Source organism: Humulus lupulus, chromosome 3, assembly GCF_963169125.1.
Source record: "Humulus lupulus chromosome 3, drHumLupu1.1, whole genome shotgun sequence".
NCBI lineage: Eukaryota > Viridiplantae > Streptophyta > Magnoliopsida > Rosales > Cannabaceae > Humulus > Humulus lupulus.
The window spans coordinates 283,818,265-283,890,353 of record NC_084795.1 but is presented as its reverse complement, the minus strand read 5'-3'; the positions used below and the strand labels follow the sequence as shown (position 1 = coordinate 283,890,353).

The 72,089-nt window shown below is 32.8% G+C and overlaps 5 protein-coding genes across 12 annotated transcripts in view; 3 read left to right on the top strand and 2 right to left on the bottom strand.

The window, feature by feature from the left end:
- The window catches only part of LOC133824834 (putative disease resistance protein At3g14460), an 8,436-nt gene extending 3,286 nt beyond the window's left edge, over nt 1–5,150 (bottom strand). The window contains exons 1-3 of one of the 2 annotated variants that reach the window (XM_062257818.1): nt 1,413–5,150; nt 1,197–1,280; nt 325–819 (exon numbers count right to left, since the gene is read on the bottom strand). In XM_062257818.1, the coding sequence (XP_062113802.1) occupies nt 1,485–5,120 (3,636 nt within the window). In that variant the 5' untranslated portion in view covers nt 5,121–5,150 and the 3' untranslated portion in view covers nt 325–819; nt 1,197–1,280; nt 1,413–1,484. The remainder of the gene's footprint in view (nt 1–324; nt 820–1,196; nt 1,281–1,412) is intronic. The other variant, XM_062257819.1, reaches the window with a different exon arrangement.
- A 14,863-nt stretch (nt 5,151–20,013) lies between these two features.
- On the bottom strand, nt 20,014–26,926 carry LOC133824828 (probable ADP-ribosylation factor GTPase-activating protein AGD14). 3 transcript variants are annotated; one of them, XM_062257809.1, is made up of 13 exons: nt 26,604–26,924; nt 26,358–26,419; nt 24,489–24,576; nt 24,341–24,402; nt 24,164–24,260; nt 23,540–23,974; nt 22,500–23,138; nt 22,163–22,294; nt 21,970–22,080; nt 21,781–21,867; nt 21,230–21,365; nt 21,071–21,116; nt 20,014–20,295 (listed from the first exon to the last, which is right to left on the bottom strand). In XM_062257809.1, the coding sequence occupies exons 1-13, from the start codon at nt 26,697–26,699 to the stop codon at nt 20,226–20,228; spliced, it is 2,061 nt and encodes a 686-aa protein (XP_062113793.1). In that variant the 5' UTR covers nt 26,700–26,924; the 3' UTR covers nt 20,014–20,225. The 3 variants fall into 3 exon arrangements, with proteins under 3 accessions (XP_062113793.1, XP_062113794.1, XP_062113795.1); XM_062257810.1 differs by having other exon boundaries at nt 20,014–20,283; nt 26,604–26,921; XM_062257811.1 differs by lacking the exons at nt 20,014–20,295; nt 21,071–21,116; nt 21,230–21,365 and adding an exon at nt 21,379–21,576 and having other exon boundaries at nt 26,604–26,926.
- Nucleotides 26,927–33,105: 6,179 nt separating this feature from the next.
- On the top strand, nt 33,106–36,961 carry LOC133824827 (uncharacterized). Of its 2 annotated transcripts, XM_062257808.1 has the most exons (4): nt 33,106–33,428; nt 35,464–36,003; nt 36,230–36,369; nt 36,552–36,735. In XM_062257808.1, exons 1-3 carry the CDS (start codon nt 33,180–33,182, stop codon nt 36,332–36,334), a joined length of 894 nt encoding a protein of 297 aa, XP_062113792.1. In that variant the 5' UTR covers nt 33,106–33,179; the 3' UTR covers nt 36,335–36,369; nt 36,552–36,735. The 2 variants fall into 2 exon arrangements, with proteins under 2 accessions (XP_062113792.1, XP_062113791.1); XM_062257807.1 differs by lacking the exon at nt 36,230–36,369 and having other exon boundaries at nt 33,109–33,428; nt 36,552–36,961.
- A 3,862-nt stretch (nt 36,962–40,823) lies between these two features.
- Nucleotides 40,824–47,114, top strand: LOC133824825 (pentatricopeptide repeat-containing protein At5g24830). 4 transcript variants are annotated; one of them, XM_062257803.1, is made up of 7 exons: nt 40,824–40,981; nt 41,091–41,230; nt 41,415–41,576; nt 42,065–43,647; nt 44,027–44,476; nt 45,538–45,757; nt 46,143–47,114. In XM_062257803.1, exons 1-4 carry the CDS (start codon nt 40,976–40,978, stop codon nt 43,485–43,487), a joined length of 1,731 nt encoding a protein of 576 aa, XP_062113787.1. In that variant the 5' UTR covers nt 40,824–40,975; the 3' UTR covers nt 43,488–43,647; nt 44,027–44,476; nt 45,538–45,757; nt 46,143–47,114. The 4 variants fall into 4 exon arrangements, with proteins under 4 accessions (XP_062113787.1, XP_062113785.1, XP_062113786.1 ...); XM_062257801.1 differs by having other exon boundaries at nt 45,535–45,757; XM_062257802.1 differs by having other exon boundaries at nt 45,535–45,757; nt 46,055–47,114.
- Nucleotides 47,115–64,826: 17,712 nt separating this feature from the next.
- The window catches only part of LOC133824823 (protein DETOXIFICATION 24-like), a 9,355-nt gene continuing 2,092 nt past the window's right edge, over nt 64,827–72,089 (top strand). Inside the window, exons 1-5 of the mRNA XM_062257800.1 lie at nt 64,827–64,965; nt 65,174–65,447; nt 70,285–70,826; nt 71,512–71,598; nt 71,700–71,756. Coding sequence (XP_062113784.1) covers nt 65,184–65,447; nt 70,285–70,826; nt 71,512–71,598; nt 71,700–71,756 — 950 coding nt within the window. The 5' untranslated portion in view covers nt 64,827–64,965; nt 65,174–65,183. The remainder of the gene's footprint in view (nt 64,966–65,173; nt 65,448–70,284; nt 70,827–71,511; nt 71,599–71,699; nt 71,757–72,089) is intronic.

Genomic DNA, 72,089 nt, shown 5'->3' with positions numbered 1-72,089 from the left:
ATTTTAAGAATTCTGTTACTCTACTTATTGTACGAGGTGATTGTTTGATTAGAGTAATATTGGTCACTTCAATAAACAAACTATACTTGTCCATGAAAAAGAAAAATGTGCACTTGTGTTGGAGCTTAAATTAAGAAATAACATGTTAATTGAAAGAAATAGGCACTCTGAACTCTTAATTCTGATATGTAAAAGAAAAATAACAAAACATCTTGAGACATAAAAATCTCAAAAGTAAAACGATCACTATCCGAAGAACAATAAGTAAAACAGATCAAGGAATGTGCTAAACAAAATAAACACATTGGCAGAGCAAATACATACCGAAGTTATTGTAGTCTAGATGATTGGCATGTGATGGATGGTAAATGCAAGCTTAGAGAAATTCAACATAGTGTATATGGCTAATCTTGCTCCAATACTCCTTATTCTTACTCTCCTTTGGGCTGTAAATTTTCTTCAGCAGAGGGCAATCCCATATCAACAAAGAGATGAGGGAGATTGGAAACCCTTCTTCTGACAATATCTCCAACTTATGGCACTTACGGATTGAAAGGCTTCGCAAGGAGGTGAGTTGTCTAAGCCCATTTTTATTCAGACCTCTAAGTTAAAATTTAGTTAAAATAATATTCACTAATTATTATTCGAACTCTTAATAAAAATTCATTCACAAAATTTGTCTTACATAAAATAAAATGTAAAATAAAATAAAATAAAAAATCCGGGCTAGTACACTTCCATCTCTTGAAATGAATCCATAGACTTGTGAACATAAAATTACTCCATGATAGAAGCTGATCTAGCTGTGAATATATTGTTCTGCAAAAGTAAAGATAGATACACATAAATTTCATCATGGAGTAATTAGGCAAAAGCATAGAATCTTTGTAAATTTCAGAGACAAAACAAGAACTTCTCTACAAATATTCTCCAAAGAAACTTTGGCCTTTGAAAAATAAAAAGCAAAAAATGATGTTGTTGATACAAATAATCACATCTCTACGTAAACAAACATGTCTATGACTGGGATGGCTAAGGCTGTCAATGTTCACTAATTATTTTACTGAATATCACAAGGGTGACACCTAAGATCAAAAGTAAGAAAATGGTTTAATTGCTTGATGTCTTTTTCCATATGAAATGTGTTTCGAGCCAGAAAAATAAAATCTGAAACTTTTGTGTTGAATTTTGCTAACCTGAGTTCCCATTTTGATATTTTGGTCCATTCTGAACTGATATGGATTTCAACAGTTGTAGCTCTCATAGTAATGCTGCAATAACTAACAAATAGTTTTGAGGATATGTTAAACAATATCGATAGCTATTATCTCTATAGATCAACGATTAATAGAAGAAAAATACAAAGAGATCAATCAATTAATTGAGATTGCCTAAAAAGAGCAAATACATACCTCAATTATTTGATTTAACATTCAGAGTAGCTGTGTGAAAGATTGGGATGTGACATATGGTAAATGCAAAGCTCAAAAAAATACAACATGTGGGATGTGACTAATCTTTCTCCAGTACTCCTTATTCTCACTGTCCTTTGTGTCATAAATTTTCTTCACCAGAGGACAATTCCATATCTGCAAAGAGCTGAGGGAGGTTGGAAACCCTTCTTCTGATAATGTCTGCAACTCACGACACGACCAGATGTCAAGTTGTTGCAAGGAGGTGAGTTGACTCAGCCCATTTTTGTCCAGGCCTCTAAGTTTTGAAAATGTATCGATAGAAAGAGAGGTGATAGTGGCAGGCAGTAGTCCTTCCTCCGGAAATGATTCCAAATCTTCTTTATATCCGTCAACTGTAACATTCCTGAGATTGGGTAATGTTTGCCAATTCCATTTTATCCTCAAAAGTTGATGATAGTATATCCCAAGTTTAGACAAACTAATGGGCAGACCACCTTCAGGAATAGTCTCTACCAACGGACAACCTCTCATTTCCAAAGATTTCAAAGATGAGAGGGAAATCATCTTCTCAGGCAACCACTTCAATTCAGGGCAATAATTGATATTCAAGTCACTCAGTTTGGGAGCAATAAGTCCACCATTTGGGAAAGACACAAAGCTAGGACAGTTAAAGATAGTCAGAGAAGTTAGTTCCTGACATTGACCATCGGACATTGAGAGGGCTTCAAAGTAATGGCAGTCCTCTATTTTAAGAGTTCGGAGAGTGGGAAATAAATCCATATGGAAGGATCTAAAGGATGACCCACAGTTATTCAAAGTAAGTGACTGAAGAGGAATGAGAGTGGTAAGCAAACTTCCAGTCGAAGAAGAAGGATTTATTGCCTTTATTGCCTCGTACAATGATTCCACATTTTCCAATTTTTTAATTCCCATTTCTGTGACACAAGGTAATCTTGGGATATTTAAAGCACACTGCTTATCTGCATCAATTTCAATCTTTGTTAATGAAGGAAGGAAGCGAGGCAAATCCCCAATGAGCTTAGGACAAAAAGAAATCTCAAGTGTTTTGAGCTTTCCATATGTTGCTGCATCTTCAGTTTGTATTGAATGCCATTGCTCCCATGATGACATGAAGCTGAACCTTAAGGTTTCCAATGATGAAAATGGCTTCTTCGCAGAACTATTCCCGTAAAACTCAGCACCCACAGTCGTTACTGAATGAAAACTTGAAATGTGAAGAAATTTTAGTGAAGGCAGTTGCCCAAGTGGTGGTAAATTGGAGCAATGCTGACTCCCACTAAGCTCTATGTCAACAATGTTGCTGAACGAATCATCCCCAATCCAATTTGGAAATTTTGTGCCAGGGTAATTAAGAATCTTGATCTGCTTCAACGTTGTGTTAGGTGAAAGCATTTCAAGCACACTCTCTCCATGTTTTGGATCAACATCACCAGCAGTCCATACCAAACTCAATTTCTCAAGTTGCTTCTTATTTAGTACATTGACTTGATCCGATGCTTTTGTAATATTGGCCACATTTTCTAACTTCTGAATGGAAAGTTCTCCGCGTAGACTTGAAAGTTTTGCCAACTCTTCTATTTTAGCACCACTATCCTTTCCCACAACGAATGTTGTCAACATTTGGAGATTTATCAATTTACTTATTTGGCTTGGCATCTCTTTCAACGACCCAAAGTCATATGACACCTCTTGCCTGATAATAAGATGTCTCAAATTAATTAGGAGGTGCATATCTTTGGGGAGAGTTTCAAGTAGACGACAATTTTCTAATTTAAATGTCTGTAAATTGTACAATAGAGTTACAGATTCGGGCAACATCACAATGTCGGTGCCAGAAAGGTCTAAATAGCGAAGATATTTTAGATCACCGATTGAATCAGCCAAATCAGTGATACCACAACCACGAAAAGATAAAACTTTCAAACACTTCAACTTCGGCAGCAAATCGTGCACTACTTCCTTAGGAACCAATGAACCACCAAAACCAGATCTTATTGACAAAAGGGTTCGCAAACGAGTAGCTTTAAAATCATAAGTAGATATCTTATCACCATAACAAAGGACTTCCGTGGCACATCCAAGGTGACGAGTCTTCTTCTCAAACTTATCAATATCTTCATTATGCTCTAACAAACAACAATATTTTCCAGAAACAACTCTAGCCAAATCAACTATAAGGTCATGCATAACAAAATACGGCTCAGAAATGTAATCGATTCCCAGTTGAAAAAACGACATAGATATTAATTCATCAAAATACTCATCAACAGTTTCTTCCATTCTCTTACTCCCCTCCGAATGCATCACGAGATTTTCTGCCATCCATATTAAGACTAGTTCCTGTCTTTGAAATCTATAGCCTTTTGGGAATATTGAGCAATAAGCAAAACACTTTTTCAAGTGTGCAGGAAGATAGCGGTAGCTCACTTCTAAGGCCGCAGGAAGAATCTTGCTCCTTTTATCTGTCAACTCCCAAATATTACTCGTTGCTATTTGTTCCCACTTCTCAGCATCCAACGTCGATCTCAAGAGGCCTCCTAGAACTTTAGCAGCTAAAGGCAAGCCATTACATTTCTTAGCAATATCTCTGCCAATACTTTCCAATCTTGGATTCTCAATAAACATATTAAGATTTCCCCGAGAAGCATGTTTTGCAAATAGTTCCCAACACTCATCTTTTGATAATTCTTTAAGATAGTGTGGATCAACAGTTCCAATGCTATCCGCAACTGTCTTGTTTCTTGTTGTTACTACTATTTTGCTGCCTTTGGCTCCATCCTTGAAAGGCTTCATCACTTCCTTCCACTGAACATAATCATCCGCCCAAGCATCGTCTAGAACAATCAAAAACTTTTTTCCCATTAACTTCTTTGCCAAATTGACTTGAAGCGAATTCAAATCCATGTCATTACGAGCATCATCCGGAGCTACTTGTTGAAGAATGGTTTTTGTCACAGCCATGGCGTCAAATTTATCAGAAACGTACACCCAGACCTTAAGTTCAAACATCTTCATCACTTCTTCATCATTGAAAAGGGTTTGAGCAAGGGTAGTTTTTCCAATCCCACCCATTCCCACTATGGGAATGACGTCAAATTTATCCGATGTCAAAGACTTCATTAAAGCATCCTTGTCATTCTCTCTACCATAAACTTCAGGTTCATCCGGCAGTGAAGTCTTAACAAACAACATTTCTGATGGTTTCACCTCAACAACATTGTTTTCTAGATTCAAGATTCCAATTTGATTTGCCAACAACTCCAATCTCAGAAGAATCTCTTCCATATCGGTGTTTCTTTTACGATCAATTGAATTCGAAGGTTTGGAGAAGAAACGAGAGAGTAACTTACTTGCCTTTCTTCTGGCTTTCCTTGACTCAGCAGCTTTCTTCGGTTTGAGAGCATCATATTCAACATCGCCAAAGAAGTCCTCTGCATCATCCACGGCGTCGAGAAGATCGTCCAGCCACATCTCCACAGCAGGGTTTTTGATTTTCTTGTTCTCCACCTCGAAACGAACAGCAGCGAGACAGTTGAACGTTGACTTCAACTTGAAAAGCCTCTCAGAAACACAACTTTTATTTCCCTTGAAGAAGAACTCCTCAACATAAGGAGAAGCAATCTTTTCCAGCAAAAAATCAAAAGAAGAAGAGAGAAGAGACCCGATCACAAGTTCAGCAGCCATGTCTCACTTCACTTCAGTAGCAAACTCAGTATTGTTAAAGGTTCACAAAAAACTTAAAGCAATGGCAATATGAAAATATCACTGTAATGACAACGAAATGATAAAAGAAGAGTATAATATTTCTTTATCAAAAGTTGAGTCGTTCATTTTATGTTATAATATTCATCCAATTGTATATAATGTATTAATATTAATATTGGTGGAAGAGCTCATCTCCTTGATCTAAGCTATAACAGCCTGTATTATGACAATAATATATTCCAACTATCAATATAAATAAATTACAAAACAAAGTATTGTCGTATATTAAAACATAAAGTCAACATATAATAAAAAATAAACTAGTAGTTATGATAATTTATTTTTCATTATTATTTTAATTGATCGGGTTGCAATTTTAATTTTTTGCGATCCTTATAATTAGAATAAATAGTATTTTTGCCTCCTGAACTATTACCACTGTATGATCGTACCCCCGAATAATTTGCGATGTTAAAAATTCCCCTGAACTATACACGTTACTGAAATATGGGACTTCTGTTAGATTTCGTCCTAGGTGGCCAACAGAATGATGATATAGCATTTTGTCTCTTGATGTGGCAGTGTCATGTGTAAAATAATTGGAAATTTTGCCCCCCGAACTTTTTTTTTTTTTTTTGATGAAAAAGAAACTTAAATTGAACCACAAAGCAAATACAAACACAAGCTCAATAAGAGCCCCTCAAGCCGAGGAATACACAAAATGAACTTTCTCTAAGAAAGCAACATCTTTCCTCTTCAATTTAAATCTATGTAAATTCTCAAGTCTAGTTTTCAGACAATTTTGCACTAAAGCAAACACTGCATTAACTGAAACAGAACAAAGGTTAAAAATGCAATTATTTCTGTTCCACCAAATGAAATAAACTGCAGCGGCAAGCCCAGCAGCTAACATCTTTTGCTGCATACACTTCGGCTTCCCCACCATCCAATCGACCCAATCATTGAGATGAACTGGCCAGATAGTACAACCCAACCAAGCAGCAATTTTACTCCTCAGCATCTGGGAAAACTTACACTGAAAGAAGAGATGATCGTGACTCTCTTGATGCAACTCACAGATAGGACACAGAACAGATGGAAGACTCAGCTGGCATTTTAATAAGTTGTCTCTAGTCAGCAGATGCCTCAAAATGGCTTGCCAAAGAATAAAGCGATGTTTAGGCACAGAAAGATTACACCAGATCACAGAAGCATACTGCACTCTATCTCTGTGAAGAAGCAGGTTATACAACTTACTGACTTTCAACTTGTTATTCTGAACAACTTGTCCTATCATCTCTCTATTAATACAAGTCTTCAAGTTTATGAGTTTTCGCCAGTACCAACTGACATCCGACTGAAGTTGATAGTCCCAAACACTCTGCCCTTTCAGATATATAGCATCAACCCATTTCACCCACAGGATATCCTGTTTAGTGGAAACAGCCCACAAATATTTAGCTAAAAGGACCATATTCCATTTGGCCTCTTCTTTAAACCCGAGACTCTCAAGTTGCTTCGGAAGGCACACCTGATCCCAGCCTGTAAGGTGAATTTTGCTTCTATTTTCATTACCTTTGCTGGCACCCCAAAGAAACTTCCTACACAAATGATCAAGCTCATAGATAACACTCTCTGGGAGAAAAAATATGCTCATCCAAAAAGCTCTTAGCCCCAATAGAACAGACTGAATAAGTTGAGTTTTTCCAGCAAAAGACAAGTGACGATTTGACCAATGATGTAACTTCAGTTGGATTTTCTCTATAATAACAACACAATCTCCTGCTTTCCACTTTGTAGGTCTCAAAGGAACCCCTAAATATTTGAGAGGAAACTCGCCCTCGGAGAACCGAAGATCCTTCATAATTTCCCTGGTTTCAGCCGCAGTCATACCCCCAAAATAAGCTCTAGATTTCTCCACATTAGCTGTCAAACCAGAAACTCTGCTAAAGGAATCGAAACACTCTGAAATAATCTGGACAGACCCACCCGTGCCTTTACAAAACAGCACCAAATCATCCACGAAGCAAAGACTCACTAAATTAAGCTTCTTGCATCTAGGATGAAACCGAAACTCCTTATGCTGAGAGGCTTGGATGAGAAGTCTAGTAAAATATTCCATCACAAGAACAAATAATAAGGGAGACATCGGGTCCCCTTGCTTCAAACCCTTCCTACCAGTAAAACACCCTTGAATTCTCCCATTCATCAATATAGAGTAATCTGAGTCCTGTAAACAGATCTTTATCCATTTAATAAACTGAGCTGGTATACAAAATGCAGCAAGAATATCTTCAAGACAATTCCAATCTATGGAATCATACGCCTTACTCAAATCCACTTTCATCACACATCTAGTAGAGATATTCTTCCAATTATACCCTTTAAGAATATCTTGAAAAATAAGGATATTATGAGCTAAAAGTCTATTAACAAAAGCTCCTTGATTTTGGTGGATTAACCAAGGAAGGACCCCATTCAATCTACTACAAATCAGCTTGGAAATACATTTATACAGAGTATTACAACACGCAATAGGCCTATACTCCACTGCCTTAGTCGGGTGCTCAACCTTAGGAATCAATGACAACATCGCATTATTAAAGCCTTGAGGAAGGTTACCCATCTGAAAAAAACTCAGAATAGCATCTGAAATTTCATCACCAATCTCATTCCATAAAGCTTTAAAAAAAACCCGCACCATAACCATCCGGACCCGGACTCTTATTTGAACCAATGCTAAACATGGCACTCTTAACATCCTTCTTAGTAAATGGCCTAATTAAATCCAACTGCTGCTCTAAAGAAAGAATATTACCATGTCTAAAGCACTCCTTGTGAATGGCCCCCGAAGCTTTACTCTGACTTCCCAACACACTTCGAAAATGACTTAAGAAATGGTCCACAACAGCCTCATAATTATCTATAATCTGACCAGTTTCAGAAACAAAAGAAGTGATACGGTTTATTTCCTTACGCTTTTTCAAATAAGCATGAAAAAAAGTTGTATTATCATCCCCCAATTTAAGCCAATTAACTTTGCTCCTCTGTCTCAGAAAGCTGTCATACAGCCGAGAAGTCTGAACCAAACTACTTAGGGCCTACTGTTCTGCAATTTGAAACACAGGCGAATGAATATCCTGCTGAAGCTGAATCTGAGCCAAATTATAAGCATCTTTGGCAACCTGAAACTTATGGCCAATATCACCAATCACAAACTTATTAAAGTGACGCAAAACAGGCCTTAATCGCCTCATTTTAACCACGATTCTGTTAAGCCCTTGAGCTGCTACTGGTTTGGTCCAACTCTTCATAACAGTAGCTTTAAAATCATCATGATCAGCCCACATGTTAAAATAACGAAATGGCTTTGTACCAGAATCCACCTCAGATGTTGTTTTAACAATGCAGAAACAATGATCAGAGCAAATATCCCAATTAACTGCAGCTACTGAATCAGGAAACAAATCCAACCAATCTTCATTCTTAAAAATGTGATCAATCTTGGAATAAATTCGAGCCCCACCAGATTGATTGTTAGTCCACGTAAACTGAGATCCCACAGACCGAAGAGCATCCACTAAGTCTAAAGATCTCCATCTTTTCACATCAACTAGCTCAGCTGCAGACACAGTACGACCCCCAGTTCTATCTTCAACTTCAAAAACTGAATTAAAGTCTCCTACCAATAACCAAGGCTTCACTGGAAAACTCAGATAAGAGAGGCCTTGCCATAAAGGAACTCTTTCCAGAATTGTGTTCCTACCGTATACAAAGGTCACACAATACTCTCTAACAGATCTAACCTCCTTAACAACGGTATGAACATATTGGTCACTTTCTTGCAAAACTTCCACCTTGAAAAGCTCACTCTTCCAAAAACATAAGATTTGACCCTCACTCTTATTGCCTCTAAAATAAGACCAATTACCAAAATAACTACTCATCGCCATTTCCAACTTAGCTCCCCTTAACTTGGTCTCAAGGAAAGCTCCCAGCCCAATTTTATTGAGTTTACAAAAAACACTAAGGGATCTTTGTTTATCCCTCTTATTCATTCCTCTAACATTCCAGCTAAGTATTTGGAAGTCCCCCATTTAATTTGTGTCCTGCAAAATCAACCAATTTTAAACCCTCCATCTGTTTGTCCTGTAACACACTATAAGTATTCTGCAATTTACTCTTAGCCTTAGCAGCCAATCTCTTCCCCCCACCCACTCTCTTAGGTGTAATCCATTCTTTCTCCCTGGTTATATTCCTTACTTCAGTCTCATTTTCCCCAGCAACCTGGCCAGAATCAGAACCATGATCAATAAGCACTCCGTTCTCACTTTGAACCTGAGCGCTTGCAGTCATCTGAGTACCCTCCCCCTACTTAGCCGTGTGATCCGAATCTTTCACAAAAACTGAGCAGGTAGCATCAACATGCACTTCAGACGGATGGCCTACACTTTCACCATCTAATTTCTGAGCTTTGGGCCTCCATATCTCTGCCTTTTTCCTGGTACATAATGTCTCAGTGTGGCCAAACACCTTACAATTCTTACATTGTGTTGGCAACCATTCAAACTCAATAAGTTGCTCCATTAATTGCCCTCTTTCATTTAAAAACTGAATAGCCTTTGGAATTTCATCTGCTATCTCAATCTCCACCAAGACCCGAGCAAATTGCATCATAGACCTATCCTTAGTAACCTTGTCCACAAGAATCGGTTTCCCAATGGTACTCACCAAAGCACTCAAACATTTGGACCCCCAATATTGCAAACTCAAACCTGGTAATCTAATCCAAACAGGGATAGATTTGACTAACTTCATGTGATCTAATTCAGTAGTCCATGGTCTCACAACAACAGGCTTCCTATCAAAATGCAGAACCCCATTCTCTAAAACCAGGTCTCTAGTAACCTCATCTCTAAATTTAACAAGAGTATGACCTGCATTTATGTAATGCCCCGGATTCCCTATTATGGTTAATGGCTGGATTTGTAGGCCGGGAGGGCCATAACTGTTTAATTATGCCATTAAATGTGTTTATGCATGTTTATGAGAATTATATTATAATATGATGTTAAATGCATGCATGTGAGTCCACATTTGTTTACAGGGGTATTCTGGTAATTTGGCCCGTTGAGGGTATAATTGAATATTTGTTTGCGTGTTAATGATATATTGTGAGACCACATTATAATGTGGATTGGTTCGAGTATTTCGACATGAGACGATCTTTAAACATGATTTATCGGTTTGGTCATAACAGGTTTGAGCTCAGGGCTCGGGGCGAGTCTCGGGGTGTTATTAATGATTATGGCGTTACCGGGGATCTTAGGGTAATGGGATATGAATTATTGGTGTTTGAGGATTTTGAGATTAGCGGGAATTGGGAAGCGTTAATTATGATTAACGGGTTAAGCTAAAAGTACCAATTTTACCCCTAGAGTAGCTTGGAAGGCTTTAGATGACACAAGGGCAATTTGGTCATTTTAGGGGTGGATATATGAGACTTAAGAGGCTTAGAAAGCTGTAGAATAAACAGACTAAAAGCAGAGGCAATTCCCTTCTCTTCCCGTACCTTCTCTTTGCTTCATCTTCTTCACTTCTCTTTGAAGGTTTTGAGTTCTTGGTGGAGTTTCAACCAAAGGGAATTGAAAGGCTGGGTTGGAGCACTTGTGTTAGCTTGTGTGGGAGGTTGTAAGCTAGTTTCAAGGTGAGTTTTGGTCATATAACACAGCTGGTACTCTGTTTTCATTTTAGTTTTTAATTCATAGATTTTGATGTGGGAAGTGAGAATCAAAGGGGGTTTTGGTGTTAGTTTAATTGGGGTTTGATGTGAGTGAGCTAAGGGTATTGTTTGGGGGTTTAAATATATGTTTGGAAGGGGTTTTATGATGGTTTGAGGGGCTGGTTTGAGAGGAAGAAGCACAGGGGAAAAAACTGGTTCGTGTGGCCGACTTAGCCGTTCTGGGCTGAGCGCCGTGGCGCAGCAGGGGAGCGCCGCAGCCCTTAGCGTCTGGCAGATGGGGAGCCTCTCTGTTTGGGGGCGCGCCGCAGCACAGCAGAGGGGGGCCGCGGCCCTTAAGGCCAATTTTGTTAAAATGTGGTTTTTAGCTTGGGGATTCAAACCATAGGCCTCAGGGTTGGACCTAGTACCCAGTTGGGCAGTATTTGATGTCTCGGGGGCTGGGATTTGGTTTGGGAACCCTCGGTTATCATTTTTATTGATGAATCCTATAATTTGGTTATGACCAGGTGACCGTCAAGGAATTTAAAGGTTGATCGTTCTCAGGGGTCGTTCATATAATAATTCTCACTCGAACCAGAGGTAAGAAAACAGTGTATGAATACAGTTGCACCCTGTATAGGTATATGGCATGCATGGCTTGATATTGAGGCATGTTGGCTGATTTATGTGGACATGGATTGCATGTTAAATGCTAGCGAACGTTGATTACCTGTTTGAGACACTGACTAGTCAGGGACCGACTCTAAAGTCGATGATCACGCATTGAATGGCTCTATGGCATTAATGCGGGACCGACCCTAAGGTCGAAGAACTTATAAGCGCTTGCCTGGTCTATGACCAGATGTCTATAGCCAAAGTATATGACCCCAGTGACCGTTTGTCACGTGGCTAAGGGACGTTGTCCATAGTTTCGACTCTAGAGTCGTGAGGAAGGTTATGTTGGTGACCAATCACCATGCACTTGTCCTGAACAAGCTTATGAAAGAAATCACCTATTAGTTAAGCCCTGGTGACCCTATCGTCACATGGCTAGAGGGAGCGATGCTCATTATTGTGACTTTTGGCTATTGTCACCTATTTGTTGGACTGATAGTCCCGAATGGTTATTATGATCGTTGTTGATATTACATCATGTTTTATTATGTTTTCTTGCTGGGCCTTGGCTCATGGGTGCTATGTGGTGCAGGTAAAGGGAAGGAAAAGCTTGGCCAAACTTGAGTGGAGAGCTTGGGCAATGTGATGTACATACAGGGCCGCTTGACCGCCACGGTCAAGGAGTTCTCAGAGGGACTAGGGGTTTACCCTACTTTTGCCGCTTAGGCCGGCGGGGATTGTAAATTTGAAACTGTAGCAACTCTTTTGTATTACAAACTACTTGTAAACATTTTGAAAGGCTCATGAGCAGTTTATTTACTTAATGAAAAGTGCCCTTTCCTTTTTACTGGTTTACACCTTAACCTGTTAATGACACCTAGATCACGTTTTTAACCAAAGGACTCGGGTAGCGGGTCAAATTTCCGGTTCACCGTTCACCGTAACTGTTCTGGGGTAGCCAGGGCGTTACAATTTAACCTCGCAATCCTCTCAATACCCAGTTTTCCCCACATTCTCTTTATGAAACCTTCAAAGACTGCAAAAGGGGGGTTAGCCCCTAACACCATACAAACCACAGCTGAGTTCCAAATAGATGCTTCAACAGCAATTTCATCAAGATCCACCTGAGCAACACGAAGCCCATTCTGGACTATAGGCTCTGCAAATTGCAGACGGGCGCCTCCCTGATTCGGCAGCAACTCCTTAAACGAGGACCACTTTTCTTTAGCTTGATTGAGAAATTCAGAGTATTCCTCAACCTGCTCACTCCATTTTACACTCGCACCACCATCCCCAGTCGCAATCCCATTCAGATCTTTAGATATCGAGCTTCCAACTTCAGGGAAATCATCCATAGAATCTTTGAATATTTCTTCCACTTCACACACAGGGATCTTACCATTGATAGTGAAATCTCCTTCACCCACATACTCAATCCCCGATTCAGTCGTCTCCTTGTCGATCGAAACTGGCTTCTGGATACCTTTCTTGCGCCTCGCCATGGAGAAGCTAGAGAGAACCCGCACGCCGTTTTTCTCGTGGGTAATGATTTTGCCCCCCGAACTTTGACCACTACCAAATTGTGCTATTTTTATAAAAAATATATATATGTTTTTTCTTAAAAATAATAATTAAATTCTTAATAAAAAAAATTAATTATCAACAAATAACTATTTTTTACTTTTTCTTTTACAATATTAATTAAAATTATTTTAGAATAAAAATTTAAAATAAATACTAAAACAAAGAAAAAAACTTTTAATTAAAGAGGTGGACGAAAGACTTAAATAAATAAATAAAAATTTTAATTTAAGAGGAGGACAAAGGGGAAAAACTTTGTTTTATGATTTATTTTTAATTTTTATATTAAAATATATTTATTTTATATAGTAAAAGAAAAGAAAAACTAAAAAAAAAATTATTTTCTATTAATTAGTGATAAGCGTACAAAATATACGCTTATTTATAACATTTTCAGATTGATTTGGTTGTTTTTCTCAAGAGAAAGTTTCTATTTAATCTGTTTGGTGAACTTGTGCAGTGTGTCGTAATAATTCTGATTTGTTCGAGAATGTTGATAAATATTTGTTTGAGTAGTCAGAATTGGTGAACATTTGGGAAATTCGGTACAAGCGATATAGCGACACAAGGAGCAGTTTCAATTTTTGGCTTAGCAGAAACGACATTAGAAACTTGCGTTTTTATTGAGCACATTCAACAGGCGATATATCGCAGTGTCTTAAGCGATATATCGGCACAAGGGCATTTTTGGAAATTATTATGGAAATTCGTAGGTTTTTGGATTTTTGTAAAAAGAATAAAAAGAAGATCGAAAGGGACAGAAAAGGGGAAGCATTCTGACGGCAGAGGGAAAGAAACAGAGAAGAATCCACGTTTATTTCGTTTGTGTTTATTTATGCTTTTGAATTTTAGATTGTGTGATGAAGTTTAATATTATGAACTAAATTTTTATTTAGAGTATTTTAATGTAGTCACTGGATATTCTATTCGTCTTTAATGCAATTTCTATGAAACTTTGAATTTATGGCTATCTATTGTTCTTATGATTAATGTTTGTAATTGATTGGCCATTTGTTGCATGATTATTGGTTTTAATTCAATATCTGAAAAGTGAGAATTGGAATAGCTCTAGACAATAGACATAGATTTCAATTTAGAACGAAAGTATCAAATTGGTTTGTGTAGCAATTAGGTTTTTGTTCTTAATGCGGTTTATGTGTAGAATTTATCACAGACATGTAGAAAATTCACAGGTAAATTGAATATTTTATATCTTGAGAAAGAATAGAATTGTCAATAGTAAACTTGCTATAACCATAGATCAAAGAAACATATTAGTTGTATTATTGATTTAATAGAATTGAAGGTTGATGAAATTAGAATACTCTAATATTTCGCTTATATTAAATTTCGTTAATTAACTCTTGCTTTGCTAGTTTATTGTCACTAAATTTTCATTAGTCAAATAGAAATAAAAGTTTGCTATTGGTAATTATTAGATCAATTCCCTGACGGAACGATACTATATTTCCACTACTATTACTTGTTTATTCGATTGCGTATACTTGCGCAGTAGTAAAAATTCGCAACAATTAGATTTTTATTTTTTGAGTATTTGAATTTTATTTAATTAATTTGAAACTTTTAGGATTTATTATTTTCTTAATCTTTTGAAATGATTTTTTTTAAAATTTTAAGGATTTAATTATCATTTTTTTTAAATTAAATTAGTTTTAATAAAAAGGACACAATTTGGTAGTGGTCAAAGTTCGGGGGCAAAATTTCTAATTATTCTACACATGGCACTGCCACATCCAGAGACAAAATGCTATATCATCATTTTGTTAGCCACCTAGGATGAAATCTAACAGAAGTCTCATATTTCAGTAACGTGCATAGTTCGGGAGGTAAAAATGCTATTTATTCTTATTATTATTAGGGTATATACCATTTTGGACACCGTGTTTTGTCTCATTATCTGTTCGGACTCTATATTTTAATAAATTACTTTTTAGACCTTGTGTTTTATAAAATTATTCAAATAGAATCATAAAAGACAAAATAATAGTGCTTCACCATTGAAATAATTACCAAAATAATTGTTGAAGTACTAGCTAATTACCATATAAGAGGATATGAGAATATATAATGATTATAAAGCAAAGCAAATAAAAAGCAATATTCTTGGGGTTTTCCCACAAATTTTTGGTCAGATTCACTAGTGGCATTTAGAAATGATATTATTATTTAGTTTTGATTATGATATTTATAATTTCAATAATATTTGTGGTAAATGTGATTTACGAGTGTAACTAAAAGAGTAACACACTTAATAACAAATGCAATTTTATAAATATAGAATTCTAAACAATTCCAGTCTTAGATTTTCAGTGTACGTAAAGTCTGTCAAAACAAAGTGAGCAATGAATAGGAATATCAACCATAACAAACTATACATATAGAAGAAAAATGTGCACTTGAGCTGAAGCACGAGCTTAGTATCTCTTCTAGCTCGTACTTCGACAACTGTTTGAATATTCCGAGCTCGCACTTCACAACCTTCGTGTCTGTAGCTCGGGTTAAACTCAGGACTTCTAACACCATACGTGTCCATGTGAAACTGGAGTTGCTTATGTGGATAATAAGCAGATATCATTCCCTTGGTTATTTCTCCGTATATTTATTTATCAGCTGTATCCAAACTGAGTGAATGACTCGAGCTAAAATTAGGGTACAACACTATCCGTTCATTTTATACATTTAAGTGAACTGGTACAGAATAATACATCACAGTCCTGGGTGATTTTTGTTGTTCACAATGTCTGTTTGTCATGTACAATGTCTTCAATTTCTATTTTTGACTTTTTAATTTCAGAAAAATATGTATCTGTTTCTCATGTGCTTTGTTCTTCGAATCAACGCACAACTTGCATTTCATTACCTACATTTAGAAACCGATCAAGTTATTAAATTTATTATAATCATTAAGGTTAACTAATGATTAATGAATTAAGAAAAGAATAATACTTTGTCCACATCAAGAGATCGAGCGAGAGCTGTTGACTTTGGTAGTGGTAAAGGTCAAGCAGGAGTTGTTGGCTGTGGTGATGATATATCCAATCCAAAATGAGCATAACTTTTAGTGTAAGATGGAAAATAAAAGCAAATAGCCCAATTTTTCAAAATTGGTATTATACTTAAGAGGCCTGAAATTCATAAAATTGGTGTCATATTTCAAGGAGGAAATTACATTTTATACGAGATTTTTAATAGAGTTTACAAAAATATGATTTTTTTTTAAAAAAAAAAAAAAGTTAATATATGGCTTTTTTTAAGAATTTTCACGTATATGAGTTTATTTTTTCATATTTTTGTATAAAAGTTGGTTTATGTCATAGTTTTACTCTTAATCAAGTTTTGTTAATTTAGAAGGGTGTGTTTGTAATTTGATTCTTATTTTTTAGTTTATTTGATTTTTTTATATTAAATTTTTCTTTGGTTGTTTTGCAAAAAAAAATTATTTTTTATTTTTGCAATATGAATTGTGTTTATCATTTTTTTTATTTATTATAAACATTTTTTTCTTTTAGATTGTATGTTTTTTTGCAAAGTCTGGGTAAAGTAATCAGTTACTTGATTGATTTATCACAGTTATATAAAAAAAATCCTAGAGCTAAGTTAAATAACAAGTATCAAGAGGGGTAATCAGTTATCCTGATAGAAGTAACATTCTGCCATAGGAGGGGTAACCAGTTACCATACGAGGGGCGACGAGTTACTTATATTAAATATTAAAAGAAACATTAAATTTGAAAGAAAAAAAATACATGATCTAATCTTATAACCCAGAAATGTACACACATATTAGAACGTGGAGGTAACCGGTTACCATAAAGAACCTAGAAATATACACCTATACCAGAACGTGAAGGTAACTAGTTATCGTAAAGAACTCAGAAATATACTCATATCAGAACGTTAAGGTAACCAATTACCTATTGCAGATCTGAAGATAGAAAAAAAAAACCCAGAAATATACACACATACCAGAACGTGAAGGTAATCGATTACCATAAAGAACACAGAAATATACACGTAACAAAGCGTAAAAGTAACCACTTACCTATTGCAGACCTGAGATAAAAAAAAATTACAAATCCAAAGAAAACAAGCGAGTTTTGATCTGCAACTCAAGAAAAAAAAGGTATATCTGTAATAATATGAGCAATTGTTTACCTAAACATTAATTTTTTTACAAGTCAGTTCCAGATCTAAAAAAAAGAAAAAGTTTAGACCTAGAAAAAAATTTCAAATCTGAAAAAAAAAAATTCAGATTGCAGCAGAATCGATCGAATGTTGTCGATTGTTGCTTGAGGTTTGCCGATCAGATTTGGCTGGAGGTTGCAGATTTGTTGTTGGAATTGATTTGAATGTTGTTCTTTATCAAATCTTGAAGATCTCGTCGGAGTTTTGAAGCTGTTGTCGAAGGTGGAAGGTGTTGCCAGAGTTTGGGTGCCTTAGCTGAAGACACGATTTTGTGTGGAGATGCTTTTGATCGACCCAAGTTTGAGTAGATGAGTTTTTGCAATGTTAATTATCATAGTATCCCTCATTTTGCTGATGTGTTTTTGTTTAATTTTGAGTTCCTATATGTGATTAATTTTCCTATAAACTGAATTTTTGTTAATTAAGTTTTTCTACACAAATCAGGAAAAGTTTAATTCTCACTTTTTTTTAAGTAATGACTAAAAAGCCAGATTTATGAAAAATTCCCTTAATCCTATTGAAGTATGTTTCTATGAAGGTCCTACCAAAAAAAAAAAAACATTGATTGATTATCATTAAACCGAATTGAACAAAGTTTCATGACCACTAATATATCCAAACAAAAAAAACCTCTTTTGACTTACCCAATATATTGTGTATTATTATTTTTGGAAGTAGACTTACCCAAATATTAAATGGTGATAAAGTCTCATTAATTAATTTTGAAAATTTTGAAGATTAAAAAGCTGTTTTCAGTTTTTAAAAATAGTAAATTGTTTTTAGAAAACAATGTGAGGTGTTTGGCCTACTGTTTTTAAAAAACTAAGTTAAAAAAATTAGAAAACACCAAAATGATGTTCTTAGAATTCTCACTCTCTGAGTTGAAGATGTAGGGAAATCATTTTGTTTATAACAATGGAGCTCGATCTCTTTCTCCTCTAAGTTCTAGCAATTCTCCTCTACTCAGCCTTAGATTGTCTACTCTCAAACATGCACTCTAATCATATATTTTTAACTCTTCTCAAAATCTTGTTTACATTTGAAATCTTTGTTTTCTTTCTACATTTCATTATTCTTACTCATTGTAGGCATGGTGATTGATCATCTAGTTTATCTCTCTCTTTTGGAACGTTTTAAATCTAATTATCTTGTTTTAGATATGCAATTCTTGAGTTTCTTCTCTGTTGATCATGGAACAAGAGTACACTTTCACATTGTAGAATGAGTTTCACATTGTAGGATGAGTTTGATTTTCTATAATAGGTTCTAATTTCCTTCGCAATGTATGTATTCAAGACTAGTTATAGAATAAAGATTGTTTACATGTTAATTCATTCATGTTGATAATCAAGCATACTCAAATTGTTGTATAAGTTTTGGGATTCTATATATAATTATAGGGGTTGGCTAGAGTGCAGCCACATTTTTGGCTACACCAGTACAACCAGTTTTTGTTTTCGGATTTTTTTTTCACCTCAATAAATTGTTTTTAACTTTTTTATTTGCCGATGTACATTGTAGTCATTTAATACATTCTGCAAAATTTCAATAAATTATTTCAGTGCCAAAAACAGCGTTCAAATAGTTTGTTGCACGCGTGCTTATTTTTTTTATACACATGTAAAATTCAACTGTTTGAACATTGCATCAGTCCGGTTCCTAAGGAAGTTTAGAACAATATGACTTATCCACTTGTTGCTCTCTAATTGGTCATAGCTACTCAAAAGAATTAAGACTGAGTTGGTGAGACAACTTCACCTTCCTAGAATGTGAAATGTGAGTGAGAGATATCATGAAATTGCCCAACTTAAAAAACAGTATAAACCCTTCTCAAATCCTCTTATCATTAATGTCATTATTAATCGTTCTTATAAATACTTAGCAAAGTTAGTAATAGAATCAACTAACAGCTCTCAACATATATGATTAATTATAGCCAGTAGATAAATTTACATATGCAATGCATGAGAGTGTAACAAATAATAAACTTTTGGGAAAAAATGGTTAGAAAGAGACATGAAGAGAGAATCAACTTTAGATTTGCATATTGAGAATTTTCAAGCTCATATAATATTTCCAATTTACCATAGTTCAATGTATTTCTTAATGTGGAAGTTTATTAAAGGGTTTATGCCTTTTTAGACGTTTTTTGACTCATTACATGTTTAGACCCTGTGTTATGACAAATTACTTTTTAGACCCTGTGTTTTCTAAAATAATTCAAATAAAATCCTAAATACGATTTTGATCAAAGTTTTTTTAATTAAAATCACAAATAATTCATCAAACTAACAACTCAAAACAAAAATACAATCATTCTGCCTAATAACCGTGTTGTTATATTCAATTTTTTATTCATCAAAATCAAATATAGAGGTCTATTTAAACCATTTTACAAAACACAGATTCCAAAAAATAATTTCTCAAAACACAAAGTCTAAACAAGTAATGAGTCAAATACAGAGTCTAAAAATATATAAACCCTTTATTAAATAGAAGAAAAAAATAATGAAGAAAAAAATGTGTTTGCTCATTTCTCTCCTTTGAGACCCAAAATCTTATATTACAGAGAAGGAAATGTTTTTCTTTCATTATTATTGATAGCTTAAATGAGATAATTTTAGTACTTAATCTAATAAATCATCAAAGATCAGCAAGATCGACAATACTTATCATTTATTTATATTTTGACAATAAGGTAAGAAATGACTATAAGTACGCAAATGTTGAGAGTAAAACAAAACAAAATAGGGAAAAAAAAATTATGGCCTTACCGATGGTCTGAATGTTATACACAGCAAACTTTATTCTACAAAAAATACAGACACAAAAACCATAATATTTTCATTCTCAAGGAAATGCAGAGAAATCAACAAATTATAAACTGAAAAAGGAAGACAAAACTAGTAACTTCTATCAACTAAAAATGATCAAAGAACTATTCTTTCCTATAATAAATTCTACGCGAATGGATTTCCTCCGATCGACGACGCAACAGGCCCCTGGGCTGGTACATTCCTGCCGAACAAGCTAATAGTTATTACAGTCAATGAAACATAACATGGGTACACAAGACAGTAGACTTCATTTGTTGAGTGCTGCTATTCATTGTTAGAAAACAAAACATTGGCTCGAAAGCGCCATTGAATAGATGGCATGTGTTTCGTTTTGCTATGTGGTTTGAAAAATAAAAACTAGGGTTTATACATTTTTAGATACTGTGTTTCGCCTCCTGTTTGGACTCTGTGTTTTGACAAATTATTTTTTAGACCATGTGTTTTAGAAAATAGTTCAAATAGGCCCCTAAAACTGATTTTGATGAACAAAAAATTGAATATAACAACACAATTATTAGCCAAAGTGACTGTATTTTTGTTTTGAGTTGTTCGTTTGATGAATTATTTGTGATTTTAGTTAAAAAAAATTTGTTCAAAATCGAGTTCAGGGGTCTATTTGAACTATTTTAGAAAACACAGGATCTAAAAAATAATTTATCAAAACACAGGATCCAAACTGTTAATGAGGCAAAACACAGGTCTACAAAGGCATAAATCCTAAAAACTATATGGACTATGTAGAGTTCTAGCACTTGTGTGATTTGGAAGAAAAAAAGTGATAAAATCTTTCAGGATAAGGAGATATCAATGGATAAAAGCTTTCATTCTTTTTTCTGATTATTGTGAGAATAGGAGTTATCTTTTGCTTAGCTAAGTCTGTTTGATGTGATTAGGTGCAACAATCATATTTGTTGTGAATTATTTATAAAATAAGTCTTGTTTCTTGTCCAAACAGAAAAGTAACTCACTGTATTTGGGAGCTTGGAACTTGTGGGGATAGATATGTTACACCACCTACAAAGAATTAAAAACAGAAAGAACAAAGAAGAGCATAATTATACCCCAAAAATTTCCATTGAAAGTTTCATACTACCATTGAATAAACAGGTGTGCATTTCAAAGGATACCTTGTCCAGCATCAGGAATATAAGGAGTCGCTGAATTTTGAGGAAACCATGGTTCAGATAAACCACCAAGGTAACTGGAAGGAAGCTGGGCATCCGGTAGAGCACCTTGCATTTGTAAGGAGCTCATGTCCAGAAACTGAAACAAAAATTAAAAAAAAAAGACAGAATCAGAGAATATATGCAAAAATCCATAACCTCCTAATCGGCATTTCAATCTTATCTCTTATTTCTTTTTAGTGATGGAGCTGAAGACAATTTCCTCCAGCGAGGATAGTGACCAAAAAGGGACTTGTATCTGTTTAGCTAGCCGGTTAAGCATTTACTTTATGAAGAAAGATATCCACCAGCTAGTATAAAAGAAGAGAAGTAAATTCAACATGTAATTTTGAAGAGACTTGGCACACAAAAAGATACATTTGTTGATATCTACACAAGCAGCTTATTCACAACCAATGCACTTTCTTGGTCTTTCACACAACAATCAGACAAATTAATTAAATTAAAATGAAAGGAATTTTTAAACCGGGTAAGTAATCACAGTGTAGCTTTACCATGTTGTTTTCTTCCGGTTCTGAATCATAAGGAAGATCAAATGGGTTATTTGATTTGCGATCGGTAGAATGCGACTGCGTTTCTCCCTGTAAAAAGCAGAAAGCTTGCGACTCAAAAGAAGTTTAAAGAAGAGGGGAAAAAAATCACTATTTTACCAAAATCATTTAAAGTATGCAGAAAGTACAAACCGTTAAAGGAAGCATTGGAGGAGTATATGATGGCCCCACTGCAAGAGATGGAACAGGACCAGGAGGTTCCCCATGAGAAGCAGCCCTTTGGATACTTTCTAAATTGGAGTTCTGTGAAGAAATATTTTCAGTAATACTACAAAGAGACATGACAAATAAAATTTCAAAGCAATATAAGTTTCATGCGACCAACCTCGGAAGCTGTAAATGCCAAATCCTGATTAGCAGTTGAAGAATGCCCATCTATCCCCACTAGTGGTCCGCCATCCTGTTTAAAGCCCTCCAAAGGATGCTGTCCAACAGTATCTTCAAAAGCATTCCATAGCTGTTTCATATATAAATATATATTTATATTAACGAGAGATTGAAGTTATTATTGCTTGCCATATTCATATTCTAGAAGAATATTAGGCATAAATAACCCCTATAATAAAATCATAAATGTATGTAAATCAAAACCACAAAATCACAGAAGTTTTTCATCACTTCCAAGCCCATAAATAAAACTGTAGTTTGTCAGTAACATATACCTGAGTGTTTGTGCTATTGGGATTGGGAGCTGTTACACCCTGCAAACTATCATTCCATGGACTAGATATATTCAAAGAACTGTGATAACTAGAATCTTGGAATGATGGCCATTGCATGCTTGTATCAAAGGATGAAAAGAGATCAACCTTTCCTAGAGACTCTCCACTGTTAGAGGGTATAATTCCAAGGTTAATAGGAGTTGTGGACTGAGGCGTATCAAATGTTGCCCATCCTTCATTTTTAGGGGCAGGAAACTCTGGTATCTTTTCATTGGAGATTGTTGTAGACTGTAGCTGATCCGTAACAGCAAACAAGTCCAAAGAGGGTGGCGGTGAAGTTGACGATACTACTGATGGTTGAAACAGATCTACTGATAAAGGAGCTGGTGCTTCTGGTAACTGAAACAAGTCAATTTGTGCTGACGAAGATACTGTTTCTGGTACAGATGGGGACTTGAAAAGATCCAAATTACCAGAACTTCCCAGAACCGGTGATCCATTAAAGGATGATTGGTCTTGGACTGCTCCAGCAGCTTGTTCGAAGTGTGAGCCAATATCTGTTAAACCTCCGGAACTAAATGACTTGTGAGGCACAAAGTTGCCTTCAATTGATCCAAAACTTCCAGAAGATCTACTTCTCTGAATAAAGGAATAAGTGAGCGAGATTAATAAAAGGGACACCCAAAAAGAAAAAGCATATTGTAATGAGAGAGCGAGAGAAAGAAAAAGGAATTCTGAATGGATGTAGAATGCAATATATATGGAGCAACCCCAAAAACCAAGACATGCACATCAAAAAAACATTGACAAGAGCCAACATAAAATGTTTTAAGTCGTTACGTCTTTTACCTACACCCAAAAATAAATGAATAAACTGATTCTTTAAAAGCATATTTACTTTTAAAAAAAAAAGGAGCAGCAGTGCAAAAGGTTTCTACTGGCATAAACGAAACTTTATCAAAAGAAGAATAAAGAAAAGCAAAGATATAATAAGATGAAAGTATTTAATAATAGAAATCAATTTCACCTAAACAATATACCTGCGGAAAAGAATCTACTGCTTGGCGCTTAACATCCTCACTCACAACATCCCTTGAAGAATGGAATGGTGGACTGCTGAAACCAGTATCCTTCTGATAACTAGGGGACTGCGTACCTGATCTAAAACTAGGGGACTGTGTACCTGATCTGAATGGATCCCCTCCACTGGAGACAGAATAGTCTGAAACTCGAGAATTAGAGCCATCATTGGCAAATCTATCCTCATACATTTGCTCACTTAAGCGGCCAGGACTGTAGATAAAGCTAGACATCTTCCCTTCATAGCGGCCTCGGTCTGATCCAGGCTTCCTGGTAAGCGCAGCTGCTTGTTTTCCATACCGGCGATCCTCATACTGATGATCATAAGGAGGACTTTGAGAATAAGAATGGTAAGAACTGGCACGTCTTGTATCATCTTCATGAAGTCCACGATTCTGTCAAATTAAATGAAGAATGAAACATTTCAAGCTTGTATTCATGACATGATGTTGAAAAAATGGTTGTTAGCTGCACATAGGATAGTATTTATCTTCTTTATCACACACAACACATTATTATGTAAATAAAATATTATGTTTCTTAATAGCTTTAGTTTAAAGAATTTAAGTTCAGATATCTCTTGCCTGTGTATCTCTTGGAGGCTTGTCGGTGGTTTTTCCTCCTGCGTATTTTCTATCAACATACACATCTTTTATGAACTGCCGAACTTTGTCAACATTACTGCAAAACATACATATAAGATAAGAAAATCTATTTTATTTACGTGAACAAATGAGGGAATTATATTGTATAATTCTGACCTGCTGTCAGGAAATCGGTGCCTCTGAATGTCCCAATCCTTCAAATATATTTCTCTAGCTCGCTGAAAAGATTGAATGGCTAAGCAGCATAACAGTAGTGACTCGCTGTTTCTATATAGAATAATTAAGTAGCATTATTCATACAAACCTGATTACCACCATTTTGAAGTGCTTCAACTTCTTGAGAAGTAAATTTTGCCATCGATACAGACTTCACTCGATGAGTAAACTCTCGGCTGGATAAACAAAAATGTGAAACTTCATTACGAATAAAACATCCCTAAAAGTAATGTTTCTTTAAAAAAGAAACGAAACCCATATTTATACTTCCAACATTTTAAGTAAATTTTTCAATGCATACAGAAGCTGATAAATAGCAATTGACAAAATTTCAAAGTCCAATGCAAAAACAAACTTGTGGGGCAGTCGGCACCAATACGTAAACACAGAAATAATTTATACGAAAATAAAAACAAAAGAAAACAATAAACTCCAGAAGACAACGCAACAGAAGGATTTGAAGGAAATCTACACCAAAAGTCATATGTATGTACCTAACACCATTAAACTCCTTTTGACAAAAATTACCAGTCACGTATGCAAAGTCCAAAAATAAGAATCACCAGTTTTCAAGAATAAAACATGTACACTGAACCCATTGCTCTAGAACAGATTCTTTTGTATTCTGATGTACATAACCCTGTTGCAGCTTCGACAGATTGTCACTATAATTGAAGAAAAAAAAAAGTTTTACATGTGGATTATGACATTGTACCATCCTCGCCTTAAAATCCTGAAAAATCAAGAGAATAGGATTTTATTCTAAAGGGGATACAGCTGCAGCAATTGGTGTTGGTGTGGTCAGTTGCTAGTTAGAGATCACAAGAACATTCTATTAAAGGGACCATTTTTATAGGTTGACAAAGATTCTAAAAGTTTATAGATTAGAAATACAAAGCAAAAATTGGGTCTTTGACCCATTTGAACAAAGTTGTGCCAGAATCAGATATTGTCTCTTGTGCTGGAGCTCTTGCACTAGAGGAAAAAAATAAAGGTTTTTACTAGGAAGGTTAAACCACCATAACATGATTGAATTGGAAGAATCAATTTCTGTATAAGATAGCAAGAATCAAGGATGGAAACACGAGCGAAGGTATCAACATCGCAGAATGAACGAAAACTAATGGTCCTATCCCCATTAGGTTAGAGCCAGAAAGGAAAGAAAAAAAAAACTGTCCAATATAAAAAGAATTATATAATTACCAGTAATAATATTCTTCTATAACAAAAATATTAAAAATACACAACTATGAGGGTAAGTTGAGTGGTCAAATCCATGGTTCGCTCTTATAAGATGTGAGGTTTGATTTCTTATGGGAAACTACATAAACATATGCTACACACCTTCTATACATGTTTAACAGGAGGAAACAAATATAAAAAATAAAAACAAAGAGGCGAATGCCTATAAACAAAACTAAGGAGGTAAAAAAATTTGATTAAAAGGTTCAACTGTTGGATATAAAAAGTAAAAGATCAAATGTTAACCTATAGGCGCTATAAAGGGAATAAAATTCATAACGGTCAGTCGAGCCAATGGGCCGAGTAGGAAGGATTCCTTGCTAAACTGTTATTCTAGTAGAATATAACATCACAAACATAAGTGTTAAGACTGCCTGCCACAATTTTGTTTATTCAAATTTTCTCCCTAATTAATACCCCTAAATTCAACATGAACACAAGACAACTAAAGAAATTTATCAAATATAACAAAAAAGAAGCTACATCAGATAATAACCAAAGATAGAATCTAAACTAGGTATAAAATTAAAACTTTCTTCTGGATAGAATCTAAACAATTGGATTTAAATTGATTGAATCAAAGTATTATTACATCACATTATAAATATATAAAATCAGCTCAACATCACGCTCAAATTTCACAATGTAGTATGACAAACACATTTCGCAACAAGACCAAAATCAAAATTGCTCCAGAATAAAAGAAAACACTCACTGTATTCCGCTGCACGCTATACAAACGAAGCTCCAAAAATTCGTACAGACATACTGGGGACCCTGTCCAAACAATCACAACTCAATAAAAACAAAACAAAAACCAATATTTTCCGCTCAATTTCACAACTTATTAAGCTTTCTCGAAAGCCAATCACATCACTGACTAGATAAACTTCCTAAACTAGGTACCGAAAATCGAAAAATCTCCTTTAAAAAAATTCAAAAAATGAGAGAAAACATATACCAGGCTATTACAGTTGATGCATTTGCGATTAGGAGGTAGCTTCATAAGACCTCTAATAATCTTCTCATTTCGCTCCTCTTCCTTTCTACTCCCCATATTTTCCCGAGAAAAACGTCGAAAATTTCAGCGAGAAAAGCAGAGAAAGTTGATGAACGAATGATCACACTGCGAAACTAGGAAAAATTGTCGGAGAGTAGGATTAAGGATCGAGAATCGGTAGATTTGGGAATGAGAATCTAGGGTTTATGATTGAATTTCAAAGAGTGAGGATTAACATTATTCGAATCAGCTCGATTAGACAGCCACAATGCCCCATGCCTTTCCTTTTTTATTTTATTTTTAAAAAAATCACTTTTTTTAATTATTTATTTTTTCTATTTTTGATAAGTACTTCTAACGATTACTTTATTGGAATTCAAATCAAATTTGAAATAAATAATGATGATATTCAAATTCAAATACCTTTTGATGTTTTTTTTTTTTAACTAAGAAAAAATGGTTATTTTATTTTAGTGGAATTTGGAAAATGATTGTGGGACACTATATTTTGACTTAATAAATACTTTTGAGGAATTTTTCTCTATTTGATAGAAAGTGACCCTATAGGAGCTCAAGGTGTCTACTTCATCAATGTGAAGAAGCTTAACCAAAACAATGGAACTTTGACAATAATGCCTAAGGAATTTAGGCTTGTAAGCTCGAATAGAGTGGACTTCATCTCGAGCAACTTCGACAAGAAAAGATTTTGAACTCGTGACATTTGAAAATGTGACTACGGTATGTTTTTAGTAACATTTACAATTTTTGTGACATTTGTCGCAAATGTAAGATATGTCAATGTGAGTAAAAGCTAGTGACATTTTCAAATGTAACAATAATATTTTTTTAATGATATTTAAAAATGTTACTAAATAATAATTAATAGCATTTTCAAATGTCACTATATTATTTATTATATTTTATATTTATTTTTATTTTTATTTTTAATAAATATATTTATATTTATAATAATTTTATATTTATTTTTTATATTAAAAATAATTTTAGTGACATTTTAATAAATGTTACTAAACTAAAAATGTTATTAAAGTATTTTTTTAATATATTTAAAAGAAAATTAAGTACATATTTGATAATTAATTCTTGCGTTTTATTTTTTAAGTATTGAAGATGTTTTTTATTCTGAAATATTTTTATACAAATTTAACTTAAATAATATTCACAAATATCTCATAATAATCAACAACAAAAAATCTGATAAATATTGTAAATAATACATAATTGTTGCAAAATAACATTTCTTAAAACAACAACAACAATGTAACTTCTATGTACAAAAACATTGAAATAAACACCAACAAAAATAAAACACATACATGAGTTTAATTTCTACAACATAAAACCATAGCATTGAGTCACCAAGTTGTATATCTGATTCCCTTGGAACCTACAAGAGAATAGAAATCATATAAAATTATTTGTATACACACATATATAGATATAATGACATTTGATAGAAGATAATTATTGTAATTTTTTTATTTAGCTTACCACAAATGTTATTGGCCATGCAATAGGGGCTCCAACAACTTGACCAATTGTCTTAAAATGTCTATATGATTTAATCAGTTGTTCTTCAGGCTTAATAGGAACTTGTACTATAACTTCAGAAAAAAAAAAAAAAAGATCTGAGCTTTTTTCCTCCAACTTCTTTTGATGGATCTCTACTTAAAATGATACCAATAGCAATTGTTTCAAGCTCACTAGTGACACTCTTAAGATTGACTACTTCTCAAACCTGTATGTATTATATTAATAAATGAATAATTTCAATAGTGGAGGATCCACTTATAAATATTTAAAAAAATGATAATATAATAGTAATACCTCAACAACAGGAATATCATATGTTGAAGAAGAAAATCATAGTTGACGTTGAGTTTCTTTGTTATGTAAGGTACAAGCATTTATGGCCACATATATAACAATAAATTAGCAAAATAACTATATATAGTTTATAGGTTAGTAACTTAAAAATCAACAAAATAAAATAAATCTTAACCACGTGTGAAGATGTAGCATTTTCATTATAATGTAATGGCTGCACATAATTAAATTTAATGTAGTTAGTACAACTTGTTGTGAATAATCAAAATAAATGAAAAACTAGTAGTTTGACTAACCTGAAGTGTAGATATGTCATTGCCATTATTTTGCTTGCTCAAAATAGTCTTAGTAAGAATTTGAACTTGAGACCTTAGATCATTTACTTCTGCAGAGTATCTACATACTCATTTTAGTTTCTTCTCCAAGTTGATTTATCCTTCCACACATCAGATGGTGATGCGTGTCGTATTGCGTACCAAATTTAACAAATATTTTATTTACTCTCAAACCAATTATTTAGTATAACGGCAAATAGAGGTTGAACCCAAGGGAACTATATTCAGTTTATTATTCACAAAAGCTTGACAAAGTTAAATTGGAAAGGGGGGTTTTGGAAAGTAAAAGTAAAAGCAAGAATTAAGAAAACAATTGATAGCAAGAAGAGATTAACAACGATTTCAAAGATGGTTAAGAATTATTCTCCACCTTAGACAATCATGCATGAATATCAATAATGAATATTATTCCGATTCCCAATTAAACTATTAACCCTGTAGATAATACTTAAGCAGTCAATTATCTCAATCTCCCTATCACAATCAATTACGGCTAAACGCTCAATAATCAATTCTTTTTACCAAACAACAAACCTATTAAGCATACGATTCATTCAATTTAGGAAAAGCATTAACAACAGTGGAGATAGGTTAATCTAGGCAATAAATCAATGAAGCATTTAATTCATTTAACCTAGGTTCTATTCTTCATCACAATCAACAATGCTTTTGACCACATCATCAATTGCAATTTATCACAAACACTTAGAATCATAAACTATTAGGTGAATAGAAATTCTAAGATGACAGTAAAATAATGCAAGCCCTAATTAGTTGTACACCCTAACAAGGAATCACAATATTTCATACAATAGGCATAGAAGAATAGAAGCAATTTAACATTATGGAAATCAAGAACAATATTCACATCTCAAATCAAACATTCATGTCTGGGTTTTGAATAACCCTTAACCTAAAAGAAACTTAGCCAACAATCATGATGAAAAACATAACCAGAATCAAAGAATAGAAAAGTTTCGAGAAGAAGAAAACTATTGAAAAAGTTGAATGCGATCCTCCTTCTTCTCCTCCGCTCTCTCTGTGTTCCTCTCTCTAAAATCGTGTATCTAAAACTTAATTTACGAATATGACCTAATCCCCCTTTTATTTCCCGCCCAAAAAATAAGAAAAATTGAATTTGAATTTGAATTTTAACGCGTGCCGCGGCAGCCATATTTCCTTGCCGCGGCACGAGACTCTCTGTTTCTCTTGTAGCGGCAGGGACTTTTCCCTGTAGCGGCAAGGACCTGTCTGACTTGCCTCGTAGCGGCAGGGACTTTTCCCTGTAGCGGCAAGCTCTCAGATTTCTCGTACTCTTGTTATTTTCTCGATTTTTCTTCTCTTTAACACTTTACTCCAATGGTTAGAATCCTACAAAATCATCATTCAACCAAAAATCATAAAAAATATACAATTATCTTTAAAAATAATGATTTAGATTAAATGAAACAAATAAAAAAAACGATTCTAACTATCCCCAAACACACTACTTATGAACACAAAATCTGATAAGTAGAAAGGTAAACTTTATACAAAAATATACTTATCAGATGGGCAAACACAAAATCCATACATGCGAACTGATCCATGTTTTTCTTTACCCATAACTTTAGAAAAAACGTCATTCATACTCTTTTTGTTTGATGCATCTTTAATCAGTTCTTCTTTCTCTTGTAATTGTAACTATTATTGATTTAATATTGTAAACATATAAGTTAAGATTAAACAAAACTAGCAAGCAAGAAATAACACATTAATTAAGAATAATTGGATCATATCATTGCTTCTTTTGTTTTCTCATTAGTAATGCTCTTATCTTTTTTTGAGCAGCAGATTTTGAACATGGTTGCACGTGTTGACGTACTTGCACTATCTTTTTTCTACAAAAGAACATATTGTTTTAATTAAAAAGCAATGAAATTTACCTAATTTTGAAATAATATTCAAATGTTAATGTTAAAATACTAAATAAATTTCACCTGTAATGCTCTAAGTTGAGCAAAACTCTTTGTGCCAGTTGTATGGTTGTATTTTTTTCCTGCACGACTAGTTTTGTTTTTAGCACTTTTTCTCTAAAAGAATATTAAAGATTAAAATTTAGTTAGTAAACAATTATTGAAATACAATGAAAATAATGCAAGTTAATAAAAGTTTGAATGAAAAATACAATTGCACTTTTTGTTGCCCAATATTTTATTAGTTACTCCCATTGATCATCATGTACTCGTTTGTCTTTATATTTCTTTTGCTCTTCAAAAATTAAGTGCTCCAAATAATAAGTTTTTTTAAGATAAGATTTCCAAGCTCTAAGTTTCCTTCCAAAAGTTCTAAAAGTCCAATTCTTAGCATGAGGAGGAATTTCAAAATTTTCCTACAAGAATTTAAACACCGACTATTCACAAATTCAGATAAAATTTAAATAAATGAACAATATTATATATAAAATAATGACATGAAGATATTGTAAGAAAAATTAAATCAAAACATTTTCTATGGTTTTTTTTTTAAATAATGTGATGACTTTTTAGATCACAAACTATTTTATTCAATAAACAAAATATTCATGATATTAATCAAATTACACATTCATGATTGAAGAAAAAACTTGTTTATTCTTATTTGAAAAAAAAATATATGTTATTTTAATTTTTTATGTAGTCACGTAGTCATCCTATTTATACCACACAAGTCACGATACTTATATAAAATATATTTATAATATTTATTGTTATTTAATATAAATATAGATTTATATAAGTTAGATAATAAGTAATAAAAAACATATTTTCTTTTTAAATATAAATTATTATTTTTCAATAAAAATTAAGATTATATATTATATATTATATATTATTATAACAATAATATTATATATTATTAAGATTATATAATAATATTTTATAACATTTGAATTTATATAAATATAATTATTAAATATCTAGTCATCTATCAAATATTACTATAATAATAATATTTTATAATATTTGAATCAATAGTTTATTTTACTAAAATTTTATAAAAATTATAATTATGTATTATATATTCTTATAATAATAATATTTTATAAAATTTAAATTTATATGAATATAATTATTAAATATATAATCTTGTATAATATTTATTTTAATAATGATGTTTTATAACATTTAAATTTATATTAATATAATTATTAAATATCATATCTTATATTAAATATTATTATAATATTCGAATTTATATTAGTATAATTACAAAATATTCATTCTACCAAAATTTTATAAAAATAAGTCAAATTTTTTACTTATTTTATATTTTTAGCTATAACCAAACACAAAAAATTTGCGAAACGAGACAACATTATTATTATTAGGGATATTTGCGGCAAAAAATACCTAAATTATTGTGTTTGTAGCACTTGAGTACCCAAGTAATTTTTGTTGGCAACGAAAGTACCTTCCATCCATTTGGTGCAGTTTAGTGTATCTGTTTGTTTCGTCGTTAAGTCAGCCACTATAACGTGAAATTTACTTATAACTTGTGTACTTTTGCCGCAAATATCCCTTAAATTTGGTACTTTCACCACAAATATCTCTTAAATTTAATACTTTCATCGCAAATATCCATTTAATTGGACACTTTCGCGTAAGTGTCACAATCGAACTTAACAGTGAGAATTGACGGTTGTACTAAACTGCACCAAAATATGGACGAAAATATCTCTTAAATTGAGTACTTTCGTCATAAATATCTCTTAAAATTTAAATTTTTGTCGCAAATATCTATTTAATTTGGTACTTTCGCTTATGTGTTACAATCAAACTTAACAATGAGAATTGACGATTATATTAAATTGCAAAAAAACATAAATAGAAAGTACTTTCACTACTATTAAAATAACTTAAATATTTAAATCCTAAAAACATAATAAATTAAATACTCTGCAAATATGTCTTATTATTATTACTATTATTGTCATTATTTTTATTATTACCAAGCTCCACTTTGATACTTGTGTATACTTTGTTGACTAAATTGACCGTCCACATTTGGCCCAACTAGGCAACGAGGGTCATCTCAAAAAAGCCAAATTAATTCAAACAAAAAGAAAATAATTCAACCAAAACATCACCACAAAATGCCAATAAATAATTCCAGAAGATTCATTTATTTATAATTAAAATATGAGAAGATCGTAATCCTGACCCTTGGATCATCCTACAAAATCAAGCTCATCCAACGGTCCAGATCAATCTAAACCCATTTACCCTCCTCCACCCACTTTTTATGTTCTTCTTCCCCAACTCTAATGGAGCTCTCGAAGTAGCAGTCCTTATCTCTCTCTCTCTCTCTCTCTCTAACCTCGAGCTTTGCTCCAATGGCCATGGCGACCCTCAAAGCTCCCTCCTTTCAAGCCTCGCTTCAGCCATTTCATTCCCCTATCTCCTCCAATTATCCCAAACCGTTGTCCGTTTCGTTTAGGCAAAGAAACCTCGCCAAATCCAAATTCTCTACCGCTCTCACCGCCTCCCTGCGCTTCTCTTCGCTGCGGTTCGTGCCTTTCGCCTCCTCTGGAGAAACGGAAACAACTCAGACCGAAGAAGAAGTTCTGGAAGCTCATGTTGAGGTATTTGTGGTGGTTGTTTTTCGTTTTCGTTATCTGTTTGGTTGTTGAGAAAGTTTATGAGAAATTGAGAAGATAATTCTTGGCAGTGCTTTCCATATCTTGTTATGGTTTGCTAAGTTGAAGCTTGGAAGCCACAATTTTGTGTGTATGCCATAATGAAATTTAGTTAGCACTTCTGAGTATGTAGAACTCGAAGTGTTGAAATTCAGATGTTATGAAACTCAAACTCAGGTATCCTATCAACTAGGAAGGTACTATCCCATCATTGGGCTTAGGCTAAAGTCTTAACCTTGGCATATCTTGCAATAGAGCTCTCCTTGGCATGCCTTCATATGAGTCTTTAAATATTAATGCAATGTGAAATACCCAAAAGCTTGATTGGTCATGGGATTTTCCTTTCAGTCATTTAGCAGTTTCTATTGATTAAAGAAAAAAAAAAGATGGTTTTTCTCTGTTTCCGAAAGTCTTTGAAAAGTGGCCAGTCCCTAATATATTTGGTTTGTTTAGAATGAGTCAATGTTCCATTTGGCACGAAGAATAGGCATGGTTTTGCTAACCATTTAAAAGGGATGAGTCTTTTGTATCCTGCAATCTGAGGGATATGTGTTTTCCTTTATAATTGCTTCTCCATTTTAAGTAGTCTAGTGGAACATAGACGACAATAGAGGAACAAGTAGAAGGTGAAAATTCATGTAATACACTTTAAAAAAAAAATTGGCTCTGTCTTACCCTACAATATTTGAGGCATAAGAAACTATAGCCATATTTAAAAAAAAAAGAAAAGAAACTATAGCAATTACTACATTAAGTACCCGGGAGGGACTCATAACAAGTCTGACCAATAAAGTTAGCCCTCTTGGGTTCACTTATTACACATTTGATTCTTCAGAATCATACCTCCAGCTAAAGTTTTTTGTGACTCTTGGCAATTTTTATTCAAGAGTTTGAAAGTAAACATTTTAAGGAAATGCATTTAAGCAGTTGGATTTGTTTGGACTTTTGACTGTATTGTTACTTGTAATATTTCCAAAACCATTGAAGGCATGGAAGATGCAAACTAAATAATACATGGTCTCTTAGTATGTTGGTGATGAAACAATTTTAATCAGCAAAGGCTTTATAATTTGGTCTCCTAACAATATATATTGCAGCTATTACTTGTTGCTTATTTTAAAGAAGATGCTTCTCTTTGACAGAACTCTAATATTAGGTGATATTTATGTTTGAATTTTTTCAAAATTTTTACTATTCTATGTCAATAAACTATTAATCAACTTTTTAAAAAAAAATCATTTTGATTTAAAAATCGTATGCTAGCCTTACTTTTTGATATTTTCCGGCACACTTGAATTTTTACCCCTTTCTAAGGTTGAGGATATGATTTATTTGTTCATTGTTGGGCTTGGCCTTAGCATCTTAATTATCTTCATCCTGCAGTTAATACAAGGTGTCATGTGTTCTATATGCATAGATATATCATATCATATGTGTTTATACTAGACTACTTGGCAGACTTGATAGAGATTGCAACCAAGAAATAGAAAAGGAAAAAGAAGAATCTTCACTGACATGATAAAAAAAAAGAGAGGAAGAAGTAAGAAAGAATGGACTGGTGCATGTTGAAAATGAAGGACAAAAAGGGGGTTGAAGCAACAGTAGTTCCAAGCTTCCAACCATCTCTCATACATATATATATAATATCTATAAATTCATGATTTTCAGCAGTTTATTGAGTCTTCACATGTCTTGATTGACACTTGTTTCGTAATCTCACCTGAAGTAATGGATTTTATGTTGAAATTGGTTGTTTTGGTGTGTTGTCTTTATTATTCTGACTTGTTGTATCTATAGATTGTTCTGCGTCATAAAATAGAAACATTAAGTTCTTTTCATTATAGATGTCTTAAATGATTTGCATATTTCTGATTACGAGCAATATTGTAAATAGATTTTGTGTGTTGTGGAAGTATCACCAAGTGTATTTTATGATATCACTACTTTCTTTATTTCTTTCACTAATGGAATTGTGCGACAGGACTCTTTGGATGGTGCTGTCGGTGTAGAAGATGCCACAAGTGACGCGGAAAGTGATACAAGTGATGATGTAGAAGTTGAGACTGAGGAAAAGCCTGTTTCAGCCATTGTAGCATCGCTGCAGTCATATAGAGAAGCTCTAGCAAGTAACGACGAATCTAAAATAGCCGAAATAGAATCTTTCCTAATATCACTTGACGATGAGAAATTAGGTCTTGAAAAGAAGCTGGCTTCTTTGTCTGAAGAGATGTCTACAGAGAGGGATCGAGTTCTGAGAATAAGTGCGGACTTTGATAATTTCAGAAAGAGGACAGAACGGGAACGCGCTTCATTGGTATCAAATGCTCAAGGAGAGGTTGTTGAGACTTTGTTAGGTGTTTTGGATAATTTTGAGAGAGCTAAAACACAGATTAAGGTGGAGACTGAGGGAGAGGAGAAGATCAATAATAGCTATCAAAGCATATACAAACAGTTCATGGAGATTCTATCTTCACTTGGTGTTGTTCCCGTGGAGACAGTTGGGAACCCTTTTGATCCATTGGTGAGTCCTGTAACTTCTTAAAATAACTAAGGTGGCTCCTGTTACATGGGTCCATTTAGGTATAAAGAATAGGTGCTTTTGAGAAGATGACAACATTCTCCAAAGCATAATATGAACCTGATGAACACAATCAATGTTCGATAACATCCAACAGTAGAATTTTTTTTTTTCTTCCATTCTTCACTTCACATGATGACTTTCCTATCCTATCATTGACTTGATGCAGGTAAGCTACCGAGTTGGCTCGAAATCCAATCATTTACTTGTTGAACTTAAACGAATAGTAAAACAAATTCGTTCAGGTTTCACGAAGGCCTGGACAAGGTTTTGATTCTGAACAACTCTTGATTGATTCGAGCCAACTCGGTGAGTCGTCAGGGGAGTGACACTATAAGCAATTTGTTCATAGTTGCTGATTGAATGAATTAGACTATCATATTCTTCTGATGTCACCTGATTATCTATAAGCAGTCATCATTTTTTCTTTACCATAGGGAATGTGTACAATTTCTAATATCGAAACTTTTCATGTCTCTTGTAATAAAAAGCTGCACGAAGCAATTATGCGGGAAGACTCTGACGAATTTGAAGAAGGGATCATACTTCAAGAATTCCGCAAGGGGTTTAAGCTTGGCGACAGGCTGTTGCGTCCCGCAATGGTGAAGGTATCAGCTGGTCCAGGCCCTGCGAAGCCGGAGCAAGTAGAAGGACAAGATGTTAGTGATACCAATACCGCCAAGGAGGACAGTTCAGAAGCAGACTCAGCTTAAAGGTAAAACATAAGGAAAAAAAAAATGTAGATCAAGTTTTGCAATAGTTGGGGTTCAAATTATTTGGGCTGTTTGTTTAATAGAGTTGACTTTTTTTTTTGCTTCCCTTCACTAGGTTGTGATTGTTGTCATTGGAACATTTCTATTTAATATTATTTTCATTGAGAAATGGATACAATTTTGAGGCACTGACATTCCTTTTTTTGGTTTAATCTCCAAAGAAAGTTTTATTATGTGTATTTTTTTACATGCTTGAACAATAATAGTGTTTGGTTACTATTCTAAGGCTGAAAAAACATACAAGATGAAAATGTTGTATTTTATGATTTTGGATATCAAATGAGAGATGAGCAAACACATTTTTCTCTGAGAAAATTTCAACATTAACACTCTTATTTATGGTGTGGAATTATCAGTTATGATCACAGCTTTGGCTTTCGTGTTAAAACGTTATTTTTGTTGATTGACTTTTTGTTTTTTGTTAGGAGTACTAGAAATAAAAAGGACGTTTATATTAGCTGAAAATCATAAAAAAAAATATATAGTATGTATTTACTTAGTTTTATTTAGAAAATTTATTAATTATTTTTATTAATTTGTATGATTATCATATAAATTTTAAATAAATAAATAATATTATATATAAAATAATGACATAGATATATTAAAAAGGACAATTCTATGGTAGGGCCTTAAAAAAGAACCCTACCGTAGGGTTCTTTTGTGTTTTCAACCCGTGAATAGTTTTCGGCGCGATTTTTTTTTATGACCATATATATTCTAGTTATTTAGAGCATCTTGCAAATTTTCAGAAAATTCTGAATAATTTACAGTGCCGAAAATAGATTATTGCACACGTGACTAATTTTTTTATGCGCGTGGAAAATAGCATGTTTGAACTTAGCTTTCGGCACTGTAAATTATTCAGAATTTTCTGAAAATTTACAGGATGCTCTAAATAACTACAATATACACGGTCATAAAAAAAAATCGCGCCGAAAACTGTTCAAAGGTTGAGAAACACAAAAGAGCCCTACAGTAGGGCTCTTTTTAAAGACCCTACCAAAGAAATTTCCTATTAAAAATATTAAATTAAAATATTGTTTAACTTTTTTAAAAAAGATAATATAAAAATATTTAAGATCACAAACTTTATATATTATATATTATCATAATAATAATATTTATATCTAGTTATAATAATAATATTTAAATTTATATTAATATAATTAAAATATAAATATTTTAAATTTATTTTAAAAATATATTTTGTTAAATATTTATAATATTATGTTAAAGTTAACAAACAAAATTGTTAAAATCAATCATTTAGGTTATCTATACATTTTTTATATATATAAGAGATATATATAATAAAATATACTTATTTAATATCTTTAAGTTTAAGATGTTGATAAATTAAAAATACTTCCATATCTCTTCTATATATATAAAATATATACATAGAAAGTACATATTTAACAAAATATATATATTAAAACTAATTAAAAATAAATATTTATTAATTATATAAATTTAAATTTAAATATTATTATTATTATTATATACAATACAATACTATATACTTAATAATTATATTAATATAAATTATATTTTAAAAGAAAACATGTTACTTGTTTTATCACTTAATTTTACTTATATAATTATAGGAAATTTCTCTTGTGTGGGCTTCAATTTCGACCGTACCTATAAGGCCTATTTTTTAGCCTTTGATTTTGGATTTAATGGCTATAACATATTTTGTTTGTTAGGTGTAGGACGGGCGTACACTAAACCAAAATGTATGTGATTTATATAAATGGAATGGAGGGTGTGTGGGGGCCAATGATCTTGTCAGACATTAATTGAATGTCTCATTAATTTACTCTTTTATATTAGTTGTCTTTTCCAAAAGCTTTTTTTTCTATCTATGTTTGAGTGTCTTAACTTGTCTACTTTATGTCTCATTCTCAAGCTTTTGCAATGTTCTTTGAAGCTGAATGATGAACAATTTGGAGACCAAGGGAGGGAAAGGCAGCATGATTTGAAGCAATCATTGTAGAGTGTAGATGGCTCCGACGAATGAGTTAGTTTGGGTTTGAATCATGCTCTTGTGTATTTCTTGGTTGAGTTTTTTTTTTCTATGCTTAGTGGGTCTATTTGCCTTCAGAAAAATAAAATAAAATTCATTTACAGGGGTGGAACAAAATACTTTACGAAATGAAGACATTAGCTTTGCTGGAGGTTGTTCTGGCCAAAAGCTTCAACAGTTTGCTCCAACAATGATTTTATATATATATATATATTTTCTGAATATAGTTGCAGAACTTCATCCCACCATTCTTCCTCCTCCCTTCTATTTTTTCCTTAAGCCTGGAAGAGACGTCTTCCAACCTTCTAAAAAAATCTCACATCTTTAATCCATTAAAAAATTGGGCCCACCAATTGTACTCATCATTAATGCATATCCCAAACAATCTGAGTAATTTTTTGAAGTAGTCAAATTGATTATTAATTACTAATTTGGTAAATACTATCCTCCACGGCTCATCACGAAACACCAAGACAAAATAGCAACGTGTCAAAGGGAGATGGGTCACAAAACAGCCCTATGGTAAGATCGAAATTGAAGTCCGCACAAGAGAAATCTCCTATAATTATATATATTCATTCTAAAAACTTTATGTGTTATACTAACACCCTATTATTGTTTTTCGTACATGCCAATAGTTAGAATTTTAAATTTCTTTTATAATTGTCTATATTCTATTTATTTAGAAAATCGTGCAAAATTTTAAATAATATATCATTCCAAAATTAAAGTTTAAATAAGTTGTTTCACGTGTGTATTAACAAAAACAAAAAGTACGAGTGCAACAAATTTTTTAAATTTTATTTTTGATACTATAAATAATTTGAAATTTCTCAAAATTTTAATTATAAATAATTTTTCATGAAAAAATAGTAGCTAGGTATAAGTATTGAAGATTTCCTCCAAATATTAATATTGGGGAATTCTATAATAAGAGTGCCACTTTTATCTCTATTAATATGGGCATCTTTATTTTTGGCACATGGGGAAACTATAACCAAAATTTGTTTATATGACAATATACATTACAAGTATAACAAATATTTAAGTAGTTTTTGGAGAATTCTAAATAATTTACAGTGCTGAAAACAAGGTTCAAACACTAAGTCTATATTTGGTATAATGGATAGAAAATAAGGAGGAAAGAAAAAATATAAAGGAAAGAAAAGTCAAAGAAATAAAGTAAATGTATTTTCTCTCCTACAAGTTTGGTAGAAGAAGAGAAAATAAAATAGAAAAAACTAATTTATTTATTTAGTTATTATTTTAATTGAAATTCAGAAGAAGAAAAAATTGACACTTTTACCCTTACATTACTTAACTTTTGAATGTTAATTTGGTGATATTATCATCAACTACAAAAATAACACGTTTTTTCCTCACATTTCTCTCCAATTTGGAGAGAAAATATTTGGTATGGGCCCGCTCATTTTTTTCTTTCGAATTTTCCTTTTCACTCTATATTCTCTTTTACCAAACTACTCTATTTTTTTTACTTCTCCCCACTTTTCCCTCAAAATCTTTCCATCCTCCTACTTTTCTTCCTTAACAAACAAAGGGTAAGTTACATGCGTGTATGCATTTTTTTTATATGCGTACAATTGACTATTTAAAATTCTATTTCGGCCTTGTTCAGAATTTTTCTATAATTGGTGAGATGTCACATTTAACTATAATATATACTATCATGTAAAAAAAATTTAGTTAAACTTTCTCTACATGCAAAAAATAGAGATGCCTCTACCAATCCGATATGGACAAAAATGGTGCCCTAGTATAGAAATCCCCAATTTTTTGTTCATCATCCCCAATTAATATAATGCAAAAGTGTAAACTTGTTGAAAAAAAAAAAAAAAAGCTAAAAATGTAAACTTTTTTTTTTTTTTTTTTTTGAGTAAACTAAAAATGTAAACTTTAATTTTGTCAAAAAAAAAAAATGTAAACTTTAATTTACAAAAGATTGAGAGTGTATTCAATTAAGTCATCTCCAACCCATCTTTCTTTTAAAAAAAAAATGTATCAGAAACCCTAGCGAACCTGTAAATTTCAATTTCATAATTAACGAACAAACAAATCTTGATTCAAATCAAAGACGCGGAGAGAGCTTCCAATGGCGGTTAGTCAATATCCCTAATCTCTCTTGAGTTGAATACTATATATGCATATGTGTTCGTATTGTTTTCGTTTTCGTCACATTGTAACTATTCTGGGTTGGATTGTAACAGTTAGCAATTGCCTGTGGAGAATCATCGCCATATCATTTCGGCATTCTAAGGGTTCTGAATCGAACCATGGACTCCATTAAGCACAACATTGCTGAGTTTGTTAACGTTATCTGTTCTCGGAACAATGGTGTAGATGCCAGGTAAGTCTTTATCTTTTTCGTTTGCTTAGAGAGAGACCATAGAATAGATACAAGAATAGGGAAAATGTTTATGTGTTCCTGCACCAGAAAATGGTTTACTTTAAGCACTACTTAGGAGACTAGCCAGCTTGATGATGAACCCCATTTCTGCTCGTTGACTTCTACTCTTGTTTTGTTCTTATAGTGTTGACGATTTCATTATTAAACTGGGAGAAGATTATGAGTTGAGTGCTGATCATATTTTCTCGAGAAAGAATGATGTTAGTGGGGAAAACGATCCACATGTTGTTTTTAATGTGTTGGATGCAATGCTAAAGGACACTTTGGATCGTTTCAAATCAATGAGGTAACTTTTGATGTATCTCAATCTTTGTTTTAATGCAAGTAAAGGTAGATTTTTTTTCCCAAAAATGAAAATTCCAGCTACCATTATTACTTTCCTGAAAATTAGAGATACAATTATTCTTTCTAGAACATATTCTGACAATATTAGGCAATCCATACGAAAGAGCCTCAGAACCTGCCCAGATATCTTCCCAGAATCGTATAGTTCTTCCATTATCTACTTTTAAAGACACCCTTATCAGAAACTCATCATAACAGCGAATTGTTCCCATTTATTCTCATGGGATTTTGCTCCCTTTGAGTTCTAAAATTTTGTATGATGATGATGACTATGATTCTTTATCACCTCTGCAGATTGTAACCGTAAAACTCTATTTTGAAGTGTCTATATATATATGTATATATATATATATAGATAGATAGATAGATATGTTGCTGATTCAAACCTTTAAATTTTGGTATTCTTTGTATATTATGCTAATTTTGCAGGGAAAGCATATCTTTGGCCAAAATCGGCTTTTTTAGCTTGACCAAGGAAACTATTTGCCAGGACAAATTCACAATGATTAGAGATTTATGTTTGGATGGTAAATTGGGAACAGCACTCTGTCTTCGAAAAAAGATGATGCAGAAAGGTGTTATTCCTGATGTACTTACACACAATTATATTCTGAATGGACTCTGTAAAAATGGTGACTTGGAAAAGGCAGATGAGCTAATTAGGGATATGCTTAGGTTGGGTCCTTTTCCCAACTGTGCCACTTACAATAGTTTTATTAAGGGTTATTGCCTCGTCAATAATTTGGATAAAGCTCTGTACCTGTTTTCCACTATGACTAATAGTGGTATTAGGCCAAATAGAGTTACTTATAACATAATTATACATGCACTGTGCAAAGAGGGCCTTTTGGATGATGCTACGAAGCTTCTTAATAATATATTATCTGATAGGGATATTAAGAAAACACCAGATTTGATTACCTCAACTATACTTATGGATGGTTATTTTAAAAATGGAAATATTGCTCAGGCTCTTGATCTTTGGCATGATGTGGTACAAAAGAAGAGCGAAGTAGATGTTGTTTCCTACAATGCCCTTATTAATGGGCTGTGTTTGAGCGGAGAGATGAACCTTGCTTATGGATACTTTTCTGAAATGATTAAGAGAGGGTTATCTCCTGATGTTTTTACATACAATACACTTATAAGTTCTCATTGCAAAGAAGCCCAATTCAAAGAGGTTTTTTATATCTACAACATTATGTCTAGAACTGGAGTTGCTCCTGATGAAATTTCATTCAAAATGATTATTCAAGGCTTATGTATTAACGGAGCCGTTGTCAAAGCTAATGAACTTTTTCTTCATATGATGGAGAAGTCAATGATGCCTAACACTCATATATGGAATCTTATGATTGATTGTTATGGAAGATGTGGAGATATTAATCGAGGCTTCTCCTTGAAAGATCAGATGTTGGCCTGTGGTGTTCGACCAAATGTGTATACCTACAATGCGTTGATTCATGCCCTCGTAGAAGGGGGAAACATTATTGATGCATATTCTCTCAAACAGGAGATGCCTTTCTATGGTCTTTCTCCTGACGTGGTTACTTACAATTTATTGATAGGTGCTGCTTGTAGATCAGGCCGCCTTCAATTTGCTATTCATTTATGTGATGAAATGTTGAGAATGGGATACGAGCCAGATATAAGAATCTACACGGAATTAATCAGGGGTTACTGTATCAAGGGTAATGTGAAGGAGGCAGAAGAACTATTTGCAAAGATGGTGGATTCAGGTTTACCAGTTGATCATGTTCCATATAAGATACTTATCAATAAGTACTGCAGAATAAGGGAGCTCGACAAGGCGTTTAACCTGTACAATAAGTGGTTAGAAAGTGTAAAATGAGTTTCTCTTCCATAATAACTGCCCATAAGCATATTGGAAACTTCACTTCAGAAATAATGCCATTCTGGATTGCAAAGTCAAATTTCCTTGCTCCAAATCCAAGGAAATCTGTTCTACTGATTCATTTTTTCCTACAAGGAAATCTACGACATTCCAAGAGGTACGGCCATATCATTTTATGTTTATCCGTTTGCTAGTTGTTGTTTTAACACGTAATGTGTGATTCAAAGCTGAGTATTGAAGTTTCTTATACAAGTCTAGTTTTACTATGTCTTTCGATAAAAACATTTTAGCTGACCTTAGGTCTTTCATTAAGTACTTCATAGAAATCATTTATGTTATATATCTGATTAATATTATACTGAATTCGGTAGTCCATTCTTAATCGATGCTGATTGGTTTCCTTTTAATTGTTGGAACATGGTTACCTACATATTGCATATGGTCTTGCATGTTTTGTGTTTGAGAAGAATGTGATAAATAATGAGACAACATTATTGGTCTGACAGCCACATGACAAGCAATTTTGATATATGCAGTTCGAATCCGATCCTCCCCTTATCAAATGGCGACAATGAAATCACTCTTCTGCTACAGCTTTCTCTAGCTTTTTCTATCAGGTGGTGTGACAACTATAAAATCTTGTGCATGCACACTTGATCAGGAAGTTCAAAGTAATTCCATTTAAACGAGTTCAATCCTATGTCATGCTTTCAGTTTATGACTGTAAAATGCGAAAATCTTGCAATATATTTTAGCACATGGGCTGATATGACCCCGGTCAATCCTGCTCTTGCATCTTAACAAGGGGGGTGGAATTGATCTGATCTTTGCTCTTCATCTAAGTCAAATCTTTTCAATAGCTACTCCTGGAGTGCTGTTTGTCACAAGCTTTTGAAATTCCGGATAATCTCTGTGTGATGAAGTCCTAATGCAGTGGATAATCTTCAATTCAACTGGAGCTTAATGTTATCCCTATAACTGTTCAGGTTTGTTTCTTTCAGAGTTTCTTATTTTCTCTTTGGTTGTTCTTTTACTTGGCATCCATATTTTGAAGTTGAGGTTCATAGTGTAAAAGTAGGTGTACTTGGTCACTAGACTTGATGACTCTATTATTTATCATTTTTAATTTATTTAAATTAATCATCATCAGAAAATATAAGATTATTCATTAACTTGGTCAATGGCACTGTACTGTCTACTTAAGTTGCTTCGCATTTACATGCTTATTTTGTCTTTTTTTTTTTTTTGGAGGAATTGAACAAGGTCTTATTTCAACAAAGAACCATTGATGCCTTTATTTTGGTAATTCAGTCAACAATTTTCTTTGGCAATCAAGTCTTGAGTTCTATAAATAGTAGCAATTAAGTCCTTATTGTTTATTTTTTTTTGCAAAATTCTTGGTTCTTGTATGATTTTTTTGAATTTTTCTATACAAGATGTGTAAAAATATTTGGAGATATATTATGTTTAGAATAATGTCAAAATTATCCTTAAAAATGAACTAAAATGACTTGACTGCTACTGCTTTTGAAACTCAAGGACTGAGTTGCCAAAAAAAGGTTCTTAGAAACTAAATTTCCTAATAGCGAAACGCTAAGGGGTATTCATTCTAAAAACCCTTCCAAGAATTATGTGATTACCAATAACAGGCAATTTTTGTTAATTTTCTCTAGAAACTTCTGCAAGGAAGCTCTCTGTATTGATTGTCAAAACCTGGCTCTGGACTTGTTCTTGTCAGTGTGCTAAAGAACATTAACTGTTGCTTGCTTGCATAGGACCAACTGATCCCTTGACATTCTACTCTCGCATTGATATTGTAATTGTCATTAAACAGAACCATAATATTTCAACAAAGTTCTTCGGCTCAAGAGTGCATGTAATACTTTCTTTGCTGAAGTTTGTAAAGTCCACTCTGTGGCACCTGGTTGTGTGGTTTTTGATTCTGTTTCATATAGTTGGATTTCTATGGCACAGTAGATAGAAACTAACACATTGTCACATCTAACTGAAACATTTATTTTGGATATGGTATTATTCTTGGCAGAAGTTCTCGAGAGGAAGCCAACATAGGGTCTCTCGCTTCTTTCGCCACAAGCAGACACTGCCAATCTTTCATCTTCAGTTCATCGTTGGCGATATACGTTGCAGTATACTCTGAATGATTTTCTTAGAAGAAATGAAAATCAACAATCAATTCTAAAGAAGAAAATTCGACATGGAAGTGCTTGATTGTCATATTGACTTGCAGCCAGTGAGGTGGAAAAATGGTAGAGAATTCTCTGACTATGTTTTAAAATTTCGTAAACATTTGAAGAAACATGACCTTGGGCTATTCGAAGTTATATGTTATCTTCTAAGTAGGTAATTGTAAAAAACAAAGATAGGTAAACTGCTGTAAATTGGGGTATGGTAGGAAAAGTAACTCAAGCTTTGTCTTCTAATGCATGATATACATTAATCTATAATCTCTCTTTACTAATGAAAAAGACAATTTTTATCATAGTCATGGTGTCATAGCATTTTTGGGTTTTAAGATTATTCTTTTTCACAGCCAGAATCTTCAGTTTGCCGCCTGCTGCTGTAGTTCTTTGTATTCCAGCAGCCTAGTGTTCCAGCCATCTTTGACCAGCCTTTCTTTGGTTTTGATTGCAGACTTTTACAGACCTAGTTTTGTAGTTTGAAGAACTCTCTAAAGTGTCTTTGGCAACCATTTCTACTCTCTTGATCAACATTTCCTCAAGGGATTATTACCATGTTTGAGTCTTCAGTACCAGCCACACCATCAATGGTGAGTGCCATCTTGTACAACCTCGATACAAGTTGAATGGAAGGAACTATTTTGTGTGATCATGGTGCATTAGAATTGTCCTTGAAAGGGTAAGAAAAGCTCAATCACTTGCTGAAAAGCCTGGAATCACCAACTTTGCAAAGTGTTGCTGCATAAGAAATAATATGGAACAAATTTACTAGGTTCTAGGGTCGCGGACCATGTAGTTATCTTTAAGATGTAAGAATACTATCAGTTCTATCGTCTCTAGGATAAAATAACTCAAAATCTTATATGTTTTGGTCTTTTCTTGCATTAAATGGTGTTCGCATTAAAAAAATCAAGGAAATTTCTTAATGTACGCTTAATAGTATACCATATTTCACCAAAAATAAAATTAATAGGCATCCCAAATATATGTCATTTTGTAAAATTTTCACTATAATATCTATTTCTCTCTCTGCCATGGTAGCCCAGTAAAAGAAAGATCAACACCTGTACTAGCCATTTTTTATGACTTTGCTAGTGACTCAAATACTCTAGAATATTCAGCGAGGACCACAAGATGAGCAAATCACCTTTTGTAACAAATTCTTGTTATTCAGAATATTTTATGTTAGAGGTTTATAGCAATGTGTAGAGAGTCTATTGAACCCCATTTTGTAATTGTATATTCACCTCTTCTTTGCCAAAAAGGTGGTGGGGGCATTCGTGTATGAATAATGATACGTGCACTCAAAATATGCACCCAAATATTATACTCAGTGATGTGTCATTATTTTTTAAAATAGTGGGCCTCAATTTTAATAAATGTGATTGGCTAAATTAAATTGTCACATCATATATATGGATGCACATATCATTACTCTTTGTGTATATATATTGTATTTGTTTCTCTATTGGTGGAGGGGGTCCCAATTGGTGGTGGCAATGATGGAGTTGTTGTTGTCCTCCCTCGTAGGGAGGTGTTGGTGTTACTCCTATTGATAAATGTTCACTTAGGACTGTAACATATTTTGTGCTATCATTGTACACATTTATTGTAACATTTAATAATATTAAAAAAAATCAAATGAAAAGAAAGTATACATAAATACATGGAAGTTCATTTAGAGGTATTTGGCCCACCACAACCAAATCATTATATAAAATTATGAGTATTTTATGGTAGGGAGCCCCACTGGTGGAGTTCTTTTATATTTCTAACCCGTGAATAATTTTTGGTGTGCTTTTTTTTTATGATCGTGTATATTTTAGTTATTTAGAGTATTTTACAAATTTTTAGAAAATTTTGAATAATTTATAGTGCCGAAAACTATGTTCAAATATGTTATTTTTCACGTGCATTAAAAAATTAGTCACGCGTGCAACAACCTGTTTTTAAACTATTTTTTGGTAATGTAAATTATTCGGAATTTTCTAAAAATTTGCAGGATGCTCTAAATAACTACAATATATACGGTCATAAAAAAAATTCCACCAAAAACTACTCACGAGTTGAGAACACAAAAGAACGAAACTGATAAAGCTCATTTTAAAGTTCCGACCATATAAATTTCCATAAAATTATATATTCTTACTATTTTTTTTAATCTCACAAATTCTAATATTTGTCTAATTTCAAATCTCTACATATGTGAACTCTACTCGAATTAATTGATAAAAATGGCATTAGCTTTTTTGTAGATCTGTTTAATAATTTTCAGAATTCTAGTTTATATATACAATTATTTTTCTATAAAAAAAAATTACATGAGTAAATATGGTTGTAATACAATTATTATTTATACATACATCAACATCACCTCAAATGTGGCTATCGTACTACGTTGTAATAAATGTTAGTGTACATGGTTGTGACAAACTCATGTGCACTCTTACTATTTAGGAATCAATATGTTTGATGTCAAATCATTATAGAGCAAGTTTTGGTTATGTTCCATTGGAAAATGTGAAATAGCCGATCTATATAAAAATATAGGTTAGAATCCTAAAAACAACATCATTGGCTTTTGTAAATCTATATAAAATTTTACAATTTTTTTACATAAGTCTATAATGTTAGGCCATATCAATCATTATTATTTATAGGAACTAACAATTATAATGATATAATAATATAATGACTTAATATAGTAAATTATCAATAGATTTTTACATTAATTTCGAATTTTCATATATAATGCTTAAAAATTTTACCAATTTAATATGTTGAAATCGTTCATATGTAGTACCCTAAACTCAAATTTAATTAATTTTTTTTACCAATTTAATCAAGTTGCTCTCAATATATGAGTTCTAAATTCAAATTTAATTATTAAATTATATATAATTGATGACAGTTTTGTCATATTGAAAAATATATATTTATCAAATATGTATGCTTTAAAAATAGAGAGCACCATATGAGCATTATTAAAAAAATAGGATATCAAAACGATACTTTAAAAAAATAATGGGTACTGAATGAGTAAATTCTCATATATATATATATATAAAGTGGGGGCCCATAATTTTATTTTACTCGCTGCAAATGTTAATTAATTATATAAAAATATCAATTAAAGAATAAGATATTATATATGAGAGAAGTTAAATTAATATAAAAGTATAATTAAACCACTAAATTGTTAAAAATTACATATAAAAAGTTATTTAAAAAAATTGAGTCTTGATAACTTAATCTCATTTAAACTTTTGGATAATTTTATCCTATCTAATATTTCATCATTATGTATCTTAATTTTAAGAAAAAAAATTATAATTTTTTATCCAACTTGTATATGTATAATTTATTGTTGAATGATGAACTCATTTATTATTATTATTATTATTATTATTTCTTAATCTAATCTTACTTTTCAAATGTAAACCACGTTCATCATGTAACGCCCCACATCACTATGGCAGCTTCCTGGAATGACGACTGACCTTACAAACCGACACGAGTATTTCCAGTGTGCTTTGTCCTCACTTGCACGCTTCCTGGGATTGTCCTCACTCGCACGCTTCCTGGGAAATCTTCCCAGGAAGCGTGCAAGTGAGGACAAAGCACGCTAGAAAGACTCATGTTGGTTTGTAGTGCCAGTTGTCATTCCAGGAAGCAATCATAGTGACGTGGGGCGTTACAAATGGTATCACGGCCTTGACCCAGCCGGAAGTGTGGCCGATGGGGACGTCGTACCCCTAAGGGAGGGTGATTGTGACAGTCAGAATCCCGTGATCCGCAGGGGGAAAGACTAGGTAAAAGCTATGCAATCCCACATCGCCTGGGGAAGGTCAAGTATTATGAATCTAAGATTGTGTAGGTATGTGAGTACATAGTTTAAGAGGGCTTAAATGGATTGATGGGTACTACCTATGCCAACAAGATGCATCTTCTTTTCGGTAGCCCATCAATTGAGAACTCCAAAGTTAAGTGTACTTGACTTGGAGTAATCTCAAGATGGGTGACCTCGTGGGAAGTTTTCCCAGAAAGTATGTGAGTGAGGACAAAACACGCTGGAAAAACTTGTGTTGGTTTGTAGGATCAGTCGTTATTCCAGAAAGCAGCCATGATGACGTGGGGGTTACACATCACACCAATAGAGATATTATAACTATTATAAATAATGGGAATAGGTGCAATATATATATATAGGTTATTTGTATCATTGTTAAAAATCATTAGTTCATAAAATTAAAAATATTAGGTCTTATTAAAAAAAATATAACTAAAAGAAAATTGGGCAAATTCGTCCACCGAATCTCGGCAGGCCCGTGTGTGTCTGCTAAGATAGCCTCCAATCTCGGTAGACATCCACGAGACTATCGGGATAGCTAAAGAAAAAAAAGAGTTAACGTTGGACCCAATGGTACCTTACGTATCCAATCTTAGGGGGCCCATTAGACCCGTCGAGATAGGCCTAACAAAAATAAAACTCTAGCTGCTATTCCCTTTCTTGTCCCCTTTCTTCTCCCTAACCCCCTCTCATACTAGCTCGTAAAATCACCATTTTTTTTTTATCTAAGTTCCAGTTTTTTTGCCTCAATTTCATCATTATTTCATCAAACATCAATGATGGCTTTGGTATTTGCTATTGGTAAGTAACGTTTTTGGCATAATTTTTTTTTTTTTTTACTTTAAAAAAAGTGAGTGAAAATTAACAAATGTTAGTTATTTTTTAATGTTACAGGTTCAAAATAGTTTGGGTATTCTTTATACAACATTAGAGGAGTTTGGAAAATTATCTTGGAGCTTTATTTTTGTAAAATATTCAATTTTATTTTATTTTTTGGCCGAAATTTAGATTGTGTTTTTTATTCTTGAGTTATAAATATATTGCGTAATGTTAGTGAAGAATAATTGAAGCTGTTTAGATTAATGTATGATTTTTTTGACCATTTTTATATTTTTGGCCGAAAATTACAAAAATAATACATGTAATTTTTTAAATAATAAGATATATATTCTATTTCTTGTAAATTGTTCGGGCCTGCTAGAAATACATGATATAAGCAATGAAATATAATAGGAGAAATAGATCGAAAATGAAAAAAAAAAATAAAAAATCCTTTGCATTACTCTATCTCGGCGGGCCTAGCCCGTCGAGATTTAGGGCCTGTTTTTAATCTCGGTACTATTATTCTCGACGGGCTAGAACTGTCGAGATAAGTGTAATGACCCAAATTTGATAATAAGGCTTAGGGCCTTGATTAGCATGTCTGGAGGGCAATAAGTGATTTATTATTGTAATATGTGAATTTGTATGAATATGTGATTAGAGATGCATGTTTAGGTGAATTAAAAATGAATGTGTGCCCCTTTTGGTTATTAGGGGTATGTAAGTAATTTTAGCCCGTTGAGGGCATAAATTTGATAATTGTGATATATTTTGCAATATATCTGTGTTGCACGATCTTAGACAGTCCTAGGGAGCGGTGAGCTAGAAAGTCACAGCGGGGTCGAAAATACGACTCGGGGTGAGTCGAGGGGTATTTCGAGTATTAGACGTGTTGGGTTATCAGGTTATGGAAATAAATATTTGGAGATATATTTGAGGTTAGAATGTTTAGGATGGAATATTTGGGAAATTTACCATTTTGCCCTCGGGGATGTTTTTGGTACCCCGAGCCCTTGAGGTAACCTTAAAGATCTAAGTTAAATAAAACAAAATTCAAGAAACACTTAGAAACTTTGAGAAACCGACCCAAACTTCTTCTTTTCTCTCTCTTTTTCTCTAAACCATGCTAAGGGAAACTTTGAGGAGATTAAGCTAGGAAACTCAGAATTCAAGGCTGGAGCTTGGAACTTAGAAGATTAGCTTAGAGATTTAATTAAGCAAAAGTAAGCCTTTAACTTGATGACTTATAATGGTTTTTTGCTGATATTTTAGAGTATTGCATGTGTGTTGGGTGAAGGATCATCCTTGAATTTGATGAGGTTTTGAACTAGAGTTTTTGTTAGGTTTTTTTACTGAGACCAGGGTATAACTTCTGGGATGATTAGACTAAGTTGTTAGGTTGATTTTGGGGTAAATTGGATGGGTTTTCGTGGAAAAAATGGAGGATTTTTTTGGGTTCGAAGGGTCGGGCCACGGCATTGTTCTTGCTGAGCTGCGGCCCTCTAGAGCATTGTGGTGGCTAGGAAGAAGGGCGAAGCGCGGCATGCCCTTGCTTGAGCCGTGACGCGCCTACCCTGTTTTGGGGTTGGTCTCTGGTTGGGGGCGGGCCGCGGCATGGCTTCATGGGGCTGCGACTCTTAGTGCATTTTTGGGCTTTAAAGAGATTTTAGACTTGGGAATTCGAAGGTTAAGGCTCGAGATAGATTTTATCACCCAGATTGATAGAATTTGAGGTCTCGGAGATTAGAATTATGACTTAAATATATTTAATGGATTAGAACTTGATGGATGTATATTGTTAATGCATTGTGATTAGGGTTTCGGCGAGGCTCGGACTAGGGGATTGTGCTCGAGACATCGATGCTTGGAAAGCTCGGGACACAGGTGAGAAAACTGTTGTTCCCATAGAGCTTGTGTTGCAGGGTGTATCCCCCTTTGATTGAGTTTATACGTGTTTAAGTGTCTGCTTAATTATGCTATGTGTGCATATATGTGAATGTACGGCAAGAGCCGGGAACGGCGAGGGCCGAGAACGGTGAAAGCCGAGAGTGGCAAGGCCGAGAACTACAAGGGGCCGGAAGCAGCGGTTAGCACGCGAAGTGCGAGTTGCCAGGGTGAGTGTAACGCCCTGGTTACCCCAGAACAGTTACGGTGAACGGTGGACCGGAAATTTGACTCGCTACCCGAGTCCTTTGGTAAAAAACGTGCTCTACGTGTAATTAACAGGTTAAGGTATAAAACCAGTAAAAAGGAAATGGAGATTTTCATTACAAACTGCTCTGCAGAGCTAAATAAAACGTTTACAAGTTGTTCTCAGTACAAAATGGTCACTACTGTTTAAAATTTACAATTTCCGCTGACCTAAGCGGCAAAAATAGGGTAAACCCCCTAGTTCCTCTGAGAACTCCTTGGCCGTGGTGGTCAAGCGGCCGCATATGTACACATCACCACATCAGCTCTCCACTCAAGGCTAGGTGAGCTTCTCTTTCCCTTTACCTGCACCACATAGCACCCATGAGCCAAAGCCCAGCAAGAAAACATAACACTTTGCATAAACATTATCAAATGATTATCATTATAATCACACTGAGCATAAAGCTTTCAAACAAATGAGTGAACATCACAAGAGGTTCCGATAAACCATACTGAGCGACTGTCAAGCATGTCACTGTTTCAAGTAGGAGAGTGGCTGCTAGGTAAGCCACTAGCCTCCAAGCGCTTATTTCATTCATCGACCCTCGGGGTCGGTCTGGCATTAATGCTCGTTGAGCCATTCAATGCTGATAGTTGATTAGCTCTAATCTTGTTGGCTTGCGCTAACACGCTAAGGCCGTCCTGACTAATGAGCCAGCTCAACGTGACCAGTGCCCAATACCACTGCCGAACCTGACTAATAAGTCACAGCTTCACAGTTGATACTAGCACCTTTGCCAAATCTGACTAATGAGTCAGTACCATGCGTAAGTGAGCAACATATGCTAAACATTCTTTATTCAATCCAAGTCCATATTAACACAACGAACATGCCTCATGAATCTCCATGCATGACACACTTAGGGTGCATTTTTCTTACCTCTGGTTCGAGCTAGAATGAGTAAAAGAACGACCCTTGAGAACGATCAACCTTTAGATTCCTTAGCGGTTACCTAATCATAACCAATTATAATCCATTAATAAAATAAATTAATAAATGGTTCACAATCTAAAATCACACTCCCGGGATCAATCCCCCACTCTTGGGATGCTTAAAATACTCAAACGGGGCAAAGGAACCAAACCCCGAACCTTAAGGATCATTCCGAGCCCTTAAATGTGCTTGCTGAAAAATGAACTAGCGATGCAGCCCCATCAGATGGCGTTGCAGCCCTGTGAGTGGCGCTGCAGCCCTAATAAATGGTGCTGCAGCCCTATTTCCAAGTCAGAGAGCCCATCTCTGAGCCCTGAATAGCGTTGCTGCGCCCCAAGTGGCGCTGCTGCGCCAATAACAGACCAGAAACTTTCTGGTTCATCTTCTTTGCGATTTTTCTTGGAACCAAACCAATCCAAAACCTCACCAAACACCCAATTCAACCCCTAAACCTCATCTACATCACACCCTCATCAAAACCCAATCAATCTTACACAAAAACTCCCATTGATTCCAACTATCCACACCAAAACTATAAGCTGAAAACTATAAAGTAAAACAGAGTATGGCTTGTTTTTCATGGATGAATTCTTACCTCAAATGGAATTATAATCCTTTTCAATGGATGAACCGAGTCTACAACTTCCAAACTTTGATTTCCTAGCTTGTATCTTCAAATTGGGACCAAAAACTTCAAAGGAAGAAAGAGAGAAATGGATGTACGGGAAGGGTAATTCTTGCTCTGTTTTTGCTCTGTTCTGTACGGTTTCTACAGCCATCCAAACTTCACATATATCCAAACCCAAATGACTAAAATACCCCTAGGTCTTTAAAAGTTTCTAAAGCGTTCCCAAGGGCAAAGTTGGTACTTCCGAACCTATACCGTTAATCATAATTAACGCTTCCCAATTCCCGCTATTCTCAAAACTCCCAAACACCAATAATTCATGTCCCGTTACCCTTTTTACTCCCGGCAACGTTCTAATCATTAAAACATCCTGAGACTCACCCCGAGCCTCGAACTTATTCACGTTATGACTAAACCGCTACTTTAACACTTAAAGATCGTCTCATGCCGAATAGCTCGAACAAATCCACATTATAATGTGGCCTTAAAACATATCACCAACATGCATCCAAATAAACAATTTACCCTCAACGGGCCAAATTACCATCACACCCCTGTAATTAAGAATATGGACTCACATGCATGCATTTCACATCATATCATAATATAATCATCATATACATGCATTTTATCAATTATTAACACAATTAAGCAAGTATGGCCCTCCCGGCCTACTATTCACACCGTTAAACACATCGGAGAATTCAGGTCATTACAGTGAGACCCTGAAGGATACCTGAGATATCCTCACGGTGTGGACCGCGAATCTAGGGCCTGGTAAAGCGCCTGGGACGGCATGGCCGTATGTGTTTAGCCTGATGGTGGCTTGCTTATATGCTAAGTGTTTAATATGCATATGTTGTCTGCTTGTGAGGGTTTTCTTGTTGGGCTTCGGCTCACGGGTGCTCTATGTTGCAGGTAAGGGCAAGGGGAAAGTTGACCAACCATGAGTATGGAGAGTGTGAAGCGGCGCATACATGTTTGGCCTGCCTGGCTGCCACGACCAGGGGTATTTTCGGAGATGATTGTAAAAAACCTAGATTTTGTCGTTTAGCCGACTTTTGTTATATTTTTGAGTTGTAAATATTTCTAAACAGTATTTTGGGATCCCAAATGTTAAACGCTTTATGTTTTTTCAGTGAATGGAATTATTTTCAAAGTTTATGACTCTGTTTATGGTTTAATTACACATTTGTCTTAAAACCTCGATTAGCGAGTTAATTGCACATTTTAAACTCACTTAGTAACGGCTCTAAGGTAGTAGGACGTTACAATAAACCCTTGTTTTCAATCCCGACACTGATATTCTCGGCGAGCCTAGCCCATCGAGATTGCACAATCTCGGTGGCGCCCATCAAGAAAGGACATTTTTTTAATAGTGTATATTTAGCAAATTTAAGTCTAAAAGATCTTCTAATTTTTTGTTTCTTTTTCTATTTTTCATAATAAAGAGTTTTGTTGGTAATTTAATCAAAGGATGGATTTAAACTAAAATCAAAGCAAAAGAAATCAAAATAGTATATTTCTTTAGATTATTTATACATTTACTTTATAGTTTTAGCAAGTATAAAAGGGAAAATACCATTCTAGTTCCTATGTTGTGCACAAGTTATCGATCGAACTCTTTAATAACTCTTTATTTTGTTAAATGATAATTCGGACCCGAGTGTAGAAGTGATTTTCTACAATTGATTAGACGGGCACCAGCAACCTGTCAAGAACAAAGAAAGAGAGATGAGAGTTCAATTGGGAACACCGGTGGGGTGTCAGCCAAAGGGACTCCGACGCTCAAGTTAGTCGGGTTGTAATGAGAAATAATTGAAAATAATAAAATTACGATACAAATAACGAAATAATGATGGATGGCTGCGTAGTAGAATGGTCAGAGTGACGGTGGCGATGACGGAGGGGTTGAGCGACTAGGTCAAGTCCAATCAGACTGACTGACTAGTCTTGCTTGACTGGATCGCTCATAAATAGTGTAACGCCCTGGCTACCCCAGAACAGTTACGGTGAACGGTGGACCGAAAATTTGACTTGTTGCCTGAGTCCTTTGGTCAAAAACGTGTTCTAAGTGTAATTAACGGGTTAAGGTATAAAACCAATAAAAAGGAAGAGGAGATTTTATTACAAACTGCTCTGCAGAGCTAAACAAAACATTTACAAGTGGTTCTCAGTACAAAATGGTCACTAGAGTTTGAAATTTACAATCCCGCCGACCTAAGCGGCAAAAATAGGGTAAACCCCCTAGTTCCTCTGAGAACGCCTTGGCCGTGGTGGTCAAGCGGCCGCATATGTACACATCACCACATTAGCTCTCCACTCAAGGCTAGGTGAGCTTTTCTTTCCCTTTACTTGCACCACATAGCACCCATGAGCCAAAGCCCAGCAAGAAAACATAATACTTTTCATAACATTATCAAATGATTATCATTATAATCATACTGAGCATAAAGCTTTCAAACAAGCGAATGAACATCACATGATTTTAGCGGGAGAGTGGCTGCTAGGTAAGCCACTAGCCTCCAAGCTCTCTTTTCTAGCGGGAGAGTGGCTGCTAGGTAAGCCACTAGCCTCCAGGCTCTCTTTTCTAGCGGGAGAGTGGCTGCTAGGTAAGCCACCAGCCTCCAAGCTCTGTTTGTTCAACGACCCTCAGGGTCGGTTAGGCATTAATGCTCTTTGAGCCATTCAATGCTAATGGTCGATTAGATCTAATCTCTGTTGGCTTGCGTGAACCACGCTAAGTCCATCCTTGACTAATAAGTCAGCGCTAAGTGACCAGCGTCCAGTATCACCGCCGAACTTGACTAATAAGTCACAGCTTCGCAGCTGACACTAACACCTTTGCCAATTCTGACTGACAAGTCAGTGCAACATGACCAGTGCCCAGTACCACTACCGAACCTGACTAATCAGTCACAGCTTCACAGTTGATACTAGCACCTTTGCCAAACCTGACTAGTTAGTCAGTGCTACGCTCAAGTGAACAACATATGCTAAGCATTCTATGTTCAATCCATGTCCATATTACACAATCAACATGCCTTACAAATATCCATGCATGTCACACTTGGGGTGCAGTTTTCTTACCTTTGATTCGAGCTAGAATGAACAAAAGAACGACCTTTGAGAACGGTTTGGCTTTTAGTCCTTTAGCGGTTACCTAATCACAACACATTTGGGATACCATTAATAATCAAGATAATCAAGGGTCTCAAACCATTATCTAACCTCCAAGAGATCAATCCAAACTAATCCAAGTAGCAAGGACACTCCCGAGGCCTAAAACTAGGTTTCCGGGGTCAAAACGAGCAAACGGGGCGAAAACAGGGCAAGGGCTGCGGCCCTAGCACCTTGGGCCGCGGCCCCCAGGGTTCCCAGAGGCTAGGGCCGCGGCGCCCTTCATCAAGGGTCGCGGCGCCCAGCGAGCATAAGCTCCCCACCTGCTTCTTCAAAGAAGGGCCGCGGCACTCCACCCTGGGCCATTCCCAACCGCGTTTCTAACACTCCAAAGCCTCCAAAATCATCCCTAAACATTCCCCAATCATCAAAACAAAGTTCCCAAACTTCCCCATGCATCAAAACCCTCAAAACCCAAGGCTCGAACGAACCGAAAACTCAACAATTCACAAAATCAATTCAAAGCTTAGAAACTCGGAAAAACTCAAAACTTAAACTTCGATTACCTTCAATTGGGTTGTTTTCCGTCGAATCCTTCGGTTAAGAAGCTTCTAATCTTTCCTAGGATCGCTATGCCTCGATCCTCACTCGATTCCGACTCCTAGAACTCAAGATTTCGTCAAAAAGGCTTAAACGGTAAAACGAACTTTGAAAAGGGAGAACGGAAGGTTTTCTTATCGTATGTTCTATCTGATATGCTACTTCAACCTTAAGTAACCTCAAATAAAACCTAATGCTCGGGGTCCCGAAAACACCCCCGGGGACATTATAGTCAAAACCTCCAAAATTTCACCCTGATCTCAAATATTCCCAATTTATCATCAAATGAACATTTCTATTACCCCAAAATTGACCCCATTATGGTAAAACCGCTAATCCACTAAAAATAACCGTCTCATGTCAAATAGCTCGAATATATCTCCATAATAATGGAATCTCATTCACCAATCAAGTTATGCACCCAAATACACAAATTACCCTCAACGGCCAAATTATCATCACACCCCTGTAACAAGAGATATGGACTCACATGCATGCATTTCATATCATATCATAATATAATCAACATATACATGCATTTATCAATTAATAACATAATTAAGCAAGTATGGCCCTCCCGGCCTACTATTCATGCCGTTAAACTCATCGGAGAATTCGGGGCATTACAAATAGAGTAGCCTTCGTTTCAATTAGAGAGTAAAGGAAGTCAAGTGATTATCCGATTCCCCCTTCTCAACCCTCGATGGTCTTATTTATTGTCCTCATTTTCGTTCTGTTCTCCTCCGTCTTTCTGATTCGTTTGACTCGCTCCAAGTGGTTTCTTTCCGAAATTATCGGCGAATGTGGTGTGAGCCTTGACTATTTCAAGGTCCCTGGCTAACTGAGCGTATCCGGGTTCGGGTTCGGGTATGGTTTTGGGTGTTTGGATGATACATTGTATGTGCGAGCCTATTTACATGAGTTTGGGCCTTATTGGCTAATTAGGCTAGCTTATTGGGCTGACTGACTGCTTGTTGGACTCTTTTTTATCAAGCAGACTGATTTTGTCCACTACACCGACGTTTTGCAAAATGGAACAAAATAATACATTCAACTCGATTTCGGTCAAAATAATTTCAAATATAAGATCATTTCCACACTCAAGACGCTGACAATATATATTTAACATTTAACATCTTTTTAAAATTTGGGTCTTTTACATTTTCCGAACAAAACCTCAAGAACAAATCGAACTCGTTATGATATTCTGCAGATAACATATTCGCTGACATCCGCTTTCTATTCATATTTTCTCCTATGTCTATGAAAAATGAAAGAAACAACACTAAATAAGCACATGATGGAGCTTATATCTATATAACAAAACTAATTGTTTGTGATTTTGGGTAGCATTCTCCCTATGTTAGTAACCTAACCATCTATAAATTTAATCACATCAATCAATCAAGCACAACACAATTTAAATATAAGAAAATAATATATAATTCTAGATAAAATTAGACATCATTGGCTTTATAATAGTTGACAATAGACTCTTATGACTCGACTCAAACTCTAATTTTGACGACTGTAAAGAGTATTTTTTTTATTAATTTACTTTGTTAGTATAATTCGTCTATTGAAAAATATATTAATCAAATTAGAGTCTAAAATATTCTTTTTTTAATTTTACAAAACAAAAATACTTACTAGTAATATATAATTATTAAGAAGGTTCAAATTTTAAGTAAAAATAAAAAGAACTCATAAAATATATTATTGGAAATTTCTTTGGTAGGACCTTCAAAAAGAACCCTACCGTAGGGCTCTTTTGTGTTCTCAACTTTTGAACAGTTTTCGGCGCGATTTTTTTTTATGACCGTGTATATTGTAGTTATTTAGAGCATCCTGCAAATTTTTAGAAAATTCTGAATAATTTACAGTGTCGAAAACTAAGTTCAAACATGTTATTTTCCACGTGCATAAAAAAAATTAGTCACGCGTGCAATAATCTGTTTTCGGCACTGTAAATTATTCGGAATTATCTGAAAATTTGCAGAATGCTCTAAATAACTACAATATACATGATCATAAAAAACAAATCGCGCCGAAAACTATTCACGGATTGAGAACACAAAAGAGCCTTACGGTAGGACTCTTTTTGAAGTCCCTACCGTAAAATTATCCTATATTATTTTCTTATAATATTTTAAGTTAATTTATGGTATACCCAATCATATCAATATGATATATAATAGAATTAAATATTATGTGTTTATAAGATATAAGCCACATATAATTTTTTGTTGCGATGATGTCACAGTCAAATAATGAAATATTAAAGCAAATCATGCCTGACAAAAATTTCATTTTACACAGAAACAATGGGACCTACCTATAAATAAATAAAGAGAAAATACAAAAAAAATTCTTTGAATTGCAATAAAATTATACCATATACTATTTCTTAAAAAGAAAAAAAAAACAAAAAATATGACATCAATTATTTTATTTCAAGATTACGCACGGTTTTGCTTTAGAAAATCTACAGTTTTTTGTTCAATGTTAAAATACCAATTATTTCTTAAGAATATATGAAATATCAACAGTTCATGATAAAAAAATCAATTGTATTTAATTTATTGAAAAAAATTGACATTTGAAGAACAAATTGTAAAATTGAAAAATAAAAAGAGGAAGATGTCATAAATTTGTTTGGGAAATTTAATTGTTTTTCATCAATTTTTCCTAGTAGAACAACATTTGTATTTTTTTTTTAAAGTAAATTTTGAGGAATGTTATGGAAAATAGAAAGAAAAAAAACCAGAACTCTTTTGATGGGGTTTGTTAAAGTTATTTGATTGATGAGAAAGTTATTTTAATATAATTTTATTTTTGTTATTTTGTTTTGTCGATTTTGATGTAAATAACTAATTGTTTTAAGTTTTTTGTTTTTTTATTACAAATATTTTATTTAATTAATAGGATATATTTCTTTTAATTATCTTTTAATTTAAATAATTGTCTTAATAATGTGGCAAATGTACACATTAGTTGTGTTTTACCTTATAGGCATTTAGTAACAGACAAATTATTTTGATAAACATTATGTATTTTTACTTTTAAATTTTTTTAGTACAATAATATAATTTTTGAAAAATATTGGATATTTTGGCTACCTATTTATGTTTCAAATATCTTTAGTTTTACTACATTTTTGTCTGGATCTTTTGTTTTTGAAAATTACTTTTAGATTCTATGTTTTGTAAATATAGGTTAAAAATAATTCTTTAAACTTAATTTTAGTTAAAATATTTTTTAATTTGATTATAAAGATCGACACCTATTGAAGATTCACGTATTTCCCAATTTCAAAACTATTTTGACTATAGATTCAAGAGACTATTTTTACCTAGTTTATAAAACACATGCAAGTCTAAAAAAATATTTTCCAAAATGATGCAAACATTTATTTATAAAAAAAAAAAAATCAATTATATACATAAAACACCAAATAATTACAAAAGTTACCTAAAATATATTTTTTACAAAAATGTATTGTCACATCATAAAAAAATATCGAATTCCAAAAATAATATGCTTGAATTGGAAAATTTCACAGAATTTTAAAAGTAACCTTTTGGTTTCTTACATTGATACCAATGGATTATTTTTTTTTCATAAAAAAATTCATTTTAAAGCGTATTATTTCATATGTATTTTTGTTATCTTTAAAACTTATTTGTAAATTTTTATTTATTTTAAGAGATTGATTAGTCAATTTTATGTTATATTATGTCGTTTTATTATTTACGATACTTTTATGTTACCTTCAAACTATTTTATAAACTAATGAGTCACACTAAAGTATGGGTAACTTGTTATATTATATGTTAACTCATCAATCCCTAAAATAGACTTGAATGTAACATAAATAAAATCATGTTTTAAATGTAACTAATCAAAATCTTGAAATAACAAATTTTCCAAAAAATGGCTTTGGAGGTGGCTAAAATATATTTGAAATAAACAAATGAGGAAATAAACTTAGATGCTACTTTATAATCGTATTAAAAAACATACCAAAAGTATAACAAATTATCGTATAGATTATTAAAAATTTCACCATTTAGTATACCACATATTAATTTTTAAATATAAAATTAAAAAATATTTTTAAGTTAAAAATAAATTAAAATGTTACTTTTGATTCCGGTTATCTTTTTTGGCGACGGCGAAAAATATATATTTCTCACATATCAGAATGACTTGAAGAGTAGGTCGCAATGGTACAACTTTTGAGCTCAAACGACTAGCGATGTGACAGTAATTTTTTTAAAAGATGTGGAAAAAGGAGAAGAAAGATAAATAGTTGTATAGTTGAGTTTAAAAACGTTATATTAAGTTCAATAAACATTAAAAGTGTGCCCATAGGTAACCGAGAGTGCAAAAGAGTAGAGCTACTCAACCCAAGAATGAGAAATAACACAGGCTACTTGACATTTTTCAAATGGTCATTGTCGAGTAATCAATTTTTTTAGACTACCGACCAATTAAAAAATGTTAAATTAATTCGAATTGAAATGTGACGCCCCACATTACTATGGCTGCTTTCTAGAATGACGACTGGCCCTACAAACCAAGACGAGTCTTTCCAGCGTGCTTTGTCCTCACTCGCACACTTCTTGGGAAAACTTCCCAGGAGGTCACCCATCCCTAGATTATTCCAGGCCAAACACGCTTAACCATGGAGTTCTCAAGTGATGGGCTACCGAAAAGAAGATGCACCTTCCTAATATAGGTAGTATCCATCAATCCATTTAAGCATTCTTCAACTGTGTAGTCTCATACCTACACAGTCTTAGAATCATCACACTTGACCTTCCCCAGGCGGTGTGGGATTGCACAGCTTACCCGGTCTTTCCCCTTACGAATCACGGGATTCTGACTGTCACATGAAATTTCATTCGTCACACAAAACGTTTTTCGGTGCAAAATGATATTTTCCATAAAATATTTTGAGGTCGTTTGGTACGAGGGGTTAATAGTTTTCATATTACTAGGAAAGTTGAAAAAGTTAATCTGATAATCTGGAAATTTACATCAATATGTTTTGTTGTGCACTAAAATCTTATCTATGATTCTTGAAAATATCACTTTTTGTATTAGGTTGTGTATAAGAATCTGTCAAGTTTTTTCATAAAATTAATATAATAATACATTTTATCAAAAATAATAAATAATATAATTATAAATAGCAAATAACATTTTAAAAAATCACCAAAAATTTCCCTAGATTATAACATATAAACAATTTTCCTCGTGAGATATTTTTTAACAAAATTAGAAAATACAAAGTAAAACTTCTTAAAAATACACAAATAATGATATATTTTCCATAAAAAATTTCATGTAATGTTATTTTCAATTTTTACTCATGGCTTTGGTTTGGACCACATCTAATTGGTCCACGAAGATGATTACACAAGTACACGTGGGTTACTACAGACGTATGATACTGTTTTTGAAAACAAATATTGAGTTTGTCACGAAATTTTGAAAACACACAAATAATATTCTTTTGGTGTTTGTAAGACTTTTCAGAAAAAAGTGAAAACGCCATTTATGGTATACACACATTAACGTTTTCAATGCCAACCCAATACCATAATTGTTTTTAAATATATAAAAGTGGTGACAACTAAGCCATATTTAATTTGAAAGTTAATCCTTTGAATCTAAATAGGAAAGTAAAGAAATATAATTTTATTTTTGTTTCTTTATTTTTAAAAAATAAAAATATGTTTGGTGTTACAGTCAGTATCTCGTGATCCGTGATGGAATAGACCGGGTAAAGCTGTGCAATCTCACACCGTCTAGGGAATGTCAAGTGATGATTCTAAGACTGTGTAGGTATGAGACTACACAGTTGAAGAATGCTTAAATAGATTGATGGGTACTACCTATATCAACAAGATGTATCTTCTTTTCGGTAGCCCATCACTTGAGAACTCCAAAGTTAAGCGTGCTTGACCTGGAGTAATCTCAATCTCAAGATTAGTGACGTGGGGCGTTACATTTGGTAATTATTTTTGTTTTTAAAAACAAAAAATAATAAACGCGTTTGATCATTTTTATTTTTTGTTTAACAAAAGAAAGGAAAAGTCGAAAACGGTTTAAAAAAATTTTGAAAGTGAAAAAAATTCTAATTCCAAAATTTAATGAATTTTAATTAAAATTTTAAAAAATAATAAATAAAAATAGAGTTACTAAACACATTTTATGTTTAATTGTCAAAAATTTTAATTAATAATTAAATAAAAAACTATTTTTTTTAAGTGTTACCAAACAATATTGAAAATGATATAATTGATGACAGTTTATTATTGATAAAATTTTATTTATCAAATTTGAGTACATAGTACAAAATATATACGATTTCAAATTAAAGGGTATCAGATAAACATTACTAAAAACATAATGTACCAAATATGTATTTCGATAAAGTGTGTTGCTATTTGACATCTTAAGTTGCCTAACACCATATGAGGTGACACCCTATGATTGGTTAGCGATATCCCATAGTACTTACAGGGCCGGCCCTGGGCATAGGCGGGCTAGGCCCGTGCCTAGGGCCCACCCCTACCCAGGGCCCAAAAATATCATGTAAACTCTTATTGGTTTGGAATGTATTTATATTACTAAATATTAGTTTAATTTTATTTAAAATTACATAAAAAAATTACATATACAAAAGAGCCAATTCTTTTCAAATTTATTAAAACCGTCTTAGGCCCACTTTTTTTCAGGGTCGGCCCTGAGTACTTATTAAATTCAAACAAGTGAGACTCGATATTAGATTGTACCAATAACGATATACTAATCTGTGGTGTTGGGTCCGAACGATGCCCCTTACTATTATCTTCGATAAAATATTGAGTAATAAATAAGTATTTAAGATAGGAAGATTACTTAATTTTGTCACCACTATGTACTGCGTTTTAATTGGACTTTATATTTATTTATTTATTTATATATAATAAATATAGATTGAGAAAAGAGTCCTGAAATTGTGTCTGACCTCTCTTCTTGACTCGTGGTTTATTCTCAGCCACACTCAAAATCCAAACTCATTCAATATTCATCACCATTTTCCCTCCTACCAAACACTCTCCTCTTCCCAACTACTGGTAACTATTATTCTCTCTTCTCTCTTTTTATATTTATGTTATGTTTTTTTGGCCCACTTTCTCTCCTCCCAAACACTCTTCTTCCAACTTTCTTTCTCTCCTCCCAAACACTCTTCTTCCCTCTGCTAACTATTATTTTTCTTCCTTTTCTTTTTATTTTTCTTTTATTTATTTATTAATTGAGTTTCGTTGATATTATTTTGAAAAGAGAAGGAGAAATGGGATCCAAAAATGTTGGAGATGAGTTGGAAGAGAGTCTTCTGGAGAATGAAAATGAAGATGGAAATGAAACTCTGAAATGGAGAGTTTGGAGAGAGATGAAGCTGATGTGGAAAATAGCGTTTCCCTCAATGTTGGCCAGAGTGACGTCGTTTGGTGTACTCGTCGTGACTCAGTCCTTTCTCGGCCACGTCACTGAGTTGGACCTCGCCGCCTTTGCCCTAGTCCAAACCCTTTTCCTTCGTTTCATTAATGGCATAATTGTGAGTTTTTCTATTCTATATTCTTTTATTATTATTATTATTTGTGGGAAATGGCTTCTTATTCTATATTCTTTTTTTAATCATAGGATATTGAAATTTCTTTTTGTTTCTGAATTTTTTTTATGATTTTGTATATTTTTGCAAATTTTTTAAAAATTATGAATAATTTACAGTATCGAAAACAAGATTCTAACGGGTTATTGCACGTGTGATTATTTTTTTATGTGCGTGAAAAACAATATATTTAAATATTTTTTTTCGATGCTGCAAATTATTAAAAAATTTCTGAAAATAAAAAAATACTTTAAATAACTATATAAAAAAATCGCGCTAAAACTATTGAAGAAATGTAAACAAAAAGAAGTGCATTAAGCTGAAAAAAAAATCAACTAATCATATATATGTTTTATTTATTTGTTTATATTTTACATAAGGTTTATATTTTTTTAGACCCTGTGTTTTGCCCCATTACTTGTTTGGATCTTGTGTTTTGGTAAATTATTTTTTGGACTATATGTTTTATAAAATTGTTCAAATAGACCCTTAAACCTGATTTTGATAAACAAAAAATTGAATATAACAACACGGTTCTTCGGGAGAATAATTGTATTTTTGTTTTGAGTTGTTAGTTTGATGAATTATTTGTGATTTTAATTCAAAAAACTTTGATCAAAATCAGATTTAGGTATCTATTTAAACTATTTTAGAAAATACATAATCATAAAAATAATTTGTTAAAACACATGATTCAAACAAATAATAAAGCAAAACACATAATCTAAAAAAGTATAAACTCTTTACACAGTATAGAAAAAATATGGAGACAAAAATTCGATCTCTGCTAAATATAACGGTAATTTCTTTTCTTTTTTTGTCTGAAAAACATTTTTCTTGTTTCAATGATTGATTATAGTAATTGTCAAAGGACTAAGTTGAAAAATACTAATGCCATACTTTACAAGTGGATCGTGCGAGTCACGTGAGATATCATGGTAGTCACGTGCCTATACTTTTCAATAATATTGACTTATATCCAACTTTTTGTCTTTTATTAGAGTTCACTTATTTACAAGTTTCTTTTAAGGCAATTTTTAGTACACCACCCAAAAAGGGTACATTTGTATATTTCTCATATTTTTTGGAACATAGTTAGTAAAAATTGAAATTTTTTATACGATGTTGTATATTATAATAATTTAGAATATTTTACAAATTTTCAAAAAAATTTAAATAATTTTTTATATAAAAAATAAAGTTCAAACAGTCTGTTGTATCAATAATTTTTTTATATACTAGATACAAGCAACGTGCAATATGCACGTTTGCTTAGTTTTATTTATAGAATTTATTAATTATTTTTATTAAATTTATATTAATTTCATATAAATTTATTAATTAATTTATTTTTGTTTAAGTTTATGTTTGTTCTAATTTTTAAATTTTGGAGTGACAAAAAAATATTATATATTTAATGTAATATTAAATATTATACTTGGATTTTAAATTTAAGTTTCTTGCTAGTTTTTTTTTTAAAAATAAAAACTTGTTGCTAATTCACAGTAAATTATATTATATGTTTAATACGATATTATTCTAATAAGTGAGTTTAAATTTAATTAAATTTATTTAAGTTATAAAACGTATGATTTTATTATTTTTAAATAATTATTATTGTAAAATATCTCAAAAATATCTTATTTTAATTTGTTTAATTATTTATTATTTTAAAATAATTATCATTGTAAAATATCTAAAAAATATCTTATTTTAATTTGTTTAATTATTTATTATTTTTAAATAATTATCATAGTAAAATATCTCAAAAATATCATGTTTTAATTTTTTAATTATTTATTTTATTTAAGTTTAAGTGTTTACAAACTATTATTAAATATAAAAATATTCTGTTAAATATAAGAATATTCCGTTAAAATTAACATTAAAAAAATAAAAAACCGTTAAAACAAATAATTTTCGTTATCTATACACTTGTTATATAGAAGAGATGTGTGAAACAACTTATTTGAATCATGTTTTCGACATATTAAATTATTCATAATATACGTAATAATTTTTTTAAAGAATAATAATACACATGTCGAAAACTTGATACATTATTAATATGTATATAACATTTTTGTGCATGTACTAGCATGCATTTAACAAAAATATTTATGTTGAATATTTTAGTATTTGATAAATATAATATAAATTTACTTTACTAATGCATCCCTTTAGAAAAGGTAAAAAAATTTTAAAAAAAGGAAAAAAAATCTAATATACAATAATTTGGCATTTTTCAAAACATATAATTTGGCAATATCAAATAATGAAAAAAACTTTTCTGACAAGTCAACGGAATTTGAGATCATATAATTCAGAAACTTTAATTTGGTCCCTCCTAAACTTATTATTTTAATTATTTGCGCAAATTTTGTTTGACAAAGTTAGATTTTTAGCTTATTCTAAAGTAGTATTCTATGGTAGGGCTTCAAAAGAAGTTTCATTGGTAGGACTTTTTTGTATTTCTGATCCGTGAATAATTTTTGGCGTGATTTTTTTTTTATGATTATGTATATTGTAATTATTTAGAGCATTTACAAATTTTCTAAAAATTCCGAATAATTTACAATGCCAAAAATTAGGTTTAAACATTCTATTTTTCATGCGCATAAATGCAACAATTTGTTTTTAAACTAGTTTTCTGCACTGTAAATTATTCGGAATTTTCTGAAAATTTGCAGGAAGCTCTAAATAACTACAATATACATAGTCATAAAAAAATCGCGCCGAAAACTGTTCACAGATCAAGAACACAAAAGAGCCCCACCGGTAGGTTCTTTTTGAAGTACCTACCGAAGAAATTTCCTCTTCCATATTTATAGTGTGATATTTCTGACCGATTGTTGAGGATATAGAGATGGAAAATAATTTTTTTTTTGGAATATTATAATTTTTATTTAATTTTACATTTCAATATAGGTTTATTGGTTATTATTATTTTAGAATATTTGACAAAAATTAGTAGTAGGGTTCATTTTGATAATGCTTTTGAAAGTGATGGTCAAAAGGGACAAAGATAGTCATTTACGTATGCAGTTTTTTTATGTTTAATTTTTGTAAATATATTACATTTAAAAAAATATATTTATTTGAAAATTGATATTCTCCTTTTATTATGTCCATGTTCAATTGATATATACTTTTTTTTTTTACAAAAAAACAACTAAGCAACACACAAAATCTTTTACATGGATTCTCACAACCAACTTGCGTGAGATTTTCTCATTCTATCATTATTTTGGATTTATTAGATACATTTATATTAATATCATATAAATTTTAAATAAATATTTTATTTTAATTAAATAATTTATTTATTTTTGTTTAAGTTTACGTTTGTTATAGTTTTTGAATTTGGGAGTGATAACCAGAGAGATATATATATATTATATTTTTAATGTAATATTAAATATTATACGTGAATTTTAAATTTAAGTTCTTGCTAGTTTAAAAAAAAAAAGGTATTTTGTTGCTAATTGACAGTAGATTATATTGTATATTTAATATGCTATTATTCTAATAAGTGAATTTAAATTTAATTAAATATTATTTAAGTTATAAAACGTAAGATTTTATTATTTTTAAATAATTATTATTGTAAAATATCTCAAAAATATTATATTCGAATTCGTTTAATTATTTATTATTTTTAAATAATTATTATTGTAAAATATTTCAAAAATATCATATTTTAATTTTTTTAATTATTTATTTTATTTTATTTAAGTTTAAGTGATGTTTACAAACTACCATTAAATATAAAAATATTTTGTTAAATATAAGAATATTCCGTTAAAGTTAATATTAAAAAAAATAAAAAACCCTTAAAATTAAGATATTCTGTTATCTACACACTTATTATATAGAAGAAATATAATTTTGGATACTTGTTTTTTTTTTCTTCAAATATTAATTTGGATTTTTTGTTTCAAATAATTACAAATGAAACCTTATGTTTTATAAATTGGAAAAAAAAAATAGTATTCTCAACTCAATAGTTTGAACTCTTCCTTATTTTCATTTTTTATTCTCTCTTTTTCCAAACTCAACCTATCATAAAAGACCAACAACGAAAATTCATACTAATTTTGAGTTTATTGTTGACCAAATTTGAAAAGAGTGTATCGTTTTTCTTTTCTTTTATCATTTATGAAACAAATAATTATGGTTATAATTGTTTGAAATCGAAAGTCTGAACTAATATTAAAAAAAATAAAAACACTCAAAATAGCATAAAACCTATATTATTATGGGAAAATTCTTTTATAGGAGTTTCACTTTAAGTCCTATCAGTTGGGTTCTTAGTGCTCTCGACCCATGAACAATTTTCAGCGCGATTTTTTTTATAACCGTGTATATTGTAGCTATTTAGAGCATCCTGCAAATTTTCAGAAAATTCTGAATAGTTTACAGTACCGAAAACTAAGTTCAAAATTGCTGTTTTCCACTCGCATAAAAAAAATTAGTCACTCGTGCAACAATATGTTTGAACTTAGTTTTCGGTACTGTAAACTATTCAGAATTTTCTGAAAATTTGCAGGATGCTCTAAATAGCTACAATATACACGGTCATAAAAAAAATCGCGCCGAAAACTGTTCACGGGTCGAGAACACTGAGAGTCCTACTGGTAGGGCTTTCAGTGAAGACCCTATAGGAGAATCCCCCTATTATTATGTGGTAACTTCTAATATAGCCATTCTATTCAACTTGTATATTTCTAATGTGAATAACTTTTCTATACTCAAAATTTTCATTTTTGGATATGAAAAAAAGTTGGGAATGTCAAGTGCAACCGAGACACTATGTGGGCAAGCATATGGAGCAAAACAATACCACATGATGGGAATTTACTTGCAAAGATCATGGATTGTCAATATCATCACTGCCACAATAACCTTCCCTATCTTCATTTTCTCCACACCAATCCTCAGAGGGCTTGGTGAGCAAGAAGATATTTCTGTTGCTGCTGGGAAAATCTCAGCCTGGACCATACCATATCTATATTACTTTGTCTTTAGCTTCACTATCCAAATGTACCTACAAGCTCAGCTCAAGAACATGGTGGTGGGCTTGCTTTCGGCCTCGTCGTTCGTGCTTCATGTCGTGCTGTCGTGGATTTTTGTCTACAAGCTCGATTGGGGTGTTCCCGGCGCTCTTGGCGCCCTGAATATTGCGAGTTGGGCTTCCGTGATCGGGCAGTTTGTGTACATTTTTGGAGGTTGGTGTCCCAAAACTTGGAGAGGATTTACAACTGCTGCTCTTTGTGATATGTGGCCTGTTGTAAAGCTATCTGTATCATCTGGTCTTATGTTGTGGTAAGTATTTTTATTTTTATGATCATGTTATTTATGTACATAATAATGCCATTCCGGTATTGATTAATTCAATTAAGCATCGGAACCCATATATTTTATTTTAAATTAAAATATGTGGGATCTGATACTAAATTCCATCAATAACGGTGTATTATATAAATGAATATTGGGCATCTTACCTACTTTTGATAATTTTTTGCATAATGACATCTGTCTAAAATTCGACCAGTTGTCTAAAAGTTTTTGACCACTTGTCTAAATTATGAGATGTCATTTTGTAAAAAATTATTAAAACTAGACTAGAATGTAAAATAATTTTAAAAAATAGACAATTTTGCCAAGGGACAAGTAATAAGAGAATATATGTATTTCTAATGCTATTTTGTAAAATGTTATATATGTATATTTTTATAATTATTTACAAATTAGTTTTTCTAATAAAATTACATTAAAAAAAGTCTATATATTAGGAGGAATATAGAACTATATGACCTAGATGTCTTCATATATTTTGTTGGGTTTTCTTGATATATTTTGGAAATGTGACAATTTTGTCTTAATATGTAACTTTTCAAAAGCAATAAAATTAGACTAGATTAGATTAAAAATCTCATCATTAATTAATTAAGGTTGAATAATTATCAGCATCCTTCTAATAATAATTTCTTTTGTTTTATGTACATAGTTTAGAGTTATGGTACAATTCCATTCTGGTGTTGTTAGCAGGATATATGAAAGATGCAACAACTGCCATATCTGCTTTCTCTATTTGGTAAGCATAATTTTTTATAATTATTAATTTTAGTATAAATAATTGATAATTACAAGTTCCAAATTATTATTATTATTATCATAATATATATGTTTTTGCAGTCTCAATATTTCTGCATGGGAGTTCATGATTTGCCTGGGTTTTCTGGGTGCTGCATGGTAAGTATTCTCAATTATTTTATTTAACAACTTTGATTTTTTTTTTTCATTTGATAATATATGGTATCATGCACAAAATTAAATTGACATTAGTTATTCATTTAATTGATATAATTCTTAAACATACTTTTTGTAGTTTTAGGTGGTGTGAACAAGAAGAGTAGGTCAAATTTAGAAGAAGACTAGGTCAAATTTAGAGAACTCTCACTAAATTTATATAAAACCTAAAAACTACTATTATGTACTAATATTGTCCTACCACCAATAATGGTGTTATCTTTTTGTTACAAATATATATAGCATAATTCTATAGTGCATACTTTTTGTGTTTCC

Bases quoted from the DNA above. Each gene is read 5' to 3' on its own strand.
- LOC133824828 (XM_062257809.1), bottom strand. From the start codon at position 26,699: ATGGGGAGTAGAAAGGAAGAGGAGCGAAATGAGAAGATTATTAGAGGT. The intron at 21,366-21,780 runs GTAAAGCTACAC...TTTTTGTTTCAG, and splicing joins AACCGGAAGAAAACAACATG to TTTCTGGACATGAGCTCCTT. The intron at 20,296-21,070 runs GTGAGTTACTTT...AATAACTATTAG, and splicing joins GTTCCAAGCTCCCAAATACA to CTTGTTCGGCAGGAATGTAC.
- LOC133824827 (XM_062257807.1), top strand. From the start codon at position 33,180: ATGGCCATGGCGACCCTCAAAGCTCCCTCCTTTCAAGCCTCGCTTCAG. The intron at 33,429-35,463 runs GTATTTGTGGTG...ATTGTGCGACAG, and splicing joins TTCTGGAAGCTCATGTTGAG to GACTCTTTGGATGGTGCTGT. The intron at 36,004-36,551 runs GTGAGTCCTGTA...TGTAATAAAAAG, and splicing joins GGAACCCTTTTGATCCATTG to CTGCACGAAGCAATTATGCG.
- LOC133824825 (XM_062257803.1), top strand. The intron at 41,231-41,414 runs GTAAGTCTTTAT...TTGTTCTTATAG, and splicing joins AACAATGGTGTAGATGCCAG to TGTTGACGATTTCATTATTA. The intron at 41,577-42,064 runs GTAACTTTTGAT...CTAATTTTGCAG, and splicing joins GATCGTTTCAAATCAATGAG to GGAAAGCATATCTTTGGCCA.